The 72,089-nt window shown below is 41.8% G+C and overlaps 4 protein-coding genes across 5 annotated transcripts in view; 1 reads left to right on the forward strand and 3 right to left on the reverse strand.

Annotated features, from left to right (window-relative positions):
* Positions 1 to 24,244: 24,244 nt before the first annotated feature.
* Positions 24,245 to 35,195, reverse strand: fem1c (fem-1 homolog c). Its single transcript, XM_033620005.2, has 6 exons — positions 33,803 to 35,195; positions 29,522 to 29,691; positions 29,194 to 29,382; positions 28,241 to 28,752; positions 26,998 to 27,174; positions 24,245 to 24,649 (listed from the first exon to the last, which is right to left on the reverse strand). Exons 1-6 carry the CDS (start codon positions 34,344 to 34,346, stop codon positions 24,385 to 24,387), a joined length of 1,857 nt encoding a protein of 618 aa, XP_033475896.1. The 5' UTR covers positions 34,347 to 35,195; the 3' UTR covers positions 24,245 to 24,384.
* A 386-nt stretch (positions 35,196 to 35,581) lies between these two features.
* On the reverse strand, positions 35,582 to 42,851 carry tmed7 (transmembrane p24 trafficking protein 7). The gene is made up of 4 exons (XM_033620486.2): positions 42,773 to 42,851; positions 42,259 to 42,461; positions 40,935 to 41,180; positions 35,582 to 37,992 (listed from the first exon to the last, which is right to left on the reverse strand). The coding sequence occupies exons 2-4, from the start codon at positions 42,415 to 42,417 to the stop codon at positions 37,756 to 37,758; spliced, it is 642 nt and encodes a 213-aa protein (XP_033476377.1). The 5' UTR covers positions 42,418 to 42,461; positions 42,773 to 42,851; the 3' UTR covers positions 35,582 to 37,755.
* A 2,953-nt stretch (positions 42,852 to 45,804) lies between these two features.
* LOC117252754 (RNA-binding protein MEX3B-like) lies at positions 45,805 to 55,033 on the forward strand. The gene is made up of 5 exons (XM_033619882.2): positions 45,805 to 46,594; positions 47,803 to 48,041; positions 48,253 to 48,298; positions 49,648 to 50,390; positions 51,032 to 55,033. The coding sequence occupies exons 1-5, from the start codon at positions 45,976 to 45,978 to the stop codon at positions 51,440 to 51,442; spliced, it is 2,058 nt and encodes a 685-aa protein (XP_033475773.1). The 5' UTR covers positions 45,805 to 45,975; the 3' UTR covers positions 51,443 to 55,033.
* Positions 55,034 to 67,460: 12,427 nt separating this feature from the next.
* LOC117252732 (mothers against decapentaplegic homolog 4-like) overlaps positions 67,461 to 72,089 on the reverse strand; it is a 13,749-nt gene continuing 9,120 nt past the window's right edge. For both annotated transcript variants that reach the window (XM_033619834.2, XM_033619835.2), the window contains exon 10: positions 67,461 to 72,089. This exon is cut by the window's right edge and continues 232 nt beyond it. The gene's annotated coding sequence lies outside the window, so the exon portion shown is untranslated.

The raw sequence follows: 72,089 nt of genomic DNA on the forward strand, positions 1-72,089 counted from the left end.
ATGGGATATAGTGCTTGGTTACTGAGTGTCGGTGGAACACTACTTTGCACAATGCATGGTGGGATTCTTTGAGTGTCTAATATACAGTCAGGTCCATAATTATTTGGACAATGATACAGTTGTTGTCATTTTGGCTCTGTACACCACCACAATGGGTTTTAAATGAAACAATAAATACCTGCTTAAAGTGCAGACTCTCAGCTTTCATTTAAGGCTTTTTTCAAAAATGTAGTATGAACCGTGTAGGAATTACAACCATTTCTTCACACAGTCCCCCGACTTTAAGGGCTCATAAGTATTTGGACAAACTAACATAATCATCAATTAAACAGTCAGTTTTAATACTTGGTTGCAAATCCTTTACAGTCAATGACTGCCTGAAGTGTTGGACACATAGGCATCATCAGATGCTGGGTTTCTTCCCTGGTGATGCTCTGCCAGCCCTTTACTGCAGCCGTCTGCACTTCCTGCTTGTGTTTTGGGTGTTTTGCCCTCAGTTTTGGCTTCAGCAAGAGAAACGCATGCTCAGTTGGATTCAGGTCAGATGATATGACTTGGCCATTGCAGAACATTCCACTTCTTTGCCTTAAAAATGTCTTTGGTTGCTTTTGCAATATGCTTCAGGTCAATGTCCATCTGCACTGTGAAGCATCGTCCAGTGAGTTTTGAAGCATTTGGTTGAATCTGAGCAGGTAATGGTGCCCCAAACACTTCAGCTTTCATCCTGAGAGAGCCCTGGATTGTCTTGGAATTGGAGGTGATTTAATTTTTTTTCTGAGCACTTCAAAGACTTTTTAAAGTCAACATGAACAACATCTGCTCATAAAAGTGCTCATAAAACAATAAAATTTGACCCACAATTGAACGACAACTGGTCCAACTCCATGTGCTCATCAAAGCTCCAGAGCGGCTGTCAAATAGACCTCATGGTGAGACTCTTTATGTAAGAGTGAAGGGTTTTGTTCTTGCTTTCTTTGCCTATATATGTTAGAAATAAGGTATATTGACATTTAAACATTTTAATATATAGATATTTGTGACTGAGCTATTTCATAGTAGTAATCCACACAAGTGTATTTGTGGAAAGACTGTGCAAGGAATGTGTCCTATTTATTTTTAAATCCATGTTAACTTTATACATCACATGGTGACATTACCTGGTTTTAATTTGGTCTTACAGTAAGTAATACTGTGATGTTACTCCATAGCCTGTATCTAAAGACAAGAATAAAGTCGTTGCAAGTGGGTCACTCCTCCTGCCAGAGATGTGTCTGCTCTAGCTCTGACTAAAGGGAGACTTCCCACAGAGCATCGTGGGATATACACAAGAGTTTAGACTTACAAATACGCCTGACATACAGCATTGAAAATGTCGCCTCTGCTAACAAAGCTTGGTTTGCTGTGGGTGAAACAACACAACAGCAAATCTGTTTTAAAACAGAGTGCAGTAGGAGCTTCTGAGAGGATGGCAGCCAGCGGTTTATTATCACATTGTCTCTGCTGCTGCGATTCTGCCAACTGTGCCACAGAGAGTGAGGCAACATTTTGAACACAGTCACTGTGATAGAACAGTTCAACATTTATAAACATTTATAAAAAAATCCTTAACCAGGGCTGATGCTTGCTATTTGGGTGCCCTAAGCGCAACTACGGAGAGTTAATGCAATACGACTGATGATGATCATATGGATATAATGAAACTGTCGAAAAGATAACCTCTTACAAATATTTAGGTACCTTTTTATTAAATGAACATCTTAAATGTGATGTAAACACTGCAGATATTGTGAAGCGAGGGCAACAAGGAATTCACCTTCTCCATAAACTAAATTTATTTATATTATTTTTCCATCAGTCCCGTCATCCTCTGCCATTTTTATGTCTTTTACTGAGAGCCTCCTGTGTTTGTCATTCATCTGCTGGTTTCACTGCCTCACACTGAAAGACAGACACAGTCTAAATAGCATTGTAATAATCTGCTCTAAGATCACAGGGGACTTGACCGATTTTTGCAATCAACAAATCCTCCAGAGAGCCACATGTATTTTAGCTTCCTCTGGACGTGATCTTGCAGATGAATTTGCTCTGTTGCCATCAGGGCGCTGTTGCATTTTACCTGCTTGTCAAATTAACTGTTATTCAAAATCTTCTGTTGATAATCAGTCCATTAGCTTCTTTTATTACTGATTCCTTTATTCCACTAGTGTCCTTGGAACATTTTTTCTTTTTATTTATTACTCATCCATTTATGTGTCTACATGTTACTGTATGCTATAGTATGTGTGCAAGGCACGCTGATTAAACATATTGCCCCTGGTGGGATTAAAAAGTTGTCTGGATCTGCATTGGGCTGTATTGTTGCCAACCCTAGCACTGTTGCCCCACATACAGTGCATGATGTGCCTGGCCATAGCTGTGGTGCTATCGTTACCACCCTCATGTGTGTACTGTAGCTTATCTTATCTTAGCATCGTACAAGACTGAAAACAGCTAGCCTGGCTCTGTTTAAAGGTTAAATCTGCTAATCAGTGCCTCTGAGGCTCACTAAATAACACATTTGTTCAACCTGTACAAAAACTAAAATGCAAAAATGACAAGTTGTGGTTGTACAGGGGATTCAAGTGGTAGACTATTGACGTGGGCTAATTACGTAATCCAACTTTCAGTAGAGAGCAAATAAGTGTATTTTCACTCACTGGCAGTCTGTGTTGAAAGGCCCAAACTTTTTACCATGCACAAGCTTGAAGAAAGGTATCCGTACATCCAACTGTCTCAGATGCAGGTGTGTTGGAAAATATCCCTTAAGTCTTTGAACAGAAAATCCCACACACTGCTCCCGCTCAGCTTCACAATTTACTTTCAACACTAACATTTCAGTCCTCCTGGACCTTCATCAAAAGTGTTCAACACACTGAGCTTAAATAGAAACTGCCCCACTCATTTCACAGGTGTGCATCATTTAATCTTTTGGGAGATGGTGTTTGCAGATTAAATATCCAGTACACTTCTTTTCTTTTTCATAACAAGATATCATGTTTTAAGTCACTGAAATGTACAGCTACTGGGTGATCTATCATTTCTCCCTATGGAGCTCTTGTGTTCACTTATTATCTGCCTCAATGCATGTGATGTTTGACCAACATAGCATAACCCGCAAGGACACTGATCATATAAATTACATGCATGGTGGAACATGTGATGACATTGTTGATGAAATACATTTTCCCCAGTGTGTGGATGAGTAAAATAGTTCCCTTTGACCCTATTGTTACATTGAGCACATCCTCTGCATTTGTAGCACCCATATGGAAAAGGTTTTAACAAAGACTGTGTGCTTATTTTCTCTGATTTTGCATTAGCATGTACCAGGCTGTCTCTAAGATTACGTTCTCTATGTAGTGGTGGTTCTTTTAAATAAACCATTTACCATGCTCAAGCAAAATGCAAAATGTCTTTGAGAAACTTTCAAAATATATGGGAAACCCAAGATGATTTACTTTTGTGTACAGACTCATGTAATGCTGTAACATCACATTGTCATTTTCTCATTTTGTCTGCCTCCGCACTCTCATCTTGAAAGCTGACTTTTGATTGAAACTCATACTTCTTCTTACTGAATTAGCTCAGTGTTTGGTAAGAAATGCTTCCTGAAACTGTTTCTCCTGAACCGATTCATACAGTGACGCAGTGTCATGTGAAAGTAGAGGAAAATACCCCTGCTGTAAGTACAGTACATCGACTTCACTCACTTATAGTTAACATGGTAAATCACATTACCGTAAAATGTCATGGCATCTGTTAAATACTGAGCAGCAGCTGTGGCCTGGCCTCTTCTCTGTAACTACACTACCAGTTGATTAAGCATTAACTAGAATAAGTGAATGAAAGCTCACGTGGAGCCTGGGGATTGTTAGAGGGGTTTTTATTATGAAGCTCTGTCACTGAAAAACGTTAACTTTGTGCCCTTCTGTGTTTCTGTGTGTGTGTGAGAGGGAGAGGAAAGATAAAGTTACAGAGATGCCCTGCAAGTTTAAGAGAGGAGTTGATTGCAGACGTGCCGCTCAGGGTTCACAGGGTGTAATACAAGTATGTGTGTGAGGTTTAATGTGCAGGCTGGCCATTCTAAAGTCCATTGCTGCTTGTGTCACCCAACCCCTGGTGTCTTTAAGGATGGCTAACGCTACAGTCAGAGCAAGTTGTTCTCACAGAGAGAAAATTCAGTTTAAAAAGTAATTTTGCACAGCAGGAAAAGGGAGACTATGATGGGTGCCATCATTTTAATGTGCAATTAAAACCCCCTCACACTGCCATGCACCTTTGAACTCTGGCTGACATTCAGTCCTGGCTTTGCTGTTTTTGGAGGAGCCTTTGGAGGTATGTGTGTGCCTGAAGGATTTTAATGCCCTGAGGACTTCTGATGTTCTGACATATCAGCCACAAGTGCTTTGATGGGAGAACTGGAATTTCTATTTCTAAATCTGGCATGTAGGCAGATCAGCTCATGTTTATTCCCCTCCCTTTGCCACACCCATGAGTCCATGTGCACCCCAATTTATTCAACTCCCTTTATTAATAAAAAAATAGCACTCCTATAACAATGGTTTGGGGACTTCAGAGTTGCATTTCTGTTCTTTGCAGATGATGTGCTTCTGTTTGCTTCATCACATTGTGAACTCCAGCATGCACTGGGCTGGTTTGCAGCCAAGTGTGAAGAGGCTGGGAATGAAAGCCAGCACCTCCAAGTCTGAGGCCATGGTTCTCTGCTGGAAAATGGTGGATTACCCCCCCTCCAGGATTGGGAGAGAGTTACTGCCCCAAGCGAAGGAGTTTATCTCAAGGTTTTGGTTCACAAGCGAGGGTAGAATGGAGTGTGAGATGGACAGGTGGTTTGGTGTGGCATCAGAAGTGATGCAGATGCTGTGGCGGAGGGAGCTGCGCCAGTCAGTTTACTGGTCCATCTACTTTCTGACCCTCATCTATGGTCATGAGCTCAGGGTACTGACCAAAAGAATAAGATTGTGGACACAAGCAACCAAAATGAGTTTCCTACATAGGGTGGTCTAGCTCTGCCTTAGAGGTAGGGTGAGAACTCAGACATCTGAAGGGAGCTCGAAGTAGAGCTGCTGCTACATTGTGTTGCTAGAGGCCAGTTGAGGTGATTCAGGCATCTGAACAGGATGCCTCCAGGGTACCTTACCGTTAGAGGTGTTCTGGGGACATCGAACTGGTAGGAGACCTCGGGGCAAACCCAAACAAGCTGGAGGGATTATATATCTCATCTGACCTGGGAACACCTCGGGTTCCCCCAGGAGTACGTCGAAAACATTGCTCTGGAGAGGGTCATCTTGAGCACCTTGCTCAACATGCTGCACTCGTGACCTGGCCCTGGATAAGCGCATGAAAATGAATGGATGGATGGACTGTTGCCTACTTTACCTACAGTACAATGCAACTTGATCACCAGACAGTTTGGACGTAGAATCAGGTCTGTTATGCAAGTGGCGGCTATTGTAGCCTCGACCTGCTAGCTTCAAGCAGAGAGGACGCTACAGAGGTTTGGAAATCTCACTTCTTACTAACTCAACAGCCCCAGAAATCCTTTCTACAACTTTAGGCTACGTCCTAAAACCTGTAAACGGACTCTCATGTGTAAAATTTAATTGAATTCCCCTTTAAAGCACAATTTGTTCCTAACTGTGTGTGCATGTTAAGATATGGAAACAAGGGAACACAGGGAGCTAAATTTAGAGACGAGAGAGGATGGAGAGAGAGAGGGAGATGTAAAAGCTTGGATGGACGTATCAGTGGTATCAGTGTGATCATGAGTAATGGACACCAGCAGGTTGAAGCATCTAGTTTATCCTCTGGACACTGGATCTGTCCCTGTCCGATCCCTGGCATCTCAGGAGCAGAGCAAACACTGTTGCCGCTCTTTGTGTGAATTATCAACTGCTGAAAGTGCCAGGCCAGTAAGAGAGGGAAGGAGACTGTGTGTATGTGTGTCTGAGTGTGTGCATTTTCACACCTGCGACTCATTATGTGTCTCGGCACATGAAAGCATGACATAATTGTCAAACATGCAAACTAGACAATACCAGACAAGCACAAGATTAGAATAGAAAAGACAAGAATAGAGAATCAAACCTTGCTCCGTAAACGAGGACATTTCGATGAGCCTTGACAAAAACCTGCATTATATATTCGCACATTTGTTCCAAGGCTGCAGTTCTGACCATGACTGCTCTTTTATCTGCAACACTTTGCGCCCACATACTCAGGTCTGTGTTTGATTGCAGAGGCGCAGTGAAATCCTGGGGAGGGTACAGTGAATGGTGATTAGACAGAAAAAAGGAGCTACCTTGTGGAAATGGTGGATTCTCAAAAGAGCGTGGGCAGGCCTGATGAGTCAGTGTGGCAGATGGTTTGGCATTGGCAACAAATGTGGGCACAGCCAAACATTTACTGATCAAGAGGGATTGTTGTTGTTCAGGGTGAATTCTGAAAAAGGGAAATGAAAGTGTTTGATGAAATGAGGGAAATATCAAAGACAAACAAATACAGAACCTGACAGGAATGGGTTTGTTTTTCAACTCAGAGTTCTATCTATTGGTCGGAGATGAATACCTGAACAGGAGCTTGGATTGTAACTGAACGTGACCATCCCGTTTTGATAAGTCATTGTGATAAGGCGCAGACTTTGATATTTATCTTCTCACTTTTGCATCATGAGTCATGTCACCTGCCTCTTACCACACCAGCTACAGTAAGTACAGTAAATGTCAATAAAACATGCTCCTTGTGTTTGAAGTGTAAAGCAACTTCATATTAAGCATTATATTACTGCATGTCTGCAAATCTGACCTGCGTCTCACAGAAACTAATCTGGAGTTAGTTTTCTGAAGAGGCTATCTCACAGCAGTGACAATCTGTGTGAAATAACATGCGCAGCTGATGTGAAAACAAAACTCATGTTACATTTACTATGATAAAACAACAATCCAACAAAAGCTGAACCACAAACAGGCCACATTATTTATTATAAAGCTTTGTTTTGATGGTGGAACCATCATTAATTTCAAGTTCCCATGACCTACCTCAGTTTAGAATAAAGGGGTTAGGACAGGATCAGGAAAAGAGTGCATTGTGCACCTTTTACAACATTCTTCTTTTGGAGGCATTCATGTTGCTGCTGCCAAACTTTGAATCTGTTCTTTTCTCTGGTCCTGTTAGCTGTCATTTTAGGCGGAAGTGTAGCGCCCTCCTCCACCCCGTTCACCTCCAGTCACCTCATCCAGAGCCCAGGACGAGCTCATCGAACTTTTCACATTTGTCATACTTATGTGCAAATGTAAACAAATATTTGTTTCTCTCAGAATGACTCTCTCCTGATTGAAGTGTGATTTTAGGCAATTTAATGTAGAGACTGGTGTGAGGTCAGAGTAGATAATTAGAGGCGTTGGGAAGAAACGGTGCATCTAAAGGGCATAGCCTCGACTACTACCAGGTAGGTTTCATTACTGCGTGGCGGGGCGGGAGGGACCATATGAAGTGGGGTGTGTTTGGAGTCCTCCCCCAAAACTTTTTAGTGTCACTTCATTTCCTGCATTCTGGTAAATTTGTATGAGCCAATTTATGGTGAAAATATCTTTAAATGTCAAATTCAAAATATAAAACATGTAATGGAACATAATGCAGTAATGCTCTCACACATTCTGTATGTCTTTCAACTATTTATTCTCCTGTAGATCAACTTTTCTCTGAGTCAGCACACATCTAGGCATGATTTACTCTTCAGTCCATAGTCTCATGTACAAGTGGCACCTATTCACTTCAATGACACATCAAATAATTTTACTTAAATTACAAACCCCTTGACTTTAGCTCATATGTGTTTTCATGTTCCCAGAGAGAATATAAATCTTGGACAAGACAAAAAACTGTGTCAAGAAGTTGTTAAAGTTACGTGTTGGTGCATGTACGTTTTTAGAATCAGTAGGTAAGAAGGTTTTTTTTAAGCTTACATTATGATTTTGCACATTTATTTCTCCTATATTTACTTCGCATTGTATGTTTTCTTATTCTGCAAATTAACCTCTCTCACAACATTCTCAGTCGTTAAGTAGCATTTCTTCTTGCAAGGTACTTTGGAGACTTTTTCTTTTAACAAATGATGCTCTTTAAAAAATGGGGACAAAATTGGCCATTTCAGAAAGTGGCAGGGACATGTCCCCAGCGTCCCTGATGTAAATGACACCTTATGCCTCGTTTCCACTTACATATGTGTACAGAGACGAGGCACTGGGAAGTACCTTCATTCCTATAGGAATATCCACAATATTCGATGTGCCTGCATATTTCGGTCCGGAATTTCCCTACATTAAAAAAATTGAACTTTTGTGGTGGATTTCGGAGAGACATCACTATAGTGTGCTAGCTTAGCTAACAGGATGCTAACTGGCAATTTCCTTCATTTCAGTTACCTGTGTTCATTGTCAAGTGAGATTGTCTGATTTAAAAGAACTTGATAATCTAGTTTTAACACATTGTGAATCTGAGTGATGTTATTCTGCTAAAAAATGGTCATACATCATATACAGTGAGATTGTCATTATGACTCGTTCATCCTTTTGTATGTCTTTTTAATTAAATATTTAACAACACATGCCACGTACCTCGCAGGTTAATGTTCCAAGTGCATAATCCAAACTACTGGATGGTGAAAAATGGACAACATTATCCTCTCCCCCATGGCTACAGGTAGTTTCTATCAGGTATCTATCCATCCGTAAAGAAATGCACTTCCTTGCTTTGGACACTGGAGGCATCATCCGTATATTTACAGATCAATGGACACCAGTGACATTCGTAAGTGGAAACGAGGCGTTAAATGTGTCTTTTACTGAAGGTCAGTGAAATCCCAGACTGGCTCTTCCAGGTCAGTTTTATAGATTACACAGACCCCAGTTCTCTAAGCTATGATAGATACTAGCATATGTGTGAGACTGAAAAGGATGTCATAAAACCAGAGACACCGATATGGGTGACAAAGTTAGTTTATGGTTTCCATGAACTTTGTAAAGGAAGGAAAAGTTCTGAGCTTCACACACTGTAACTGACCAGCACCTGGTTTCCTGATTGTGAGGTAATAAATTCCTGGCTAATCTGTGAGTAAAATGGCCGCTGGGATTGGTGGTGTCATCGCCTCACTACTGTCACTGGCTTAAGTTTCAGGATACCTACTCCTGAGTATGTTCGTGTCAGGGCAGCCACCAGCAGCAGCTGTCCAGGTTACCCCAAATGCCCCATGTGGAGTAGCTACAGAGAAACAGATCCATCCTCATTTATTATCTCCTGAGCTGACTGAAATATCTTTAGGAGAGAAGTGGTGACAGAGAGAAGATCAAATGAGGCAACGGGGGTTACACTCTGTGTTGACTGGTTTCCAAGTAATGATTTTAACACAGTGTTAAGTTGTCATATGTAATATTCTATAGACCCTGAAAACTTATTTTTTGTACTCATCCCTTTTTTGCTGTGAAAAATAATCCAACATGTTTTAAAATGTCGACTTCAGAGATGTGGACCAAAGTTTATTGGAGAACACAAACTTGGTGACTCCGATGAAGATGCACCCCGTGTCGAAACATTTCTCCTCAAATAAAGTTTGTTGCCTGAAGTCCGTGTGCTCCAGTACACTTTGTATCAAATCTCTAAAGGCTCTCCTGATGCAGACTGCCCTACTCTGAGAGCAGCGGACAGGCCTATTTCTTTTGAAGTACGTGTAACCTCTTCCTTTATGTTTTAAAATGGCTTATAAACCGTTTCTCATGACTGAAAGGAAAGTAAAAGGGGAAATATCAGAAATGCTACCAGGGCATGTTGGTGTCTGTGTTTGACTGACAGCAGAAAAACAGAGACAAGCCCCTCCAAATCGCACCCACCACAGTACAAGACAAACCCACCAATGCATCAGTTATCTGAATAATTGTAGTAAAAAGATGTTTTTTGGTGGGCGGGGCTTAGCTGGACGCAAAATAATACTCCACAGACAATAGTTAGTGCTAGCAAGCAAGTGTGTTGGCTTGTTTTTGACAAATGAGGAAGATAATGTAAGTGGTGGTTTGAGAAATATTCATCCGAGTGTCAGTGTACACTCTGGCTCAAACTGGACCGTTAGTAAATTTAGAGTGGCTTTGCAGATGGCCGGCTTAGTGGTTAAGTACTATGCCAATCTTACATAGGAGGACGTTATCCAAATTGTTTCCTCCAGTTTGTTTTGCTATGGAAGCTAACGTTAGCTAATGCGTTAAAAGTTAGCGTTATGGAGAAATCCAAAATTCCTCTTCATACCTCCCCATTTTCTGATTAGGTGGACATAACTCTTAATACACGTAACATTATTCATCCCTACAACAACCCTAACTTGATATGAAGTGTGTGCTGCACATGTGAGCATTTTTGAGAATCGCCTCTGTCAAGTCTTTTCATCTTATCACATTTAACCATAGTTGTCTTTGTTTTTGTTGACGGGCAGTGGGGGCTGGTATGTTATAAAATTTAGGTTTTGAGCCATGACTCCTTCTATTCTGGCTCCCATTAACACAACAAGACAACATTTTAAGACTCCTATGTAGCCTACAGCCCTGTGGTGGCGAGCCATCTTTTGCCTCCAGCTAACAAACTGACATCATTGTGAAGTTGTCTCTAAAAGGGTCTATAAATGTGAGACCAAGCTTAATAACTTTATGAGTCATTACAAATGAAGACATTATTCACCAAGTAACAAAATATAACCCTTACCCTTACCCTAACTCTAACTAACTGCCTCTCTTTTGACCTAACACTACATAGCTAACTTCATACTAACTTAGCATTTTATTTAGGCCCTCCACTTCCAATGAGCAAAGGAGGCTGCAGTGTAGGTATGGTGGGCAAGTCATGTTGCTGCTCGAACCACAGGTATACCTTGAAATCAGGGGCCACGATCATAAAACCAAAAAAAATAGTACACATTTCTCTGTGCTTTAATTTTCTCAAAGGAAAACACTGAATGTGATTCACAGCGCAAATGAAAAGGAGACTTGTTGGTCCTAAATATTTGAAGCCAAGTTGGAGCTTTAATATGCAACAAGTATGAAAAGATGTAGCTCTATGATCAAAAACATGATCACAACTATTAGATTTCACACTGTGGCTCAGAAGTAGAGCAGGCCATCCACTTATCATAAAATCAGCAGTTCAGTCCCCGACTCCTCCAGTCACTATGGCGAAGTGTCCTTGGGCAAGATACTAAACCCCAAATTGCTCCCAGTGGCTGTTCCATCAATGTTTGAGTGTGTGTGAATGGTTATGGAGTAGCACGTGGCACCATGTATGGTGATTGTGTGTGTGAATGTGACATGTAGTATAAAAAGCACTTTGAGTGGTCAGCAGACTGGAAGAGTGCTTTTTAAGTGCAGTCCATTTACCAGGAGGTTGAAAACACACCCTGGTTACAAATACAGCATTTGAGTTTAGCAGAAAAATCACTGGAGAAGTAAAAATGGTAAAAGTGGCACGATGCATTAAAATGAATCAGAACTATCTTTAGAAATACAGCAACTGAGCAAACTCAAGTGTACTAGAATAACGTGGCACTCTAATGATGCACTTGATGCACACCATGTGACAGGGATGTCCCTGGTTTGAGTCCAGCCAGATATCTTTGTGCCCCACATTTTCTGTCTGTATCTACACTGTATGCTGTCCAGTGAAGGCAAAAATGCCAATAAAGAAATACATAAATAAACAAAAAGTGACAAGGAGTGAGTGTGTGTTTGGGGGGTGGTGTGCAGGAAAGTGCAGACGACAGTAGGCTATGTCTATGTGCATGTCTTTTCAACACTGTACATTAATTAGCTTGAATGACTGTCTATCTCGCAGTCAGAAGAGGATCTGTGTGTGTGTGTTGTTATTCGTATGTGTGCATTGAATTTGTGTATTTGTTGTTATAATAACTGCCATGCCAGCTAATTCTCCCTCTATTCATATGAGTGTTGTTTTGACAGCTGACTCAAAGTGGAAAGTGTTTGTGCCAGAGTGCTCGGAGAGCAGCAATCACTCTTTCTCTCTCTCTCTCTCTCTCTCACACACACACACACACACGCACACACACACACACACAATAGATAACTTTTACAGTTACACACACACGTACACACACAATTAGCAGCTCCCCTGGTCCAATCTGGGACATGTGTGTGTGAGTGAGACAGAAAGAGAAACAGCGAGGCAGAGACTGTGGAGTCCAGCCCAGACCAGTATCAGATTCAGACCGCAGTGATCCCCATGTTAATACCCTGCCTATCTATTTTAGCTGCAGGGGCTCTTATGTAATCGGTCACGTTTTCCCAACACCACTTTCTCAGTCACCACCTTCTTATTTTACATTCAGCAGGTGCTCCTCTCATCCATAGCAATGCGCTGCGAGTGCATCGGAATAAACAGGAAAAAAGAAGTGTGGTACTCTGGTGAATCAGTGCAGATCAGGCTCCATTTCAGCTCTGTTTAGAAAAGACTGTGTTGATTGATTTAAACGTCCCAGGGCTGAAGGACTCAAAGGAATCAAATATTCAGCGGGCGATGAGTTCAGCATGTATTCACACTGAGGAACCTGTGGAAATGTATCTGAACTCTGGAGGGTTCAGTTCATGTGGGCAGGGGAACACACTCAAACTGGCTCAGCACTAAAATAAGCTGCACTGAGGTGCCTCAATATGTGTCTGTGTCCCTGTCAAGTCATAGTGAAGTGGCAGTGAGGTTTGTTAAGAATAGAAATGTAATCTGTAGTACAGTAAACAGCACAGAAACATTTGGTTTTAAAGGGACAATTCACCCCGTAATCAGAAATACATATTTTTCCTCTTACCTGTAGTGCTATTTATCAGTCCTCATTGTTTTAGTGTGAGTTGCCAAGTGTTGGAGATATCGGCCATAGAGATGTCTGCCTTTTCTTGAATATAATGGAACAAGATGGCACTCGGCTTGTGGTGTTAGAAGTGCCAAAAAATACATTTCAAAAACTCAACAGCAATGTCTCTTTCCAGAAATCACAACCTGGCTACTAAAGATAATACACAGACCTTATTATTTTATTTGTACCCAACTGTACCCACCAACTGTATCACAGTGCAGAAGGAAGCATGCATTTACTCACTGGCGAGAAGCTTGTGCTCCTGACAGCGTGAGATGCAAACATTATTGGCGTCTTCCTTGGTTGAGCTGTAATGTTAGCTAGCTTGGTGGTGCTAGATGAGCTAGGAGTAGATGCATGTTTCCTCAAGCCCAGTGATTCGGTTGGTGCTGGATTATCTTGAGTAACTGTGTCATTATTTTTTATGGAAAGAGACATTGCTGTTGAGTTTTTCCAAATGTTTTTTGGCACCCTGAACACCACAAGCTAAGCGCCAGTATACTGAAGAGAAGGCAGACATCTCTACAACCAACATATCCAACACTCAGCAACTCACACCAAAACAATCTAGACTGATAAATAAAACAACAGGTAAGAGGAATACGTGCTTTTGATTTTGGGGTGAACTGTCCCTTTAAAAATGTAAGGAGGCGGATGTTGACATCTGACAGCTGGCAGTTATTAATGCTTGGAAAGTCCAGCATAATGAAGGTGAAATGTCAAAAATTCCACTCCCATCAGAGGCTTTGTAAGACCAAGGTAATGCTATAGTCAAGAAAAAAAAATATCTCAGACCAGGTTCAGGCAAGTCTGAGGCAAGACCAAGTCAAGACTGAGTCTGGCAGAAAGCAAGACGCTAAGCCTAGCCTATTTCAATAAACCAGATTTTATCATGGAGGAATTTTGCCATCTAACATTAGGTGAAGTAGCTAGCTTGCGACTTGCTGTAAGTGAACTGTGGCGGCAAGTGTTTAGATCAGAGCCAGCATTGCTTGCAGAATTGGTGCAATGCAAGAAGGGAAAAGGCAAAGGGAGGGGCAATTTTTTCGCACGTCATGTTTAAGAGCCACTGCTGCTCCTTCGCGTCAAAAGGGATCAGTTGAGTTGGTTCGGGCATCTGATTAGGATGCCCACTGGGCACCTCCCGTTAAAGGTGTTCTGGGCATGCCCAACTGGAAGGAGGCCCCAAGGCCGAACCAGATCATGCTGGAGGGATTGTATATCTCATCTGGCCTGGGAACGTCTTGGGGTCCCCCAGGAAGAGTGGGAAAGCGTTGCTGGGGAGAGTGGAGTCTGGAATACTTTGCTCAGCCTGCTGCCCCTGCTACCCAGCTTTGGGTAAGTGCATGGAAACAGATGGATGATTCAGTAACAAACAATGCTCTGTACAACTGATCCCGAATCAGCAGTGGAAAACAACTTGACCAATTCTCAATAGCCCTATGCCAAGACAAGTGCAAGACTTCAAAAAAGTATTTCCGAGACTGGACTTAAGTATTACTACAGCTCTGGCCCAAAGTGCTATCAAATGCCTCGTTTATTGCACTTTATGCTTTTACCCAGTTTAGTTTTATGTCTCTGCCTGAAATATTCACAATAAAACTTGATGAATGTACCTTGCTCAGGTTTTTGGGTGTATATATACCATATAAGCTCAAATATATCAATATGTTTCCTATGAAGAAAATGCTCTCCTCCTTATCAAAAAATACATCTTTCTCTTGCCTCTAATTGTAGAAATGAAGGTGGGAGTTAACTATTTGTTGAGTCGTGATCTGATAAATTCATCCAGAAAAAAAGCAGCAAAAATGTGAACCCTACAGAATACAGCAGTTTCTCCTGCTGCTGTGGTGACCAAGGACGGAGAGAAGGGAGGATAGAGAAGAGGAGAAAAAATGGAGGAGGAGGAGGTGGCAGACAGACACCTACAGACAATGACAGATAGATAAACAGACACAGTCATACAACATTAAAGAGACAACAGACCTAATGTCTTATTCATGATTGTTACTGCTCTCGTGAACGTGCTCTGGCATCACTCTGCTTGTCAGTCATGTCGATACAACCTGAAATGAACTGGACTGATTGGCACGTGGAGACGGATGGAGGCACGGGGAAAGGAAAGGTGTCTGAGGCGAGTTCACATGCAGGTATTCAGAGATGGAGGCGCACACTTAATGTAGGACAGCTTTCCAACAGGGCATTCTTACGCCCTAAAAATAGACAGGACAGAAGTAGGCTGAGCTGGGAGCACCGCCAAAAAGGCCATAAAAAATAAGCCATAATGTGAAGCCTTGTGTACGGTGTGTGAGGGCTGTGTGTGGTGTGCACTCATACATATAACCCTTGTGTTTTGTTAATTGTTTAGGTTCCCACAGACCCCACTGCTGTACAAAAAAAAAGTCAAGTCTTCCCTTGGCAACAAAGTGAAATCGCACATGATGATGACAGTGACAGAAAATACGACCATAAAGCTTTATAACACCATTTGAAGAAATATTTCATGTTTTATATGTTAAAGCATCTATACACACACAAATACATATATCCCCTTTGTTGGCCAAAAAAACATTCACAGACAAAGGACCGTGCAGTATGTTGTAAAGTGACTTTATTATGTTTGGGTCTAAAGCAGTGGTTCTCAAATGGTGTGCCTCAGCACTCTGGTGTGCCATGATGCCAATCCAGGTGTGCCATGGGATTTTGTGATAACCACACATTATTATTGCAATATTCAACTGGACCTACATGTATACAAAAAGTTATGAACTTTTGGGTATGTCCTCCTGAGACCTGAACTTTTGTTTGGTATGCATTTTCAATTTCTCCTAGTTATATGACATCAATAGGACCTGATAAGTATAAAAAACTAAACATTGTCAATAATTATAAAGTCCTAGTGTCCTCAAACGAGATGACAGTGAAGTGCCAGTGTCCTCAAACGAGACACCAATAAAGTCCCAATGTCCTCAGATGAGATGATGCCCTAATGTCCTCAAACGAGACAACAGTAAAGTCCCAATGTCCTCAAACTAGACACCAATAAAGTCCCAATGTCCTCAAACAAGACTACATCCCAATGTCCTCAAAAGAGACGATGCCCCAATGTCCTCAAACAAGACTACATCCCAATGTCCTCAAAAGAGACGATGCCCCAATGTCTTCAAACAAGACTACATCCCAATGTCATCAAAAAAGACAATACTAAAGTCCGAATGTCCTAAAACGAGATGATACCCTAATGTCCTCAAACAAGACAACAGTAAAGTCCCAATGTCCTCAAACTAGACACCAATAAAGTCCCAATGTCCTCTAACAAGACTACATCCCAATGTCCTCAAATGAGACGATGCCCCAATGTCCTCAAACGAGACGACAATAAAGTCCCAATGTCTTCAAACAAGACTACATCCCAATGTCCTCAAAAGAGACGATGCCCCAATGTCTTCAAACAAGACTACATCCCAATGTCATCAAAAAAGACAATACTAAAGTCCGAATGTCCTAAAACGAGATGATGCCCTAATGTCCTCAAACGAGACAACAGTAAAGTCCCAATGTCCTCAAACTAGACACCACTAAAGTCCCAATGTCTTCAAACAAGACTACATCCCAATGTCATCAAAAAAGACAATACTAAAGTCCGAATGTCCTAAAACGAGATGACAATGACGTTCCAATTTCCTCAAAGGAGATGACAATAAAATCCCAATGTCTTCAAATGATGACTTCCTAATTTACGGCATCTTAGCTTGTTACTGTTGTTGCTAAAATTGGTCAAATGTGTTGCCATATCAAACTACAAATTACTTACAAACTGTATTAATTATACATAAACAAGTTTCTGCCATAAAATGTGATCAGGTTTTGGACCTTGTCCACTTTCATGTCAGGATCGGCTGCAGACTGACTTGGCGGAGATGGCTGCCATCTTGTTTTAACATGGATTAGTGTATTGTTATCTTACTACCACTAGATAGCACAAAAAAGTGTCCACGAATGAAGACAACAGGTCTAAGTTAAGCAGAATGAAGTAAAATGTCCAGTAAACTCAAAATGTAATGTCCACATATGAGGACACTGGGTCTCAGGAGGATATTACTATCGTTTTAAGGCAAATTTTAGAAAAAAAAAAATGTAAACCTAAACCTCCTTTAAGTATTGTTTTGGGGCTTTTGGGATTCCTGCCTCTGTGTAATATCCACTATGTCCTTTCCTTACACATAAAACAAAGAATTACCCTTTTTATGGAGCTGGTAAGGAGTCTGTATCTTACTCAAAGACAGTGCAGCAAGGTAGATTCTCGCCAACTTCATGACTGGGACTCCACGGGCAACCCTCTGACTCACTACACCCCCTCCCTGCTGAGCTGACGAGGGATTTTTCTAGAAAATCTGGCTTTTAAACAGCCTCCCTACAACTCATTTCAGCTGGACTTCTTTCTCTCGTCGCACCCGTTTTAATCTCTCCCTCATTATGTCAACATCTAGTTCCCCACAGAGCTGACGGCACTGTTAACCTCCAGTGTCAGAGTAAGTGTGGCTGCTGCGCCACATGAACACTCACATGCTTTCCACTGTGCTGTAACAAGCCTCGACTTGTTCCAGGCACCGAGACCCAGAAACACCTACAGTGTATACTTCACAATTACTGTCAGTGAGAGATGTTAAGATTCCTGCTGGAGGAAAAATGGGTTAACAGAGGTAACAGGTTGGAAAGACAGAAGAGTTATAGAGATATGGGTGAAGTCAGATTAATTTTCCCACTCATAGAGTTCCCAGTTATGTGTTACTCCTCACACTGAGTAAAGACAAATAATCATGTGTCCTCGTTCACCTCATTGTGTCTGTGCTATTTTTAGAAGGTAATCCTGGGTGTGGTTACCATAATTCAAAACAGCACAGTTCAATGACACTCCTCAGTAAACCACATGAACTCAAACACATCAAAAAGTATCCTGTTTGCATCATCTCTTTCTTTTTCTGCAGTTTGGTTTTCTTAGGTTATCTGAGCTCTCTGCAGTCATGGTTCTGTTGTTTCTGTTATGAAAGAGTAACAGTATGGTTTCAAGTGGCTGCGTGTTGTAGACATTTGTTAGAGTGCTGCTTTGGAAAAAAAAAAGTCCCAACAGTTTTACAAAATCCTTGTTTACAGATCACAAAATGGACTCTTGTTCTGCTATGACCCACGCAGATGGTAAAAAATATCTACCCAAACCTGCTCTGCTCAGCCTCAGCCGCCCAGTACAAACACACACACACAAAGACACGTACACACACATGCACATACCTACAGTGATCGTGACTCATTAAGAAATTCCCACTCTCCACTTTGCTTCAGACCCTGGCAGTGACTCATCGGCAAACATAGGATAGGTGTGACATTCTGGGACCGACTGCTGTTGCTGTACATGTGGAGGGAACAGGTGGTGAGATCCTCGCTGACAGAGGGGAGGGGCGGGGAAAAAAGTTAAAGGACAACTTAACTGTTTTTCAGCCTGATCTTCATCTGTCTGAATTAGCGATATCATGTGACAAGCACCATGTTTTATAACTTTTTCTGTGTCTTTGGGAGCAGCTTCAAAATCTGCTGTTTTTTTGCAAACCACTGACGTCATTGTTTCTTCAGAGAAACAAGAGCTTGGATTTGTAGTTTCAGCCTCTGGATATTTGGGGACATGCCACTCAAAACAGACCCCTCCTCCTCCCAGCCAACAGCAGAAGATGCAGACAGTCCAGCTGTAGAGTCCGACTCCTTGCTGCCGTCCCGATGGTGCATTCATCCTCCAAGAATCAATGGAAAACCCTGAAAAGCCAATTGGGGTAACAGCTCAGGTCTCGTTGCTGGGCAGACTGAGCCCCCTGGTCTGAGGTCCATGGCGGGGAAAGGAAGCCATGATCCCGCCAAACCTGTACACGCTAACGAGATGTAGACAGACTTGTAGACATTTATGTCTGGCTTGCATTGCAAACTAGCTGAGTGTCCAACAGCGAAAATGGAATAATTTAATGTGACTGCAAAGGATGCTATAGAGAAGGATACTTGTGTTTTGGCTGACTCAGTATTGAAGTAGGGTATTTTTTAAAGCCACAGAAATGCAGCGGAGAGAGGACAAAGCAATCCAATGCACCACAGCGGAGGTTGCAGCTATGTTAGCCTTGGAAGAGGATACATCTGCCGAACCTGAGCTGCCGAGATCGAACAGCCACTGCAAATTACTCTCAAAAGAAAACAGAAATGGAGTCATTCTGCTGCACTGAATTTCGGTGTGGGCAGTTTTTGTTGGATGCTGTTGCTGACAACAACCCAGAATGAACCCATGTGGGTTACTATGCATGATGGCTTTGCTCCTTACTCGGACAGAGGTGTGCTCATGACTATGGTTCAATTACTGGATGTTAACATTGAGGACTGTCTGACTATGTCACCAGTTATTTTTTTAAGGGGAAAGGGGCCAATTTTGTCATTTTGTTTTTCTTATGCCTCCGTAGAATGACTGAGAACTGCTGCTTCGCCATCAGCTGATAAACAGCGTGGAAACACAGTGTGCAGAGCAGTGGTTCCCAACTGGTGAGTCGTGATCCAAAAGAAGGTTACAGGTCCATTCCTAAAGGGCCACAAATGACTTGTGAACATGTCAAGTTTGTAAAAAAAACACACTGTACTTTGAAGAACAGTGAATTTCTGATACAAGCTTTTATTCTTAAGTGCCATTTCCTGCTGTAGAGTGAGTGAATATTGGACAGCTACTTGACAGAGACAGCAAAGTAGCTCAGCAACATGGCCAAATGCAAGTCAGATGTTGAATATATTAAACTTTGTGGACCCTGGATAAATCTGGACCCCAGTTGGCACCCAGTGGAGTCGAGTATTTCACATCTCATGTCTGTAAATTAAGGGTTTATTTCAATCAAAGCAGAGTTTCATTTTGTTGCTGGTTGCTGGACTAATTGTGGTCGTTTGGAAAATCACTAGACACCTTCTTCAGGATTGCAAAGAAAAACTGGAAAAGACAACCAGCGCCAGCAGGGCCAGGAGAGCAGATGATTAATGAGTGAGTATTTTTGTCACCTAACCCACCTATGTTTTGGCAAACAAAGAAACAGCTTTTAGCTGGGGTGATGATACACAGCTTCCAAGCACGAGACACTAAGGCATGTTTGTTGTTGACAAAACTAGTGTTGTTCAATTTATGTTTTTTTGTGTTCTAGTTAAAAAGTGACATAACGTATTTCAGAAAACAGAGCTGCATTTGAAATGCCCACCTCCACGTGTTGGGCAGGTTCGGGAAGTATTTGGGACTCGAGCGTCAGGAGCTTGACCACAGTGCATCCTGGTGCATGTAACAGCTGTGCAAAAAGGAAATCTCACATAAACTCATCTTCTCTGTCAGTGCAGCACACACTCAGGAATTTATTGCTTCAGCTGACTAGAGTTACCATCAACACTGATTGGATAGCCACATAAAAAGTGGGAAATTTCTCCTTTAATTCACCTTTGTATTTGACCTTGTTAGCGATACAGACATATTCCAAACTGAAATACCAACTAGGATCATCTTTAAACCTGGAGAATAAACCACAACAAAGGTTCCTAACAACAGAGAACAGCCTAAAGGATGAGGCTGCCATTTGTTGATTTTGTTACATGAACATTTCCAATGAAAAGACAACATTGCACGGTCTACAGCCATGCCAGTGAAGCTGTCCTTAAGCACAGTCTCTTTGGTCATAAACCTTCTGACTATCATAAAAATACTGGACACAAACCACAGCCCCATGTTCTCTGCAGAACACCCAGTCAGGCACTGATGTTCCTTTTTTTGCCGTAAGGAGCGAGCACTGAACAAACAAGCCACAAATCAGCATGTTTTTATTTGGGACCGTTCTTGGAAGTGACTGGATGCACAACATGAGCAACCCCTCCTGCAATGTCAAAGGTTTCTCTGGACACATTCCAGTCCAGAGGGGTCCTCTGTGTTCCCGCTCCCAGCTCAAGTGTCTGGACTGAGTCCACCGCTCAGTGACTCTGCAGTAAGAGCAGCAGGAGAATGGACGAGAACAGTCTGGAAATCCAGTTAAAGCCATCAGATTGAAATAGTCAACAGGCACAGAAGCAGAAATACCAACTAGTAACTTGTGGTAATAGCTGCTTTTTGCCTTAAGCTGTGAGATAAGTTTGTAACACATAAAGTTATGTCTTTCAGTGGTTTTATATATATTTCAGTCAGGATTTAAAAGCAGACTTTTTTATGAGATGCAATTTTCCTGATGGGAAAGATACATGGGAAAGATTTCTTTAAATAAACTGCCCAAATTACACCACTTTTTATAGGCCGAAACTGTAAAAACATAAAATTATTGACAACATTTTCAACAGTTTATACACTTGTCAGGAAAAACAACCAAATCTAAACTTAAAATAATTATTTTACATCAAAATCGCTTTATTCTACCTGTCTCATTTAAAATTTGACCAAAAATGCACTGGCCAGATCCTGTACAAAAACATTAAATTCTGCACTCCTCAGTGCAACAGGGAGGACATGAATGACTCAACTGAAACCACAACTCAGCTTTTTCCATTGTCACTCTTGGCCATGCCAGGTAAAGCCATGCTGCCCTGATTTGTGTTCATTAGGGGTGTTTTCACACTTGGTCCTTTTCAGCCATCTAAACTGACTCAGAGTGGTGACTCAGCATTCTTTTGCACATATGTGAACACTCCAAGAGAACTCAGACCCCTCTGAAGCGAACCGAACTCAGACCACCTCAAGTCTGCGGTGTGGTTCACTTTACCTGTGCCTTGTGAACACAAAGCACTCCAGGTTTGCTTTGGTCTTTGCCATTGTATTTAGCTCTCTACATCACATGCTATTGCACTGGGATGCCTGAAAAAGACAGACCGAACCACGTAGGCCTGTGTCGCTTGCAAGGACACAGGTTGAGGAGCAGTTTGGTCCATGGAAGATACTGCACGTCTCCAGATGTGGAATGTAGAATACATCAGTCTACAGCAAAGAAACGCTAAGGTTTTCCTCCAGTTTTAAGTTTGAAAGCAAGAGGCTTTATACCTGCACTGCAGTGCCACTCCAAATTAAATACAAAACTGTCAATATATATTATATACAGGCTATAGTGTGAACAGAAAGAGGACTGAGGCCCCATCAGAGCTGAAGTTGACCAGAAAGAGAACCGAGTTCTCTTTCAAATGAACTGACAAGGTGAACACAAAAAGAACTGAGTCCCTTTTCTGTTGGTCCACTTTTTGGTGCACTTGGTGAGTTTAGTTTGTTTAAAGAGAACTAAATGTGAAGACACCTTTAGATTCACACACACAAAATGTTGTAAAGATTCTATTTCTCCAACTATTGTAAAATAAAGAAATTCAACATGTTTTTTTGATGATTTATGGGATTGTAACTGTGTAATCCTGCACAAAAGACCTTTCTGAGTCCCCCCTACTTCTGGTCATGATTGTGCTGTTTCCATAGAGGTGCAGGAGCGATATATTGCAGTGAAAGAAATGTGACAGGAGCAAAAAACACCCTGAAACTGCATGACGTTCAGAGGACTCTCTGAAACTCTAGTAAAAGCCCCACAAACAGACAGAATAAGGAAATAAAAGACATTCGGACAAGGAGACAAGTGCAACATGGGTTTATTGTCAAACTGGTTATTAAGACATGAACTTGATTAATGCCATATCAAATCTTAAACTCCGCTGTAGTAAAGTGCAGATTCAAATCAAGTTGCCCTGGGAGTCCTCATACATTTTCTATGTCTGGTTTTGAACTGTCAGGTTAAATAGACTGCAATATGAAATCCTATGAATTATGAAAAGCCCTTTTTTCAACCCACACATCTAGAAGCTAATGTGCAAACAAGATAATTCACAAAGCTTTACTATTCTGTACGTCAAGGCGTCCTCCCACTCATCTGTGTCTTCAGCTCTCATACAATTGGACGACGGTTGTACAAAACAAGCAGAACTATCCTAGCTGTAGTCTGGTTTGGAGTCTAGGAGTTCTCATGAAAGGTTTTCTGCAGTGACTGGTTGGTTGATATGCTGCTGCTGCTGCACATGCACAGTGGGCCAATGTTGGTAACCTACCTAGATTTTTTTTTCCTTTTTGATCATGATTATTTAAAGAACGATGGCATTTTAAAGGTCGGCCATGTACAAACGTTAAGAGGTCACTTCTGTGTACAAGCCTGCACACTCCAGCGGTTGTAGACACTGAGTTTGGCCGCTGTGGGTTTTAGTGGCAGTCATGTGCATTATGGAATCTCGATGAGCGCCACTTCAAACTCTTGTCCTCAATAATTTGTGTAAGCTCAAAAAAACAAAAACAAAAAAAAACACTCTGCATACATGAAACACACTGTGTGGTACTCACACACAGACAAACATACACAGTCACTCAAATTCATTCACACTTCTTACAACAATCAGTACAATGGTTTTGCATCCCCTCCCTTCTCTGAGTGAAGGAAGGAGACGCTGAAGGAAACGGCAGCAATGAGGTAAACACAAAAACTCATGAGATATTGCACAGACAAGTGCCGGCACAGAATACAACAGTCTCTCTTTCCAACAGCCTAGCCTGTGCATAGGAAGAATAAAGCACTTATGGTGTTCGCAGACATTAAACCCTTCTCGTAAAGCTTTGTTATACACTAAAGAGGGAACAACAAATGAGTCTAGAATCCACACTACTTGGCAGATATCCAGAGTTGCATGACAATAACTAAATGTTTTGTAAAAGTACAAAAAAAGAGGAACCTAATAATAACTGAGGAAGGGTCCATGACTGTTGGCAACAGTGATGGGACAAACAAAAAAATAAAATAACCTGAAGTCCCAGCATATGTAGAAATGCCTCAATCCTTATTTTTAGAAGAGAGACGCAGGCAAAGTTGAGGCTGGGTTGGAGCCAGCATGGAGAAAAATCTCTCAAGTTTCATTCAATAAATAGCATAGTGGAATATGCAAAAAAAAAAAAAAAAAATCAAATTTTTCTAAAGCAAAAAATATGTAAACCCCGTGCTCAGTTCATCCAGAGATACAACTGTGTTTGTCCATGTTGCAATCCACTCGTAATACATCCCCACAGATGGAACCACAGAGCTGTGGCTCCATCAAAGAGCAAACAGAGGAAGAAAACTCCCTCCTCCATTCACCTCAGATCATTTTTCAGTTTATCCTGGTTGAATGAAGACATTTTTGATCACACTAATCTTCAAGTTCATATTCTCCTCTGATATTCTAGTTTGAATTTGCAAACCTAACCCACAACACTGTGTCCTTCCACTCCTCAAACACCTCGTAGGTCAGGCCTTGAACTATGACGCTCCTCAGTCTGTCCACTCCACTCGATGTGATCACACCTACTCCCCTTTTCGTCCATCCATTCCCCTCCTCCACGATCATTATCTGTGGAGCAACACAAAGGCCTCTAGTTTCTCAGGGATGTTTCCCCGGTAATCGAGGCTGTGCTTGACGATGGCCCTGGCGGCCAGGCACTGCAGCGTGGTGTGGTTAATGGGCTGGATTACATTCCTGGACAGCTCCTTCTCGTCCAGGAGGTCACAGGCCGTTTGTTGGAAGGCGTTGGTGCTGTCAAAGTGAGTTCCGCATGATATCAGTAGGTTCATGATGTCAGGGTGGCCATTGGATGCGGCTATGTGGAGGGGGCTGGTGGGTTGGAAAAGATAATAGATCCTCAATTTGATTATACTACAAAACATGTTGTTATCATTGGACATGTTCATGCTATTTGTTTAACTGGTGGCTGTCATAATGATGCAATTTAGGAGCTTTTTAGGAATTTTATCTACTATTCTCTTTACAAACAAAAGAAATACAATGTTCTTTCTAACCCTATCTACAATATCTACAATATTTCTGTCAATGTTGTTTTTTTATTGACAGAAATATTGGTAAAAAATTAAAACCCCTGATGACAGTGACAGAGCTAGGAATGTCAGTTTCAGTAAATTTGACATTGATAGCCAGACACCCCTTAACAGGTAATTTTTCAACAAAACATCACAAAATGGTGTGAAATAGAGGCGTTTCCTTGTAGTCTGGCACTCCATTACCTCAGTGAGCTTTAGCACTGTATTTCAAAGCTCTATACATTTATAGGTGGTGAAATTTAAATATTTTGTGATGCAAAAGTCTTGACATTTACTTTATTTTCTGTTTGCTCTGCTGTCAGAAAGCCAGCTGACTGTGTTAACTTGCAGAAATTAGGGTGGGTCATTCCTTATCCATCCAAGGAAATACAAACTCATCCAATGTCAGGTGAGAGCTAGCTAGCAACACTGCTGCAAAAACATGGTGGCCACCTTGTGGGCTGCCCCCAGCTAGCTCCTGTAAGTAAGAGGCTTCATTCTGAGCCGCAAAACCCCTTTAGCATTGTTAACTGACATGCATTAGCACTAGGGCTGTAATGGTACATGTATTTGTGTCGAACCGTTCGGTACGCGACTTTCAGTTCGGCACGACCCTGTACCGAATTATTGGGCGCAGGATATTATTTTATTTTAATTCCGTTTTTGCGAGCCGAACCATCTAAAATATCTAGTTCCCCGACGGACATAATTGAGTGACGCACCAAGTCCCGTAAATCTCCGCTTTCACTTTGTGCATGGTGTGGGTTAAAATGAAAAAGAAAGTGACAAACACATAAGCCGTGAGCCTGCTCCGCCTCAAGCCGGTCGCGGCGCACCATACGCCCGCCGCGAGCCGTTCAGCACCGCGGACAGTCAGACTAATGGGATGTCGAACCAATGACATGGACCCCATGGCAAGTGAGCCTGACGAACCTGAAGACCCACCCGCAAACCTTAAGTCCTCCATTCGGGAACACTTTGGTTTCAGGGTAAAATACGAAGATGGAAATAAACAAGTTGACAAGACAAAAGCAGTGTGCCGACACTGCAGAACAACGGTCGGGTATGTACTTGGAAACACGTCTAACATGCTAACGCATCTAAAACGACACCACCCGAGTTTGAACGTTAACCGGCACGCCTAGAAAAAGCAATCTGGTGCAGACTACGATATCGTCGTCATTTAAAAAGAAAGAGCGTTTCCCTGACCATCGCGCTAAAGAAATAACCAACGCCATTGGAGTTGAGTAAAATTGTTTAAGCTGCACTTTAGATATAAGCATGTTTTGTTTACTGCACTTTAACAAAGTGGGAAAGCTAAGTAAGTTCCTAGTAAAACTGAATCTGAGCAGGCTTTAAAGCTGACCAGCTGCACTATACTTTTTATTTTAATTGAGTAAAACTGTTAAAGCAGAAATGTATATTTATATTTTTCATTCAAACAGTGTGTTAAAAAAACAGCAGGATTTTATTTTTCACTTTTATATTTCTATTTTCATTCAAACAACGTGAAAAAGCAGGATTATATATATATTTGTTTCATTCAAAAATTGTGTAAAAAGAGTTAACTGCTGTGGTGGTATGTTTTAATAAGGTTACCAATAAGTAAAAGATATTTAATAGTTGTCTATTTTTTTCATTACTGTACCGAAAAAAAAAAACAAAAAACGAACCATGACTTGTGTACCGAGGTACGTAGCGAACCGAGATTTTTGTGTACTGTTACTCCCCGAATTAGCACCACTAGCCATGATAACACCACTACAGTGCTAACAGAGCCAACAATGATAATTTAGATCTAGTTCACAATGTTAAAAGTGGTTTGTGGCTCAAAATTGAGCTGCTTACTTACTGGGGCAATCTAGGGGGAGAGTGGAGGGTGGGCACAATGTTTCCCCAGCAACACTGTTGGGTCCGGATGCTAATAGTAGCAGTAATCGCTGAATAAGAAGCACAGCTAGCTCCCACCAGACCAGGGTTGTGTGCAGTGCAGTAAACTAAAGAGTAGCAAGATCAAGCTAGAGGCTGACATGTGTAACCAATCAAAAATATTCTCAGTGGTAAACCAATTATCCGTTAACTGTTGACATCCCTAGAAAGAACAATTATGAGAGCTTAAACAAATAAATAAAAACAAAAACAGACCTGTTGTCATCTTCATCGCGACTGTTCACATCTGCCCCACACTCAAGAAGGATAGAGGCGACTGTGAGGGAGGGGAACTTGCAGACGGGATACCGACCCACACAGGTGGTGTTTCGGTCGACTGCCAGGTGTAGTGGACTGTAGCCGTTCTTACCACACGGCTGGAGCTTCAGGAACCTGGAGAGATGAGGAAAGATGTCAAGTTTTCAGTCAAAGAAGAGCAACAAGGCGACAATCAACTACAATTGTCATGGTGACAGCACTGAGGAAGGACTGGAATACATCCCACCTGACAATGAGGACTTCAGGTTTGATTGAACTATTGACACAAATTTACAAAAGGTCTGGCGATGTGGCCTATGAATAATATCGTGATAAACTATATCTATTTCAATATTTTGTAATCTCCTCCTATTGTAGACTACTAAAATACAAATCTACTGAATAAACTACAGTCAAAATAACGTTAAATAAAGTACTGTTATAATAAAAGGTAAATGAAGCACCGTTAGAATAAAAGATTTGTTATCATCAAATCAATCTGAGCAAAACCGCTGGTGCTTTTATTCTGTAGCACCCAGCTCGTCTCAGGCAGGAAGTGTTGATGTTTTTGCTGTGAACTTGAAGCTTCCCTTCCTCAGCTACAGTTAGATGTAAGTTAGCTCACAATTAGCTTATATTAATATTTGCAAGTCGCACTGGTGCTCCATGATTGCAAAATGCGACTAAATGGTTGCTGTGTGGCACCCTGCAGATATAAAAACACACACTTGCAGCTCTTTTTTTCCCATTATTGTGTCTGAGAGGGAGAGAACCAAAGAAAAGAGCAAAACGCCTAAGCCGGTGGCTAAAAAACTGATGTGACAATGTGCACTCAATATTTGCGATATAGTCATTTTATACATCCCACTTGGAACAAGCTGTGATACATAGATTATAAAAGATACATCGCCCACCTCTACTTCAACTGACACTCTTATTTGCTGAAAAAGGAGAATATGAAAGCTGCTCTGACTGGTGCAAGTTCACACTACCAAAGCAAATACAAGGCAGGGCATGAAAAAGACATTTTTAGAAATGAGGTTAAAGAAAATCAGTGCCACAAAAATATGCATTACACTCAAAACTGCCCTATTTTGCATTGCAGACACACATAATGACCCCTGTCTGCAAAATTACTGAGACAAGTTTCCACACTGAAGACAAATTGTTGGCAACATAAGTAATTTACACATGAACTCACTTGTAGATGGTTTCCTTCTTGAAGTGGTCCTGTTCTGCAGTACAGGGCACCTTCTCTAAAAGACAAATGAGATGCAGGATGATTGACAGGGCCTTGCTGAGCTGGGCAGGGTCAGGAGGCATCGGTCCATTTTGTTTAACCGCCCGCTCAATCTCCAACACGCTCTTGGAAAGGATCCCCATCAAGTCCTCAAATGACACCGATGTCCCCAGGAGCCCTTTGGCTCTGTCCTGCAGCATGAAGGAGAAGAGCTCGGCGAACGACAGCAGGCTGGAGGCCGTCATGGGGCTGAGGGGGTCCAGGTTGGTCTGTTGCATGTCCAACGCATACTTCCACAGGTTGATGCAGCGCTCAAAGTTCCCAGAGTCAGCATAGACGGCACCACGGTAACGGATGTAGTAAGAAGTGTCTGGATGTTGTGGGCCGAGGATTCTTTCACGGATGAGCAGTGCCTGCATGCGCATCTCATCCGGGTCAGATATCAGCCCGTCCAGCTCTTCTCCGTTTGTTACCTAGGAGGAGGATTACAAGGTCAAGACAAGAGGCAGTTTATGGTTTCCCTGTGATGATGAAATCATGGTTTTCAGAAGCAAAATTAACTTAGACCTGACAGTGGACTACTGCAGCAGGTTCACAGTGTATTATACTGTATATATATATATATTTATCTGTTTTCTGTTTCCTTTGTGCATGGTCTTAAATATCTGGTTCTTTGTTCCATTTCTTTATAGTAAATGCCAAAATTTGCAGCCTTTGTTTCTCATACAAAAAGACTAGAGTGTGACTTTCTAGGTTTTGGAATTTATAAGCAGTCACCCTGCTAAACTCTGCGTGCCTTTACCAACTTATGACCACATCAGCAATAATAAAACATATTTCAAGAGCATTAAATACAATGCAGGATCACTGTGGGATGGTGCTGAGTGGAAAGACAGACTCCAACTGACACTCACCTCCCTGGCGTAGTCGTATGCCATGATCAGCTGCTTGGGTTCTGGTTTATGGACAATGTTGTTACTGTCCATGTACCTGAGGTCCATGGCTCTCTTCCAGTATTTTAAAGCTCCGAGCAGATCTCTCTTCTTGTCAACAAACGTGGCTCCCAAGAGCTCCAGGGCATCAATGCGCTCTTTGTGACTTGTCTGCAGAAGAAGGAAGATATTTTTCCCATTATATTTTTTAAAAATTTCTCCAAGACGACTATATTCAAAATATCAATGCTAGAGCCTTACATACATATATGCAGACAAACTCTCTATTTTAACTGACAGAAACCCTGACCTGTGGGTGCGTCGTCAGGTCGTCTACAATGTTAGTGTGGCCTGTGACACTGGCGGAGAGCAGGGGCGTCATGCCGTAGCCGTCCTGCTCCATGGATGCTCCGAACTGCAGCAACATCCGCATGATCTCCAGGCTGCCCGACTCTGCACAGTCATGAAGTGCTGTGTTGCCTGTGAACAATTAAACATTTATGGTGACTTTTCTGTCACAGAAGTAGCCAGCATAAACACGTAATGCTGGATGGTCTTCACAGAAATTGAATTGAAGAACATATATTCATGCTTCAAGAGAAAGAGGTAATTGTGGCCTATACTGACGCTATACAACCAGTGGGAACCCCCAGCTGAGCCGCTGCATTGTGGATAAAGCAGAAATGGTTTTTAGGGAAACTGGTTGGTTTGCAAACTGCAAACAAAAATACATGTACCAAGTCTTACTGTTTCTACACAGAGACCTAGAGAGTTACAGCAAAGCCAGAAGTACAGCTGTTTATCCTGCACGCTGTCCTTTCTCTTAGAATATATTCAAAATGGCCACAGATCAGTTGATATCAGGATTAATGTGGAGGCTGCCATCGAGTCATGCTTGTGACATGCTCACTTCCACACATGGTTTACCCATTTATGTGAAACCTGCCATGCTTGCAGTGTGTACATATGATTCTCAGCATCACTCATTCAGACAGAAAAAAGCAGGCCGTGCTGCCTCTAGTTTTAGTATAGTGTTAAATAAAAGCTTCCCAGTGGGATGTCAGCTCAGCTGCTGCAAACCTGTGCAGGTGTAGTGTGAAAATGCTCGGTTAAATAATATGCCCAGTCCTGGCACTGTGCAACATTTTTAAATGGTCTTAAGTTGTTTGTTTGCCTTCACATGGTGGGTGTCTAAAATCATAAGCAAAACCTGGTGAGATTTAAGACACTGTGATGTTCTTAACAGCCAACAACACATAATGGAGCACATTTTAACCACAACACATGTATTAATGTTTTGATACTTCCTGAATGAGAATGTGCAAAATGACAATGTCAGCTTCTGTACTTGCAATCAGTGCTGATGCAGCATACGAGCCGAGTGGAAAGTCTGAGGAAACAATAAACGCTCCAGCTGGTGGGTGACATAACGTGAGCTTGTCAGTTCTGACACAGAAACAATATGGTGACTGGCTGGTGACAAACAATCTCAAATTACAGTTCGATAGTAAGGTAAAATGTCTCTGAAAAAACATTTTATATGAGGAATAGGCAACATAGAAATGTAAACCTAGTTCATGTTTGATCAGCACTGCCTAGTTTCACCATTGACCTGTTTGTCAGCCTTGGCTTTTACAATATAGGAAACAGTATAGCCTCGCTTCTTGTTTACACATTGTCACATTACAGCCAAACAGTGCACTACAATATGTTTCTGAAGGCATTTTTAACAAAAAATAGACGAAAGAGTAACAGAATCTAATATATACATGTTTATATTTGATCAGCACTGCCTAGTTTTACCATTTAATCTGAGTTTGGTTTGAGTTTGATAGAGACAGACAGGGGGCTCTCTGTCTCGCTCAGCTTCTATGCTCTTTGTGTCTGTGGTGGTGGGCATACAAAAATGCCTAAGTACAAGCTGTAGTTTGAGCAACAGCCCTAGAGCCGCTGAAAATCCACCAGATGATGCTAAATTTGAGCTGGGAGATGAACAGGGAGATCTAGGCGCTGCTAAGATGGAGGGGGGTTTACCACAGTTCATTTGCACATGCTACCCACATTATTTTGATATAAAGCTGGTTGAAAATTGGCCAGGTATCCCATTAAAACTGAAACTGGGTAATTTTAAATACAGCGACAGTGTACATGTGTTGCTGACCGGCATCATTTCAGACAGCAGAAAGACCTTATGCATCTAGACAAATCCTTGAGTGACACCTAAGTATATGGTTTGATGACAAGTAGCTGTTATATGGATGCAAATCTGGAGGTAGAACACTACTAAGCCTTGACATGTCTTGCCTGTCCTTGTCCTGCAAACTTTTCTTTGAAATAGGTAACGCAGCCCTGGAAATCAGGGTCAATCATCACACAAAAACAATGTAAACAAATACGGTTTCCTAAGATGGCTGTTCCTACAGTTAGCCTTGAGTACTCAGTGTCCTGGTTAACACTGAATGACAAAGAACAACAAAACATATAAGTAAATGTTTAGGTAAATGAGTCCAACACACCTCAGGACACTTCATGTCTATCCTCACCAGACTATCATTTCAACACTTCTGTGTAATGTTGTTGTGCTTTCACTTGCATCTAGCCTCATCGCTCTCAGTACACTACGGCTAATCCATATTCAAGCAGACCAGACCAAACAGGGTTAGCCAGGGATTAACCATTATTTATACTCCGCAGTTTGTGCCAAAACTACACTGATCCAATTCTTTTTTTTTTACTCTTACCCTCGCCATGACAAAGAAAACTTGGGCACAGCAGCGCAGCCAGTTAGAAATGAATAAGGCAATCTGGGTTAATACTGCAGCAAATTGTTTAACACTGCTGTTATGGTTTTGGATGGCTGAATGCTTTCAAAACAGAGAAGTGATTTTGTTTTAATATTTTTTGGGATATCAAATAACGTTTGCTACAAAGGAATATTATACAACTTAATCATCATGTTGACATAAAATTGTCACAGTGCCTCTTTTGGACCTTCTTTAAAACCTACTGCCACCGAAGTTGACTCCTTTTGTGGGGGAATATGATAACAGTTTTACCTGGTGAATGAAATATGTTGAGCTATGCTTGTCTGGATGATAAATTCACTTCCACTACCAAAACAAGTTAATCCAGAAACTTAGGAAATCCTCTCCAAAGCCTTTGTGCCTAGCCTTAAGTATTAGTCTGAATACTCATGCGCTTCCAGACTGAATTTAGACTACCGTAAGCCGAAGACAGGAGGGCACCTCAATAACAGGTGTTGTACTGAGGGAGTTTAATAAACTAGGCTAAGTGTTGGTTTGTCTGAGGAGGAAGCAAGCTGATCGCAGCTTTTTCAGCAGCTCAAATCAGCTGTGATTGTAGTGTCCTGACCATTTTTTTCTAACTCGCTTGCTTGCCTTCCTCCATCAACACAAGGTCCATTGTTTTTGGAAATTTGCCACTTCATATCTAATATTACACATATACTGCTTCCTGTTGGTTCAGCTGTTGTGGGAAAGGCAATAGTCTGGGCTAGGAACTATTTTCCATGTCAATCACCACACATGATATAGTGGCAAGCTCACTTGCAAACACAAGCACTGGTTTGTGCACAATAAAGCACCTGCGTTTTGCTATTCTACTGGTCAGGAGAACGAAGTGTCTTGACATGGGTGTTTTGGCTAGAGTTGATTAATTTAGAGTCAACCATGAATGAGCTAAAGGGGGGTTCATTGAGCAAGCCGAGGACAAGCTATAACTGCACGGTTCTGACCTATGAAGCATAGGTGTGTGCAAACCAATACTAGTGCAGGTTTGACAGAGTCCTGCGTAAGGATTAACACAAACACCATACAGAGGTGAAGTCGTCTGTAGTTTGAGATATTTCTAAGGACTGACTGATATTTTTTTGCAATCATGAAAACTGGTCATTTTTTAAATCCACTGATACAAACCTGAATTCAGACTAACCACCGCAGCTGTGCTCCAGAAGGAAGGAGCAATACATTGAACATTTGCCAGGCCTCTTACACGTCTACAGTGGTGTTTGATGATCCACAAAATTATTTAAAGCAGGATATCACTTTCATGATTTTCTCTTCAAGCAACCCTTTGGTCTGCAATCTCCCATAAAACAATACCCTAAAATATGAATGGACAATGTTTTTTATGTATTCATGAAATATGATAAAAGGAGAGCTCATGACACACCCACAGGATCGGTCCAAAGTGACGCTGACATCACCACAACTTTCCATTGTGAAACCAGAAGTTCATGTTATTGTGTTGAGTCATTTCACAAGGAGACATGCAAATGCTTCTGGTATTATCCAATATTACTACTCCTGCAGGTTACGGTAAAGTCTTTAGCTCAGTGTGTGTAGTCACCTGTGATGTTGGGAGGGTATTTTACCTGTGGGCATTTCTGACATACCTTTATTATCTACTGATCTGTCATTTGTCTGGCAACACTACTGCAGAATAGGACATTCAAACCATATTGAGCTCTAAAATACACAGTGTTGAATCAATCAGGTTTCTCAGGGTCAGAGACCATGTCAATAAAGTGTGTCACTTACTGCTGATAGCTGTGAGTGTGCTACCCACTCACCTTTCACACTTTTTCTGTTGACGTCTGCGCCTCTCTCCAGCAGGTACTGTGCTATCTCCTTGTGTCCTTTGTAGCAGGAAATCATGAGACACGTGTGACCGTGTCTGTTGGCCACCTCCAGGTCAGCTTTGTGCTCCACCAGGTATTTCACAATGTCCAGGTGGCCGTCAAAGCAGGCTGCCCTCAGCGGTGTCGAGTTGGTCAGGGTGGTGCTGTTCACAGACGCTCCGTGGCCCAGCAGGGACTGGACCACCTTCAGGTGACCCGCCGCAGAGGCTGCCCACAGGGGGGGCGCTCCCTCGATGGTCTCCCCGTCAAAATTCACCGACCCACCGACCTCCACGGGAGCGCTGCAGCACTCCAGCAGGTACTCCACCAGATCCAGGTGGCCGTACCTGGAGGCCATCAACAGCGGGGTGGCCCCGTTTGTCTTCTCACCCATCAGCTTGGTCACCTCGTGTCCATCTTTGTTCTCCAACAGTTTCTGAAGCAGCCGGAGCTTACCGTCCCGTGCTGCGTTAAACACTGCTGTCTTTAAATCCATTTCTGAGAGTGGGTGTCACTGCTAAATAAAAAGGCAACGATGTCCGTGAGACAACCAGCCAACGTCAACCCGAGGTGTAATGTTGCTGTGGACAGGTGGAGCTCGGGACCCTTTGTTTACAACAACCTCCGACTAACTGGCTAACAGTAACCAACTGACGTTAGCTAGCGTGTTTGGTTAAAAAGCCAATAAGAATGTGTGTTTTCTAAACTTTAGCTTTAAAAACTAGCATCACTGGCCTCTTGTGTGAATCTTTAAATCGATGAATAACACTTGAGACGACCCTTGGTCCAGTAATACATTTGTCGCCGAGTTAGCAAGGTGGCTAGTCAACTTCCTCGATCAATGTAGCCGACCGACTAGCTTCGCCTAGCTCAACTACTTTACCCCTCTTTATCGACCGTTCAACCGACACTCATCCACTGACGTTCCTCCTCTCCGACAAGCTCGTCTCCATTAGTTCTGCCTCTTGCGCTTGTCATTGTCCCACAACATACTCCTGAGACGTTATTTATATTCAGCTTCCCGAGGGCCGAGATGTAGAAATCCACCCCCACCCGTTACGCCGCGCTGCTGTTAGCTTAGCCTGTGGAAAACGACGCTCGGTCTCTCGCTCGGCTAAACAATCAGGGGATATCCCCAACGTCCGAGCCGATTTCCTCTCACACACACTCCCACACACACACGTCGAGATACAAGCCAGAAATGTTACCCCCAAAACGGCGAATAAAAGTCGTCCATTAAGCCACCCAGCAAACTGCAACGACAGTAATCTCGGCGACGGGGAAGGTAAATAGGGAAGGCTATCCACCCACGGCTCCACCGGATGATCACGACTCAGTTTCTGTCAAATCGCAAACCCAACGCAGTCTTTTTTCTTCACCAGCGCAGGTGATTGACGTGTGAACAGCCAATCACAGAGCTGGAAAGCGGTGACGTAGTCAATCAAGAACAACAAAAGGGAATCGCTGCTATTTTAATACCTGAGACTTTATAAAGAAGTAATTACTATGGAAAGGGAAACCAACGTCAAAACGAATCTAAAAATACTTCCTTTATATCTTGCAGATTATAAAATATCTTTAAATATTATAACTGTGAAAGCTGACCTTGATGGCCTTGGTTATATCACTCCCTACAGGATAAAAGAAGCATGGCCACAGTGTGTCCGCAAATCTATCACTGAAAACTGAAAAAAGTGTTTAATAATGCTGATTAAATAAAAGCACACCCCGACATTTTAACAGAAAGTTTATTCAGCCATCCCAATAACTTAAAAAGTTCCCAGAATGCTTGAGAGCTAAATGTGTGTCCAAAAATGACCTGTAAGTGCACAAACCCAAAAGTGAAATGCCAACACTGCACCACTCACCAAAACTGACAATGAAAACATGATGAAAGGGGGAAAGCATCACAAAGGAAGCAAAGCCAGACCAGAACTAATAACTGAATAAAATAAAAAAATATTTTAGCGACTCTGCCAGACTGAACTAAGCCAGCATGTAGTGCTTCTTACAGGCAAGAATATTCAGAACCAGTCATATTAACAGATTTAAGATGTCCAAATCCTCCTTCCTCTTAATTTAGAAAATTAACTGAATAGTCTGCAAGGGAATAAAATTTCAAATTACAACCACAACTCAATCTTATATTCAAGCAATATTTTGCAAAACAACATAAATTTTACAACAGTGCTGCATAAAACCAAGAGGATCATAGCAGCCCACAAAAAATAACATGTTACATTTTTAACAGTAAAGGCAGTACTAGACAAAACATTGCAAGGGAACCAGTGAAAGACAAAGTTTTTGAATTTAAAAAATCTGGCATGGCCACTTAAAGGAATGCTTCAACTATAAAATGACCTTTTCACAATCTAGTAGTCATGCCGTGTTACCTTCTCACTTGGCTCCACCAAAAGCAGCAAACATTTTGACTTATTGATTGAGTGGGGACCATGTGTAACAACAAAACTATATGAAAACATCAGTTTACAAACTCTTCCACAACTTGCACAGTGTAATCCAAGTCTCATTTATCCAGTCATATGCACAGTACTTGCCTAACTCATGTGTTTTTGCTAAAACCTTACTATAAAGACTGAACTGAAAGGGAAACTTATCTATGTTCTCTTCCATCTAGCCTCCAGGACTAAGGTTTTTTAGTGAAAATGCATGTCTGTGGGAAGCACTGAGCATACGACTGGATAAATGAGACTTGAATTATACTGCATGAGTTGTGTGAGAGTTTGTACACTGATGTTCTGATATGGTTTTGTTGCTAAACGTGGCCCCTGATCAATCAATAAATCAATACGTTCACCACTTTCCATGGAGGCATGCCAGAAAAATAAAGTTTCTTCATGAATTCAAGGTGACACAGCATGACGAATAGATTTACAAATGGTCATTTTGTGGGTGAAGTGCTCCTCTAACACATACAATGTGTCATTTTCAAACACAAGGATGATATCAGTCATTTCTTTTTTTGCCTCCCACACTGAGTCACACAGATTATTTTGACATTTTTAGGAGGCAATTCACTGAAGTGTGGTCAACCTGAAGACCAACTTTACCTCGGTGTTTAATCGAGCAAATGGAACCCAAAATGCAGAAACTGACTTAAACTTTTCAAAGGAATTGAGTCTGCAGTCACTCAACGGAGACCACTTGCATCTCTAAATTCAATCCTTCAACCCAAATCTGAACTGTTTTAGCTAATATTAGATTAAATGATGGCGTTCTCTCTGTACAGCACACTCTCTTCTTATAACTCATCTAAAATGACAAAGCTGATAAAAGCACAACACAATATATACTCTTTCTCACTAACACAGTGAGGTTTAATAGCAAAGAAAAAAAAAACAGATTTTTCAAAACCAAATACAACCTTCGGGGGGGAAACGTTCTTTGCATTGTCGGCGTGGTTTTAGAGACTCAATGCACTGCAACCACTCTTTGTTATTTCAGTGCACAGTTTGGGCTGAAAAAATGGAAGAGATCAGGGTAGAAGATGACGGGGTAGAAAAGGACACAAATAAAATAAGAATACATTTAGAAATAATTTCAAATTTTTTAAGTATTTAAGGTTTGCTGTAACTACATGATCAGCTGCTTACACTGCCTCCAGTACAGATAGTTACAAGCAACACAAGAAAGCCTTTTTACAGGTTTTCTCTTTTACCCCTCTAAAACATTTTGAACACATACAACCTTTTCGCTCAAGACTCATTTGCATGAAGTTTGTATGAATACCAATGCTGAATAAAGATGACGTGTCAGATTGTTTGACCTGGCAGTTTGATATGATCCAATGTCAGCTCAGCACTGATATTCCAACCTACTCTATGCACACGAGCCCAGGTACGGCTAAAGAAAGTGACGAATCAGATCCTGGGCCTCAGAGACTGTTATGATCCGACGCGTGTTGTAGTGGTCTTCTTGTCAGAGAAGAAACTCCTCAGCAGGACCACCTGACTGATGCTGACCACCAGAAGGATAATGGCCTCTCCGATGGACCAGAACGCAACACGGGTGTTGAGGTCCTCTGCCCGACTGCGACCCTGGGCCTCACGGAGGCGGAAGTGAGTCTGGTAGTCGATGACCGATTTCAGGGCTTCGTGGATGGAAACGCAGGCTGATTCCATCTGAAGATTGGTTGAAAACATGAAAGCCAAAACCAACATAAGATATTTAGACTGTGGCTGGACATTAATAATTGACCAACAAGAGCACCATTTTACCTTTGATTCACAAACTAGAGGAAAAACTTGAGGAAATATTAAGTTTACTGGAAAATATACAGTGCCCTCCGAAAGTATTGGAACAGTGAGTCCAATTAGTTTACTTTTGTTGTCGACTGAAAACATTTGGGTTTGACATCAAAAGATGAATATGAGACAAGAGATCAACATTTCAGCTTTTATTTCCAGGTATTTACATCTGGATCTGATACACAACTTAGAAGATAGCATTATTTGTAATGGAACACAAAATTTTTAGGTGAGCAAAAGTTTTGGAACATATAAACTTAAAATAGATTAAAGTGAATGAGACTTAATATTTAGTTGCAAATCCTTTGCTTTCAATAACTGCATCAAGCCTGTGACCCATTGACATCACCAAACTTTTGCATTCTTCTTCTGTGATGCTTTTCCAGGCTTTCACCGCAGCCTCTTTCAGTTGTTGTTTGTTTTGGGGGGTTACTCCCTTCAGTCTCCTCTTCAGCAGGTAAAATGCATGCTCTATTGGGTTTAAGTCTGGAGACTGACTTGGCCAGTCTAAAACCTTCCACTACTTGCCCCTGATGAACTCCTTTGTTGTTTTGGCAGTGTGTTTTGGGTCGTTATCTTGCTGCATGATGAAGGATCTCCCAATCAGTTTGGTTGCATCTTTCTTTAAATTAGCAGACAAAATGTTTCTGTAGACTTCTGAGTTTATTTTGCTGCTGCCATCATGTGTTACATCATCAATGAAGATGAAAGAGCCCGTCCCAGAAGAAGCCATGCAAGCCCAAGCCATGACATTACCTCCACCGTGTTTCACAGATGAGCTTGTATGTTTGGGATCATGAGCAGATCCTTTCTTTCTCCAAACTTTCGCCTTTCCATCACTTTGGAAAAAGTTAATCTTTGTCTCATCAGTCCATAAAACTTTTTCCCAGAATTTCTGAGGCTCATCTCTGTACCTTTTGGCAAATTCCAGCCTGGCCTTCCTATTCTTCTTGCTAATGAGTGGTTTGCATCTTATCTTCTGGTGTAGCCTCTGTACTTTTGTTCATGAAGTCTTCTGCCAACAGTAGATTGTGATACCTTCACTCCTGCCCTCTGGAGGTTGTTGCTGATGTCACTAACAGTTGTTTTAGGGTCTTTCTTTACAGCTCTCACAATGTTTCTGTCATCATCTGCTGATGTTTTCCTTGGTCTACCTGTTCAACGTCTGTTGCTTAGTACACCAGTGGTTTCTTTCTTCTTCAGGACATTCCAAATGGTTATACTGGCTATGGCCAATGTTTGTGCAATGGCTCTGATTGATTGTCCATCTTCTCTCAGATTCACAATTGCTTCTTTTTCACCCATGGACAGCTCTCTGGTTTTCATGTTGGTTCCACCTCTAAATGCAGTCTGCACAGGCAAAACCTATCGTACCCAATCTGAAACTGAGCTCAGATATTCAGTGTTATTTATTGTTTGAATAATCAATGTAATTGGGAGACACCTGGGCAACAAAACACACCTGTCAGTCACACGTTCCAATACTTTTGCTCTCATGAAAAATGGGTGGGTTCAAACAAAAGGTGCTATCTTCTAAGTTGTGTATCAGATCCAGATGTAAATACCTGGAAATAAAAGCTGAAATGTTGATCTCTTGTCACATATTCATCTTTTGATGTCAAACCCAAATATTTTCAGTCTACAACAAAAATAAAGGAATTGGCCTCACTGTTCCAATACTTTTGGAGGGCACTGTAGTTCCTTGTCCCTCCTATTTCCCGGAAATGTGTCACCTGTTGTCAGAAAAAAATATCAAACCTCGACTGGGTGTGACTGCAAAAGCCTGTAAAAATATCATCAATGGTTCAGTTGGGTGTGGGCAAAATAAAACATTACAGATTGTGTTAATGGTGGTTAAATATGCAAAAACTTCAGGTAACATAAACAATAAGGGGTCATTCATGTTTTTCTGGCCAAGGACCCCTTAGCTCACAGAGCGATGGACCAGGGACCCCTACTACATGTACTGTATAATACTGAGTTGCAGATTACACTGGGCATACGTTATAAAGTGCCATGTACAAAGATGCCTTTTTATGGTGCCTATAATACTAAGATAAGATGTTCAAATAACAATTATCAACAGATTCATATATTAATACATCATGTTTTAATGTTAAGTATACATTTGGAAGGCAAATTTATTTAACATAGGTTAGCTAGCTCACAGGATTACCGGGGGGTAACAGTTAGCCTATCATCAGTGTTGTGTTCTGTAAATCTGTAAATGGGTGTTTTAATGAATAGGCCAATTTAGCTTTGTTGATGATATTTTGGACTTATGTTGATGCACGTTGTCATATTTTAAATCTTGTCATTATTTCACATATTTTAATTTTTTGGGGAAAAAAAAATAAAAAAATCAAACACTAATTTGGCAGCTGCCAGTTTCTTCTGTTGAGGACCCATGTAATAAACTGTTTGCAGACATGGACTCCACATAACTGTGAATGACAGAAGATCACTAACTAGTGCCAAGCACACCCAGACAGGTGTTCGAGTCATTGTAGCAGGTTTAACCTCTTTTAGGGTATAACTGGGTGGAGCTTGTCCGGGAATTTGCAGAATTCACACAGCAACATGTACTTATAGTAGCCACAAAGGTGTTAGCTGTAGCACCCTAACAGATGCAATTAACCCCACAGCAGAGTGAGAGAGGAAAGTGTATCATCTCATGTTGCACCACATACTGTCTCGGAAATGAGCCTGTAGTTTCTTAGACAGATAAAATAAAACACGTTTGAGCTTACGTCAGAGTCAGACAAAGCATTGAGCATGTATGATTAAGTCTGTGCATCCTCACACACACAGCTTACCTGAGTGAGAGCAGTGACTCTGTTCTCATTAGGGAAGAGTGGAGGGTCATCGCCGACCTGGAAGTCAAAGTACACTGTCTTGTGTGTGAAGGTGGAGAACTCGTTACTGAAGCAGAACTTGTAGGTGCCATTCTTGGCTGCTGTGAAGGTAAAGCTGTCATATTGCTTCTTCATCTCCTTGTAGAGTGTCGTGCCTTCTGGGTCCTCCAAACGACAGTCCACATCATAATGACCACCGGTCACCACCTGGGAAAACATCATGACAGGATGACCATTAAATGAACAACATTTGACAACATTCAATTTGTCTCAGATTATACAGAGACAACGAAGAGAAGCGGCCAACATGGACAAAAATCATTTTCTGATTGTCACATCAGTCAAATGAGGTATTTCACTAGATCGCAACAATACTATGATTAAAAATAAATGTGCACTATTATATATTATCTCAAGTTGTGAGAGATTTAAGTCATACTTAGACATGAAAGACTGGCATAAAGACAGAATACAATTTATGAAACAACTACAAACAATAAAATTAATAATGAATTTGTTAATGAAATAATGAAACTGTTCATCCTGAGGGAAGAGGCAACCATATATATTCAAAAAAGAGGAATCTAATGAAAGCTTAAGGGCAAATACTGCTCTCCCTAAGGCTAACGTAGATTGTACATTGATCTGTGTTACTGAGTTGGTTTTAATATTTGCCTTGAAATTATTGTTTGCAAACTTCAGCTTGTTACAGCAAACAAAATATCCGAGGAAACTGTACAACTGTGCTGTAAAAACACTTGTATAAATACTGCAGGTTATCTTGAACAGTTCAAGAAATAAATAAAAACTTAAACTTGTATAAATATATAATAAATAATATATAAATCCTAGGATTTATATTGTACCAAAATATGTAAAAACATACTAAAAAGTGAAAGAAATGTTGACTTAGATTATGCTTCATAATATGAATAGATATTTTGCCTATGCAGGGAAAAAAACGACCTTTTTGAGTAAACAACACTTCATGCATTGAGCATCCATACACGTGAATACAATGGGGAAAACAGACAAAAACTCCTCTGTTTGTAAAATACTTTTTAAAAAGTGTTGCTTTTATATTGGAAAGTTGGTCATGTATTAATCAGTCATGTAACTGATGATTTAACCTGTTCCTAGCCCTGGGTTGTTAATCACTAAAGCCTGATGATGCCTGTAAGAGAGCAGGTTGGACTCTGTTCTTCAACACTTTGAGAATGACAGCTTCCCATTGGGGCCATTAATAAAACAAGCCGAGCTTTGGGCAGAAAGAAGACACACGCACCTGAAACTCCAGTGTACATTTGGTGCCAATGATGATGTCCTCGTAGAAACACTGCTTGGCGTTGTCTGGCAGCTCAAAAGTTAGCTCGGAGCCCAGCACCCACACACAGAGCAGCTGGGCCGACAGCACCTGCAACAGTAACCGAAAGGATCCGTACATCCTGAAGACCGAGATCCAAGCTTCAAATGAACTCCTGAGCGGACCTGTCGAAAGAAACATAATCAGAAATCAATCTACAATCGACACATAGGAAGGCGAAAAGACAAAAATGGTGACAAAGCAAACCCGGACATTGATATCATCGACAACTTGTTAGCTTAAAGCTAATGCTAACTAGCTAGCTGCCTGGCCTTTATATATTAGAGACGGAAAGCCACTGGGGATTTGTAACATTTTCTTGTGGCTAGTGTATTTGTGTATTAAGGGCGCATTCGCGGTCATTGAAGTTCAAGTAAATATAACAATTAACGTTTCTTAATTCATTATTTTGACCCAGTCAGCATTAGCTACTCACCTTAAAGTGCTCACCCGGATGCGACTAATGCTAAGTAACGTATTACAAACGTAACACGGCATTGGCTGTCATTGTAAGAGCCCGCCCCCCGAGCTCTCTCATTGGTCAATTAAGAAGGGTGCTTGTGAAATCACGTGGGCCACGTCCACATAATTGGGAAGCATCTTCCTCTTTTTCATTTTACTCCAACGTGGCTGCGATTAGAAGACTGTAGTTAGATATAATACTGCATTTGAAAAATATGTTGTGTTGAGCAGTTTACAAGATACCACAGCTTTACTTAAAATGCTGATATTTTGAAATGTAGAACAAATATTATAATTAGGCCAACACCGGTAAAAATCACAGAGCAATATAATAAGTAAACAGTAAAACAAAACACAAGGCAATGTAATAATTAAACAGTAAAAAAAAAAAAAAGCTAAATATAATAAACTGACAGGCTGATGAACGTCGGAAGTTTAGAAGTTTTTAGTTTAGTTTAGCTTGAGTGATGATTGTAAACAGTAGAAATAAAAGCAAGATATACCCAATAAATAGACAGGCAGGATTACTTGATTCTCATTATTACACACAACTGCATGTTGTTGTTTTTTTTGCATTGCCCAAGCTTATGTAAGGTTTTCTTTTTAAAATAGAAAACATGACATCTAAAGAAATGTGCTCCTATGAACTGATAGTGTATGTATGTGCTTTATATTCTCATGAAATCTACAGTATGTGCAAGATACTGATGATAATTGCCACAGAAAACGTCGTACAGCAACATACCTTTCATAAACTATTTTGATGAAACTGACTTAAAGGCACAGTACAGTCTGGGGTTATTGTGGCCAACAGTGCCTCACAGAAGCAGAGATAATGACCTGCAGTGTGTGGTGGATGTCTCTGGGTTGGGATGTGTTGTCCAAGACAGTAGTATTTTTTTCTCTCATCTCCTCTATGGAGTCTAGCAGACAATCTTGCATATTCCAGCCTCTATCTGTTCGGCCAAGCAGACCACCTCTTGCTGGAAGCTCACTGTTGTATGCAAGGTTGCCCTGTAAAGACATGGTCCTATATATATATATATTCCTTGTCCTCAATCAGAGCTTTATCTTATAATAAAACTTCAGTTCTTTCTACTTTTTTCTCTAGGCTGTTTGTGCAGAATAGGCCTAAATGCCACAATGTCTGTCTCTGAGACCTTACAGAATAATTTTCCAAATGTGTCTGGGCTTGTAGCCCATCATAGCAGCAGGGGACCCATAGGTACAGTACAGGCCAAAAGTTTGGACACACCTTCTCATTCAATGCGTTTTCTTTATTTTCATGACTATTTACATTGTAGATTCTCACTGAAGGCATCAAAACTATGAATGAACACATGTGGAGTTATGTACTTAACAAAAAAAGGTGAAATAACTGAAAACATGTTTTATATTCTAGTTTCTTCAAAATAGCCACCCTTTGCTCTGATTACTGCTTTGCACATTCTTGGCATTCTCTCGATGAGCTTCAAGAGGTAGTCACCTGAAATGGTTTCCACTTCACAGGTGTGCCTTATCAGGGTTAATTAGTGGAATTTCTTGCTTTATCAATGGGGTTGGGACCATCAGTTGTGTTGTGCAGAAGTCAGGTTAATACACAGCCGACAGCCCTATTGGACAACTGTTAAAATTCATATTATGGCAAGAACCAATCAGCTAACTAAAGAAAAACGAGTGGCCATCATTACTTTAAGAAATGAAGGTCAGTCAGTCCGGAAAATTGCAAAAACTTTAAATGTGTCCCCAAGTGGAGTCGCAAAAACCATCAAGCGCTACAACCAAACTGGCACACATGAGGACCGACCCAGGAAAGGAAGACCAAGAGTCACCTCTGCTTCTGAGGATAAGTTCATCCGAGTCACCAGCCTCAGAAATCGCAAGTTAACAGCAGCTCAGATCAGAGACCAGATGAATGCCACACAGAGTTCTAGCAGCAGACCCATCTCTAGAACAACTGTTAAGAGGAGACTGCGCCAATCAGGCCTTCATGGTCAAATAGCTGCTAGGAAGCCACTGCTAAGGAGAGGCAACAAGCAGAAGAGATTTGTTTGGGCCAAGAAACACAAGGAATGGACATTAGACCAGTGGAAATCTGTGCTTTGGTCTGATGAGTCCAAATTTGAGATCTTTGGTTCCAACCGCCGTGTCTTTGTGAGACGCAGAAAAGGTGAACGGATGGATTCCACGTGCCTGGTTCCCACTGTGAAGCATGGAGGAGGAGGTGTGATGGTGTGGGGGTGTTTTGCTGGTGGCACTGTTGGGGATTTATTCAAAATTGAAGGCACACTGAACCAGCATGGCTACCACAGCATCCTGCAGCGACATGCCATCCCATCCGGTTTGCGTTTAGTTGGACGATCATTTATTTTTCAACAGGACAATGACCCCAAACACACCTCCAGGCTGTGTAAGGGCTATTTGACCAAGAAGGAGAGTGATGGAGTGCTGCGGCAGATGACCTGGCCTCCACAGTCACCGGACCTGAACCCAATCCAGATGGTTTGGGGTGAGCTGGACCGCAGAGTGAAGGCAAAGGGGCCAACAAGTGCTAAACACCTCTGGGAACTCCTTCAAGACTGTTGGAAAACCATTTCAGGTGACTAACTCTTGAAGCTCATCGAGAGAATGCCAAGAGTGTGCAAAGCAGTAATCAGAGCAAAGGGTGGCTATTTTGAAGAAACTAGAATATAAAACATGTTTTCAGTTATTTCACCTTTTTTTGTTAAGTACATAACTCCACATGTGTTCATTCATAGTTTTGATGCCTTCAGTGAGAATCTACAATGTAAATAGTCATGAAAATAAAGAAAACGCATTGAATGAGAAGGTGTGTCCAAACTTTTGGCCTGTACTGTATATACATAAATTACCATGAATTATTCTCATGACAACACCACACATATAACACCCCTGCAAGATGCGCGCCCAGTGCGTCCTCCTGACAGTTGTGAATACACGTCTGACCCATAAATGAAGTCTCGCGATAACCAGCAGTGCGGGATTACAGTGTAGGGAGGGAGGGCTGCATGGAAAACTGGAAAGACAAAACAAAAGCCACACATTTCAACCAACAGGCGCTGGTCGCTTTTTATTTTTATTTTTAAGCCCAAACAAAATCGATTCACTATTCGTATCGATTTCCGTTTAACGTCAATTTTAGAAAAGTTTTGCATCATGCCGAGCAGCACGTCTTTGCTGGAGGCCGACGAGGGAGAGTCCGAGGTCCCACCGCCGCTAGTGCACGCTTTCGCCGGTATGGGCCTTGAGGAGCACCACGGCACCCAGAGCCAGACCCCCGAACAAATAGACGAGAGCATCTCCTTTCACCGCCACCACCAGCTCCCCCCGGTGTCCCATTTCAGCCTCCTCGGTACGGTCTTAGACTTGAAGCCGCTGCCTCTGCATCGGCCGCCCTCGGGAGATGAGGTGAACAAAACGGCTGCGCCCGAGGACGAGGAGCCAGAAGTTGTAGCCGACTCCTCGCTGTTAGTGCAGGCCCACCGCCACCAACACCTCCCACCGGGGCCGGGTGGCTCCGTGATGCCGTCCGGGATGGAGCCGCCGCACGTCGAGACGGTATTGCTGTACAATGGAGACGACCGGGACGATACTGGAGTCGGCGGCAGCGCCCTACCACCGGCTGGCAGCATGGCGATGCTGCCGCCCGGCGTGTACGGGGAGTCGGGCTACGAGGCCGAGTCGGCGCTGTTGGCTCGGCGAAAGAGCGTCAACACAACCGAGTGTGTGGCGGTGCCGAGCTCCGAGCACGTCGCGGAGATCGTGGGCAGACAGGGTGAGTCGGTGTTGTCTTTCGGGATTTTTTTTTTCTTGGATCCATTAGCTAATGTTTAGCTGCTAATGGGAGTTGGGACGAAACTTGGTGGGAAGACAGTTCATAAAAACAGTTAAGTAGGCAAAATAATATTACACACATCTTAAAAGGACAGTGAATATAATGCACGATAACAGCAAAATATTAAAATATAAATACAACGCAGAATTATGATTAAACGTTAAGCTAAATTATAGATTATTTGTCGCAAGTGGGAACTGCCGTTAGTCAACAAGCTAACGTTAGCTAGTAACTTATTGTTGTCAGCAGCACCAACATTAACGGTTACGCGCCATTTTACATAATAAACTAATATTTTTAGAAGCTACATTTTTTATATGGGACACCTCACTCGTGTTTTATAGTTTAGATATTAAATAAATGACCAACAATTAAACATAACTGCCGTTCAGCTTCATAAGCAACAACAGTTAGCATGAAACCAGCTAGCTTAGCAATCCTAACTGGGTCAACACCGCCACTCGCCCAACACCCTCAACAAAACTTTGCATCACAAGTTATATGAACCAACAGACCCCCCTGTGTTTTCTTGCTTTGTCAGCACGTCTGGGTTATGGATGTTTTGTCTGTGCTTTGCGGACAGACAGTCTGTCCTCAGCCGTGCCTCGTCGTGCTAAACCGGGCTTGGCTTTGTCTCGGAGGAAAACATGAAAAGCAGTGTGCTGGCTGCTGGTCACCATTGCTCTGCCACATCAGCTGTAGGTTATAGTTAGCTCCGTGACATAACCAAGACTTCTGGGTTCAGCTAAACACGACCGGCTTTTCTTACATATCCAACGCCTTTATCTGGTCTTTTACATAAACTTTACACAGCTCAATGGCAGGGTTGGGAGAATGTTATTATGTCGTCTTTGAGACCAGTTGGGGGAGGGTGCACACAGACTGCAGTGTTGACAACAACAGGAAATGGCTCTGGTAATGATGCTGGACTCTCAACCACAGCTGAAAGGAATATTTAATTTATAAGACATGCTACTCTTAAATGGCATTAATGACTGGAAACTGAAATTGCGATGCCATAATCTTTTATATGTCCATCATTAAAGTTTAATGTGATGTGTATGTAATGCAGTGTGGTACATTTTAAAAGTGAAGTGATCCAACATTCCTCTGCCTCTCTTTGCCTCTCTTTAACTTGCCTCTGACAGGCTGTAAGATTAAAGCGCTGCGAGCCAAGACCAACACCTACATTAAGACACCGGTGAGGGGAGAGCAGCCTGTCTTTGTTGTGACGGGGCGCAAAGAAGATGTGGCCATGGCTAAGAGGGAGATCTTGTCTGCAGCCGAGCACTTCTCCCTCATCAGAGCCTCACGGAACAAGACGGGCCCTCTGACTGCTGTAACCGGTCCAGGGACCCCCTCTCTACCTGGACAGACGACCATTCAGGTCAGCAAATAGGGTTATGAGTCATAGGGTCGGTCAGTGTTACGAAAACAGACATTCCTATGCAGTGAATCACATTATGTGAAGTCATTATAATACAGCGTTGTGTATGTCACCATGCACTGTTGTTTATATATAAGAGGCTTTCAGTGTTTTTGGCTGTGTCGGCCATTTAAAGTGTGTATACTTACCCTGTGTCATTTCAACCCTTCAGGTGCGGGTACCATATCGTGTTGTTGGGCTGGTCGTGGGTCCCAAAGGTGAGTCTTGTTATTCATCGAGTAGTTTTTGCTCCAGTTGCAGGACTGTTGTAAAAAGAGTTTTGTTTCGATAGTTACTTTTTAGTGTGAATAGAAAAACAACAATCTTGTACAACACTAGCAAACAGGTAAAAACAAGTGTGCAGAATTTTGGATGTTTTTAAATTTGTTTTACACAGTGGAAGGAACAGCATGAGTATTTACAGTAAGGCAATACATTTTTAGTTCATTATTTTCACATTATGAAACTTAGGTTTTGGGAATATGAAAATTATACTCCCAGAAGGTGACTTTGTCTAAATGAAAGTAATTATCTACTTGGTTCTTGACTAATAAATGAACCACATTGTTGTAATAGATAATACTGTACACAACATTTTTTCCAAGCATTTACAGGAAATTATACATTATCTAATAGTGTGTTATAAGTTGCTTGCAGTTTCTGGAAGAGTTCTAATATGCTAAGCTTTACTCCAGAAGGTTACATTTTGCTCTCACTGAGTCTTTAACCCCTTGCCCTGTTGACATTAGCACTTCGGTGTCAGAAAGTCCTGGGGTTGATTTGTAAATTGAAGTGCGGCAGTTCTCAACCATGTGCCATTAGGCTGGAGAGGGCGAGGTCACCAGTCAGAATGACAACAGATTTGGAAATGGTGAGGAGAGGCAGTGAGGAATTTTGATATTTAACAATTGGTGTGTACAAGCACTGAGATAAAAAGTGTGTGTTACTTGCCAATTCATTGCGGCGATTAAGTTTGTTCATGTACTCTCTGCTTATTTAGTCTTATCCAGATATATATGGTTGGTGTTTGAGAAGCTGCTACACAAGACTGAAACTCACAGTGTTGTGGTTAGTTGGTATGCACCCCTGTTAGCTGAGTCACCAGAACAGCCTGCAGTTGTGCCCTGTTATTATTGGACAGCTGTGTTTCTTCTAATTTTAGTGTCAGATGTTGTTGTTAGGGGAAAAAAACAAGTGTATTGACTGAAACTATTTAATGCTGTTACTGTGACAGTCTTTTAATCTTACTGCTTGGACTAGTTTGCCAACTTGACACTCGAGTCATGCTGTAGTTATGAAACAACAATGAAATACACACATCTGTTCTCCAGCTGATGTATTTAGCACTATTAATACAATCACACACTTGATTATTTTTTTCTTCTTCAATGTGCCATTCGTTTATGCTCAGATGTATATTTCTTAGGAATGGTCACACATATCACGTGTCAAATTAAATTTAATGGTTCACGCTTGACAGGCATGTAGCCATGTGACCAGAGCAGTTATTGAAACTCAGTGTGCAACTGTTGAAGTACAAGGGTCTTGGTCTGGTCATGTCTTTCAGGGGCAACCATCAAACGTATTCAGCAACAAACCCACACCTACATTGTGACGCCGAGCCGTGACAAAGAGCCGGTGTTTGAGGTCACCGGGATGCCGGAGAACGTGGACCGGGCAAGGGATGAGATAGAGGCGCACATCGCCCTCCGCACAGGAACCTGTGGAGGCATTGAGGCCCCTGGTGTAGACAACAATGACTTTCAATTCAACGGGACAGACGTCAGCTTTGAGCATTCTGCACCACCAGTTGGGTTGGGGGAGGCTGGGTGGCTTCATGCTGGTGCATCATCACCAAGTGGTGGTGGTGGTGGTGGCTTGCTGCCAGTGAGCATCAATGGTACTCAGCGAATCAATAGCAATATTAACAGTGGTGTCAGGATGTCTTCCACCTACCGCAACGACAGCTCCAGCTCTCTGGGCAGCGGCTCCAGTTCAGCTGATTCTATGTACAGCAGCAGTAATGGTAACCGGATGGCGGATTTCAGCCCAACCTGTCAGTTTAATGCCAACGCTAACAACAACAACAACAGTAATGGCGGCAATACAAGTTTCTGGTTTGGTGAGAGCCTTCTTCCTATGGGGTCCGACGAGCTGGTCAGCCTGGGAGGCGGATCGTCATCCTCCTCGGGGTTTGACCCATTAACCATCTCAACTGCCCAAGCCTCGCACCCTGCTGCGCAGCCACAAATCTGGAGCCCCTTTGTGGACCACCAACCCCCCCAGGCCTTCGATGCACGTCAGTCTCAGGTATCTGAAATTCAACAGGAGCACACAGTTTATGACCTGCTGTGGAGACAATAAATAAAGTGCCACAGTTTGCCTTGTATATATTTCATTGTAGACAATATGGGGTGTTTGTGTTATGATACTGTCAAAACTGTGATTACTACTGCACTTATGGATATACCAATTGCTTGTCTCGTGCCACCCACCTGTCGCTCAAAGTGGCCACACCCTTCATTATTCATATCTTAAAGCCTTAATACCATTTAAAAGGGTGAGTTATATAAAAATTCACCCCTTGGTACAGTTGTCATGAAGAGTGAAATTCGTTATAGTGACCAAAACTGCTTTTGTAGTGGGTTGTAAACATGTTTACTTCTGCTGTAAAGTTGGCCATTTTAACACGGGCATCTGGTTTGATGTATGCAGACTGTACGATGACAACGCCTACTGAATCGCACGCTACGGCGTAGGCTGATTGATGTCAAAACACATTTTTCAGCCCTGGAAGTTTTAGTTTGGAAAGAAAAAGGACAAAGTCTGTGCAGTGCAGTGACTCTGACAGCCCAGAAAATGCATCAATGATCCATTATGTTGATAAAGAAATTTAAGAAGCATGCTTTATGTTCATGTCATCTAGTAACTGTTGATATTGATTTCTCCAGACCAGTCAGCCTGGGACGCCTCGGCTCTCTCCAACCTTCTCGGGGACAGACGCCTTGGAGCACCCTCAGGCCCAGCGAGTTCATCGAGGGCCTTTCGGCTCGGCTGGGACCCTCGACGCCCACAGGTTCCCCTCTTACAGCTCCGCCTTCTCCTCTTCCAGTGAAAGCACCGCCTCCTCTTCCTCCCCCCCTGAATCCTCCCTCTCCTATCGGCCGGGGCTCGGATCAGCAGGGAGAGGGCAGGAGATATGCATCCACTGTATGGATAACCAGGTGATCGCTGCCTTGGTTCCCTGTGGCCATAACCTCTTCTGTCTAGATTGTGCCACACACATATGCCAGGGTCCAGACGCTGTTTGCCCTGTGTGCCTGTCCCCAGTCACACAGGCCATTCAGCTCCGTAACATGTGATTTCGATCCATTTCCTGATGAGGGATCAGCCTCCCCAACACTTCAAATTCATAATGTGTGGGGAAATTACAAAACTGGCCCCAAATCAGTGTCTAGGTGTGTCCTCACCCCTGTTTTGTCCAAGCTGGTGTTTGGTTGACAAAGGTGAGAAAGAATAGGTGACTTAAGAATGATCTGTATTTAGGGCATGGGTTAGGGTGTTCGGCCCGTTCATGTGCCTGATATTGTGAAGTCTTCTTCCATGATTGATTGATTTGATCAATGGGAGGGTTGGAAACCCTCTGTGTAGCATTGGGTGGGGCGGGATATATATATTTTTTGCTCATTGTGATTTTTGATTTACATTTTCTTCTCCCTGAAGCATCTGGTTATCAGTTTCTGCCTACCTGTATTTTATCAAATTGTTTATATGTACTTTGAATTATATTAGATACATAATGTTGGCTTTCGGGTCAAAGATATTTTTTTGTCTACATCTCAAAATTTTTGTCCATTTTTTTAAATTTTATTTTGCTGCTACAGTTGTTTTTATGTGCTGAAATATGGCCCCATTGCCTCATTTGTTGTGCTCACGGCAAACTTTAAGGAAAGAAAAGAAGTGAGCATGTTTACATATAGTGAGTCCCACATATGAATATGTATAAACTAATAGTATTTTCCTGGTTACCACAGATTTTAAATGCCTACCGCGGTGAACTGGAAACAACGTACACATGCTGCATTATCCTGGCAAGAGCCACTCTATCCCAGATAATTTGCGTAAATATTATCAGGCTAGGGAAGTGCACCTTTAAGCAGGATATGATGTTTACACGCTCCAGATCATAAATCAGAATTTCTGAATTTTTAAGAGCATATTGATACACATGCAAACCCACCCACGGAGAGTTTTTAAACCAAGTGGGTCAGACCTGCAACTACAAAAAATGTCACACTCCAGTGAGCCTTTCTCATAGCAGACATTTTGACTTTTCATAGTAGGAAAAGCACAGGCGGAACTAATAACATGAGCGATGGCACTGTTAAATCCAAGGGCTGCAGTGAGAGTGACAGTGAGCAAGCATTCAGAGCAGCTAAATGGAATTCAGCCATCATTTATTGTATTTTTTTTACACCCATGTTGTTCCTACTGTGATGTGTCAAAATGCCATCTTTGGAAAAGGCCTATGGCAACCTCTTGTTGCCTCAGGTTTCTCTTTCCCAGACCAGAGTCTGCGGATAAATCCTTTTTTTCTAGAGTACCAGGACGTTACAGGCATTCTGTATTGCCACGTTGCTTCCCATTTCTACTTTTAAAGAAACTGTTTACGGTAAACTCGTGCCTGATTCCGTTCTGTAAACAAAGAGAAACAACTGGTTCAGTGGACGTACAGTGTTGCTCTGTCTTAAAACAAACGTGGCCTTTTTTTGGAAAGCCTGTAATTAACTGACAACACTATCTACAAATCCAGATTTTGGCTCGATAGATCACAAGCTGACAGACCGAGGTCTTAATGTATTCGTTAAAGTTCAATCTCTTAAAGGCATCTCGGTGGAACAAAGGTATTATATCACAGGGGTGCTTTCTTTTGCTTCCTATTTCTGTTGAGCCTTTTTTCAAGTATTTCCCACCTATTGCTTTTATCTTTTTTGCACCAGACACTCCCATTTAGTTTATTTCTGTTTCCATCTTTATTTTCCTTCTCATTGTTTTTTGCCTTTTGGTTTATTTCTCGAGAACATCCTAGTATGGGGAAACCGTGTGCTGATTTTCAGCCAGAAAGATGTGCACAGCTTGTCCCTATGGAAACATTCCTCCACCCCCCCTATTGCTGTCACTTATGAAGATGGTAGGAGTATGGCTAGGTTAGTGGAACCTCACCTGGGAGCCAAAAAAGCTGATATTCTTTGAAACTCTGCTACGAAGAGAGCTGTAATCTGGAAAAAAAAATCCTCAGCCATCTCAATATTACCATTTCCTTTCATTGGAACTGCTCCACCCAGTGGCCGCTCCTCACAGCCATTTTGTGTCCTCATTGGTGAGCATAATTCTATTGGGATGCAAAATTGAGACCGTGTCTACCAGGCCTATGCAACAATCATCTCAGTATCTTAACTCGAGGAAGCACTAGATCAATAAAACTACTTTGGTTTTAATCACAGAGCTCCAGACATCTTGGGGGTAAAGTTGTAGACGGACATCTTCCCTCTGTTTTTCCTACTGTGTTTGAGTCGGGGTTCATTAGCTGCTCCAATGCACTGATGAGATGTTTCGAAGGCACACGCTTTGCTTGTCATGTCTCATCAGCTCATTTGTTTACTGTCCTTCCCCATATCTTATCACTTTATTGACAAGTTTGGATCCAGAACACAGGCTGACCCCCACCTTCCTTCGTCCGACCAGTAAAGAAAAGGTACAGATTCATCTCAGATCTTAGCTTTAAACACCTGTGTCTCTAGACTTTGACAGGATTGAATGAGTTGACGGACACTGCGAAGGGGAAGCAGCTGGAATGATTTCACCATAAACCGTGCTGACGCTACATAAGGTCAATGCTGTTGCTTTACTTTGTGGACATTGGACCACAGTCCGTCTAGCATTCCAGCTGTTAATAGTATTTGGGAGTTATTCTATTGCTTGGCTCTGTTTTTTTAAATATCATCCGTCGGGGATGATTTGAGTTTCCTCGAGGAAATTGAACAGAATGAGTCCCAAAAGTGCAAAAAAAAACCCCATCTGCTTTTGTCCCCTCGGGTCTTCTCTCCGTCCTTTTTATTTGACTTCTCTCAGCTCTACGAGGAGTTGATCTCTCTTTGCTCTCTTACTCTCTCTGAGGGAATGCAATACACTGTCGGCCCTCGGTTTATTGACATGAATCTATTGACATTTTTGTGTATGTATTATACGATATTACTGTTAATGACTGATAAATATACAGAACTTATTTTTATTTTGTTACATTTCATATATATACATAAATATATCTATATTAAAATGTTTACAGTAAGATTTTTAATTTTTTTTTTTTTAACTTTTTTTTTCTGAGTGATCAAGTGAATGAAGAGTTGGAAACCCAGAGATGATGCAGGAGGAAGAGGGTGTCAATGCTATCTGCTTGTAGTCTAGTTATTAGTTTACAGTATTGATGATAATAGTATTGATAGCTGCCGTTTTAACCTAGTGGAAAATGGAATGTGCATCACGAGCATGTCTTCATAATGTACCGCCAATGTAAAACGTCACACTGCAACTGTACAGAGGCCAAGGATTCAAGCTGCCTGTCATGTCTGTACGCCACCAAATTAAGAACGGTATACTGTACAATGTATCTTAGATTATCTATATATAAATAATACATATATTGTTAAGATGTACCAACAGTTCAAAGTATTTGCTAATTTTACTACACTTTTGTTATGTATATGTAGGGGGAGTCTTATGGCATATAAATTCTTCAAATTGAGTCAGGAGTTTAAAAGCAGACTATATTTTATAACGGCCTTTTAAGTTATTGCGGCCAAAGCACTGATATTATATATTTGCTGTAAAGAGAATTTAAGAGTTTTATTTTTCTGATATTAAAGTTACTTAATAAAGACGGTTTCATTTTAGAGGGTGTCTGACTGGTGTGATTTATACGTTATGTGAAATGGTGTTCATGTTTGTAATACAGAACAGTGTTGAAAAGGTGCAGCACTCAGCCTGTTGTGGTTCCTACATGTCACTGCTTCTCTAGTAGATGGGTAAATGTTCTTTTTTATTAGAATTATTTGTTGCAAGACAATACAAAACACTAAGACAGTGAATACAAAAGTGAACACAGTTAAGTGTCGTCAGGGGATAAGAGGACGAGGTTATGTTGGCTGTCGTGTGTGTCTGTACATCTATACAGGTTGACAGGTGAAAGGGTGAGGGAAGAAGAGGAAAGAAAAGAAAAAAGTACTAATAAAAATAAACAAAACAAGCAATAATTCATTCATTCAAACCTTTATTTAAGACTCGGGAAATCAACTGAGGGAGACCCTCATTTTCAATGATGCTGAGCATGAGCAAAGACATTAAAACAATAAGCAAACAAAGAACAATTATGCATATCAATTAAAACAAAAATGAAATCATAAAAAACAACAGCAATAAATGATTGCTAAAAGTAGAAATACAGGGTGATAAACATGCTAAGGTGTAGATGTATAGTTCAAAACATTTACATTCAATTAAAACATCAGAAATAAGGCACTTAAACTGCCATAAGGGCGGCAGAGTGTCCAAGTTTAAGGTCTTTTGTAGATCATTCCATGTATAAGGGAGTGTGACGCAACAACCTATTCCGTGAATGAGTACCATGATGATGATAAAGAGGTAAGCTCTAGCTAAACAATGTAATTTAATTTAATTTAAAAACGCTCACAGAGAGCCTATTTATCACTGTCTGCATGTGGGAATTATAAGAGTGTGACACATCAAAAGCCCTGATTGGCAGCCAGTATGAGGGATGATAACATTTAAAAGGAGAAAGTCGCGAGTGGGACAATAGATCGCTTTATTGTATGGAGCAAATTACAACAAAGCACCAGCAAGGATGACCTAACACATTATGGAAGTTATTGTGCACAGATATAAATACAGGTGTGCCTTGAGATTGTTGCTTGCCCTTTGGTGTACCTTGGGCACAAAAAATAAACACTGCTTTAAAGGGTACAAAGGTAAGTGAGAAGGGAACCTATATATAACCGATGAGACCCTGAAAAACTGAAGTCACCAGTGTAGGTTTACCATGTGTGATGGGGGATCAGCTTTTCACTTGATTGTAGAAAACAAGTGTCTTGCACTCTGGCTCCATATGCATTTCTTTTATTTGATGACCTTTGGGCCTTCTTCAGTATCAACAAGCATACTAAGACACAGGTACACTGCTCTGTTATATAGGTCACACCTTTGTTACACACCTGATGATGACTAGGTGAGCATCACCAATAGGTGGAGCAAATCACAGTCACACAGCTTCACACTGAAGCTGTCCTGTCTAATAAGGGCAAAACACCAAAAACTATTCTTTCAAAAAAGTATTTCAGTTCTTTCAGATAAGGCCCTGTTTGATCACGCTCCAAAAAGTTAGTTGTGCCATTCCTGAAAGCAGTTCCTGTCTGCAATGACACAGAGGGCCACATCACACTCTTTACACTCTCAGGAGGTGTTATGCTTCACCTGCTTGGTCGGCCGGCAGTGTATACAGGCTCTGTGTCCATGGGAGGTCTTCTAGCTCACATCAGCTTGAGAAGCGATTGCCACAGTGCTTCCAGAGAATGCCGTGTGGATTGTAGAGCAGACACAGACCTCTCGTGAGTCCACCTTCTTCACAAAAACCAGTGGGTCATCACGGATCCATCTGAAGGAGCCTCTAGGAATAACTGAGCCTGTGTGTTTGCAATCTCTTCTGTTGTCTCTGTATGTGCCTCATGCTCTGATACTCACGCTAAATAGATCCTGGAGGAGCTGTGAACTGGTGTAGAAGTTTTCACATGTAGATGAAAGCCACTGCCCAACTATACTGTATTCATCAGGGACATAACCGAGTCATATCCAGTTCCAAAGTCTGATGCCAACTGTGGCTTTCCAGAGAACACAGCAAAGTTTGAGGTGTAGCCATTGCTACTGTCACCAAAACAAAGAGTCCGAATCATCCAGTTCCTCGTCATCACTGTAAAACAAATTAAAAGGTTTGAAGTATCCAGTCATATATATGTCAGACAAGAACTTGTTTTTTTGTTTCACCTCTCACACAGGATGAGATGGCTGAGATAGACTGATATCACCTGACCCCTGTAATGACACTGAAATGTGTAGGCTGTGGTTGAACAGGGTGCATCTCAGTTCCCTTACGCCTCTAAACCACTGCAGAAAAAACCCACTAACACTGACTAACATGTAGCTTTTGTATTAAATGGGATCAGGGCTCCAGACTAACGTTTTTTAGTGGGAGCACTGTAGCTCCTCACTGAAAAATTTAGGAGCACAAGCAGAAGATTTAGGGGCACATCCTGCAACTCAGTTATTCACATTTTTGGCCATTTTAACTGTATCATGAACTATATGTAGTCTACTGTGTATTAACACTGGACTGTTTAATTATTGAAGTATTAAACATCACAGAGACTGGTGGTCAGTGGGATGTGAGGATTCCTAAAATAACATCTGTACAGATGTGAAGCCCTGACTGTATCTGATTGATCTTTAAAAAAAACTGTTGTCTTGTATTTTTTTTCCCTCTGAAAACATTAACCTAATAGTCAGACACAGTTTATTTAGCCTCAGTTTGCTGAATATTGAGTTATTTCCTGCCCTTTTTACATTTCTGTTTTTGAACGTGTAGCCTGTTATATAGAGATGTATTAATACATTTTTTGTTCAGTCACAAAAAGGCTAATCATGGGATTTATATCTTGTTATCTGCGGGAACAGATGAGTGGGCACTGTTCATCACCTTATATGACATATATATGAATATGACAGCAGCCATAGTTACGTGTTTCCACGGCAATAAGAAAAACAGTCTCGAGGGTTGTCTATCAGCCATTCGCAGTCTCTGCCCTCGCAGACTTTACGTGATGACAGTAAATATGTCACACTATGTACAACTGAAGTGAGCGAGGGCTCAGTCCAGAGGGAGGACATTTGGATTCAGCTGTGACTTCACCACAACTTGTCATGAGAGCCGTAGAAAAGGATCAAATAGTTCTAAATATTAAAGTATGTCACTACTGGCTATTGTGGGATCAATTCTCCAAGATAAGAAAGATAAGGAGAAGGAACAGACTTTTACCCCTTTTCCACAGTCATGGGCTGGTTTGGCTTGGCCTGGTTTTGCTTGGTTTGGGCTGTCAGCCCAGCACAGCAGGGATTTGTATTTCCATTACAACAAGGCTACCTTCTTGAAGGTGTGTCTTAAACTGGCGATGGCTGGTCTTGAGTGATGATGTCTAAGTCCCCTGTTATTTTTGCTGCATGTGTTTTTCCACAGCAGGGCGGGTAAAAGAAGTTTACCTGTTGGAGGTGAGCTGCTTGCAGAGGTGCAGTAAGAGCCTGTTGTCTGCAGCTCTTCATCAACATCTCACTGTGGCTGTTACTGCTTTCACTTTCCTCCCTGCAGTATCATTAGCCTCACCTTTATTGAAGAGAGGCTGCTCACAAAGTTTTGCCAAATCAGTAATCACACATTTTATGGCCTATAGATTCTTCACAATAAAAGTCTCCTGTTATTTCGTTATGTAAAATTTTTATAGTGAAGCAGCAACATAAAGAAATGTTGAGTTTTTCGAGCAGCAACTTCTAATACAGCTGATAGTGAACTGGCCGCAGTCGACGAGACCTCACCCTACCTGCTCGAGGGCCCGGCTATTGGACCTACTCCTGAGAAGGTCCATCTCCGGCACAGCTTGCCGTGGCAAGGCACATCTCAACACCTCTTGCATATTCCACAATAATCCAGTTCAGCCCCGTTATGCACAATAAATGTTATTTTATAAATGCCCACCATTAAAAGAATAAGAAATAACATACTAAATGCCAGGTGGATGTTTTTGAGAGGGTTTATGACCCTTTATGACCCGTTTATGTCTGGTATATGGTCAACAACAACTTTGATCTAGATACATTTCTGTTTTTGAATGCACTGTCAGATTATTAAAGTAATCCATTTAATACCCTCATAACCATTGTTGTGTATTTTACATGAATATGAATACTAAATGACTGTACTGCTCCAACTTCAGACTTGAGCATAAAAAATATTTCCATTATCATATTCAGGATTCTCTAGAAAGAAAGAAAAAAAAAGAAAAAAAAAATCTGTTTACTTTGGACAAGAAAACCAATATTTATTCAACAACATTCATTTAGAACAGACAGGAACAGAGGCAGTGTGTGTGTGTGTGTGAGAGAGTCTAGACCAGACAGAAGGGGCACACGTGTTACAAATGACTGTGGTGTGTTCTTTGCAAGTGTAATTATCACACTTTTGGCAGATGGTTGTGACCATCCTCCTTTTTTTGACTGGGCAGTATTTGCACTGCCTCCTTGGGTCCTTGAGTGATTTGCACAAGGGAGTGACAGGGGCAAGGTCCTGGGCTTGTGTCACCATGGCAGCAGCACCTGGCTGGTGGGGAAGGCGCTGCCTTGTGGCCATCAGTGGAAAGGTCAGTGCCCTCCCCAGCTCCTCCAAGAAGAGCCGCCGACGGGTCGGGTTGCCCTGCTTCCAGTTGGGCTGCGCCGCTGTCCACAGGATTGATGCATTGACGGCAGACACGTCAATGACGTGGTGGAAAAGGGCCATCGGCCAACGGCATGTCCTTTGCCTACACGAGTAGGTGGCCACCAGCTGCAAGATAATAATAATAATAATAATAATAATAAAAAAAAAGACCAAAGAAAAATTGAATAAGTATTCTTCCTCATCGTACACAAATATATATTTATATATATATATATTTATATAAATGCAAGAATGAGGCTACTGAATATAAACATAAATACCTGATTCAGGACGTCCACGCCTTTCTTCCAGCGGTTGTAATCCAGCACCATCTGGGGCTTGCGACTCTTCCCGCTGGTCACTTCAGGCTTCCGATGCTTGGTGCTGAGTAGGATGATATTTTTCCTAGGCATCCCGATGTACGACACCAAGGTTGCTTTCTTGCGGAAAGCAAAGACGGCGGAGTTTATAACCCTTCTCCTCATCTGCAGCAGAGCTGGGGGAAGCTCAGGCTTGCTATTGTGGATGTGACCAACAAGCGTGATCTTCCTCCGCAGGAGGTCCTCTGCCAGGCTGTACGATGTATAAAAGCTGTTGCAAGTCACCGTATTTCCTTTCATCCCCTCAGTGAGTTCCAGGACGACCCGTTTGCCCTGGCTGGTTTTAGGAGCACCATCTGGTGTCTTCCCTGTATGTATTTGCATACGGCATGCAAATGAGGTCTGGGCATCACACAGTACCCAAATCTTTAGGCCGGATCTGAATGGCTTTTTGAGCATGGCCTGCTGGAAAGGACACCGGCCTCTGAATAGGATCACCTTTTCATCTATGGTAATTTCCCGGTCTGGGATGAAAACACTCTCAAGTTGACGCAGCCATTTATCCCAAATCACCCGAATCGCCACCAGCTTGTCCGGCTGGCGGACTAAACGTGCCTGCCGGGTTTGCTTGTCATCAAAACGGATGACGGTGGAGAGCTGTGAAAATCTCTTGCGCGCCATGGTCGCGGTAAAGATGGGCCGCCCGGTGCCGTCCCTCCAGAGGTTGACTGTCGACTCATTTCTAGACCTGTAGGAACAGTAGAACTTATCAGTGCTTCACAGTAATGTGCAGATTGAAATCACACACCAATATACAAACATAACAGAGACTATTTCACCTGTAGACGCCGGCCAAGATCAACAGCCCGATGTAGGCTTTAATCTCAGTAGTGTCGGTGTCCGTCCAATTCTTCACAGTGCGTCTGCCATGGAGGTTCGTCATTTCCGTGATGTGTTTGACAATTTCAGGCGTTACCATGAGCTCAAAACTATCTTCCAGGTTAGTGATCCTGTCAATGGCATAACGTGTAGGTCCGGTGGCTTTGATGGGCGGAGCAATGTAGCGCATGGTGTCTGCATCAGTTGGAGACCATTCCAGCCCACTCTTGGATGTCCACCCAGAACTAGGTACAGCGTCATTCGTCTCCATGGTGTTGTCATTGTCAGCAGGGGAGCTGGAATCAGATGATTAGATTAGATCAGTGGTTTGGCGGGATAAATTATTCATCTTCCTCTGAGGGTGACTGATCGCTGGAGGAGGAATCCCTCTCATCAGGGCTGCATGGAGGCTGAGTAAGTGCAGGGGTTCTTATAAGTCGTATGTACGTGTCATCTTGCCAGGTTAAGGAAAGACATGACCTGCTAACCAAACTACACGTACTTAAACAAAGTCACTGATGGTCTCAAATCTACTGACATTAACAAACCACTTTTCCCAAACTGCTGCATCTTTGATGGCAATGTTTTCTGTGACTTCCTGTACAGACTGAGGGCTGTTGGAGACTGTACGACACGTGGCTTTTTGTCACCGTCTTCTGCTACAGCTGCCTGATCTCATCCACTTTCCAGGTGTGGCGCACTTCATCTCGAACGACCCTGTTGTTATGGTGCCGACCAGCGACGTAAGGAAGTTACCACAGGCCGGAGTTCACGGTATGGTGATGGTCCCTAGTTACTAGTTGTAAGGTGCACACACACACCACTATCAACTGCTTAAAAAGCACAAAAATCCAATTTACGGAGCTTTGCTACTTTCCCCCTCCTTTTCATTTCTTTCTTGTCCTTTCTTACTACTCAAAGGCACGACAGGTGGTTTTTCATATAGAATACGCATATAATTTTGGTATATATTACTACTGACTGACCCCCCTTTCATTACATTTTGATGATGTCACCGATTTTAAAATCGCCTTTCTCTGCTTGAGGAAAGTTTTACAAATGTAAAACCTCCAGGGTTCAAAAATTCAGAAAAGAAAGATTCATAATTGTTCTTGTTTGCAGTGGGAGGTGTCCTGTCAAGAATTTTCAGTTTTGAGTACTGCAATTCCCTTTTCACCGGACTACCCAAAAAGTCAATAAGTAACTACAGCTAGTCCAGAGTGCCGCAGCCAGACTGTTGACTGAAGTCACTACACTGGCTCCCTGTGTCTTTTGGACTTGATTTTAAAGTTGTTTTACTTGTTTATAAAGCTTTAAATGACCTTACCCCTCCATACATCAAATTTTCTATTATTTTATGTTTATGTTTTACTTTTAAATGTTCCTCATTTGTCCCATAAAAGTCCTGGTGAGAGTGCTTCCTGTTTTTACACCCCTAAACTGTGGAATTCACTACCTCTGGATATAGGAATGGCGAGTATTGTATAAATACTGTAATGTATTTTTAAATTAAAGACCTATCTTTTTAATCTGGTGGAACATTACAGTCTTGATTTTAAAATTTTAACCATTAGTTCTTACTTTATTTGATCTCTCCTGATTGTTTTGTGAGTTTGCTCTGTTTTGGTTGCTTTGCTTTTTCAATATTTTAATGTCTTGTGTCTGTGTCATCCCAACTTTGGCTGCATGTTTGTATGAAAGGAGGAGGTCTATGGGGAAAATGCTTTTTGGGCTGCAGGTGATTTTTTTGGCTGCAATACTACAAGTGGCCTCTGGGAGAGAAAAACACTTGCTGCAAGGGCGAGCTTCTTTCCTGGGGGGCTGGGGTGTCCATGTTTATGTAGCCTGCATGAAACAACACTGTAAGGACGCACAGGGTGAAATATTTAGTTTCAGAACATAGTCGCTGGTTTCAACAGGATAGATGATCTCATTAACATCCGCCGTCGCATGTTATCGACGCAAGGTTGTGTAAACACTGTGGGATTTTCTTTACACCGTGGTGGTCCTCACCAAGATTTTCCCTTCCCCCCTTCCCTTGGGGGCTCTCCACCCTCCTGCCCAACCCCCCACCATGTGAATTCCTCACATCGTTTCTTTGAGCCGGTCTGGTGGAGCATAGACATATATACATGTCTATGTGGTGGAGGTAAACGTGATGGATACTTGTTTGGACCATCTGGTACTTTGCTAAAACCATAAAACACTCTCCGTCCAAATGACCACTAAATATACAACAAATAAAACTATGCATATACATGTTTCACATACACTGAAAGTTAATGTAGGCCACTTACTGCTCGTCAGAGTCGTCACTTTCCTCCTCTTTATTAACCCACTCTTCACTCTCTGCTCCTGATTCTTCATATTCATCTTCATCGTGTTCAGCTCCCACAGTGGATGGGGGTTCTTCTGTGTTTTTTTCGCGCGTTGTTTCCATGTTGGAAAAGTAAAATAACAATGTCTCTAATAGCTGCAGCAACTTGGTTCGCTGTTAGCTCCGCTGACTGTGATCTCCCGCGGGAAGCTTCGTCTTCTTCTACCTCTACTGCTACTACTAGTGCTACCAAAGAGCATGGATACCAAGAGGCGAAGCTCCGTTGAATTTTGGCCAACAGCCACTAGGGCCGCCATTTTGGACTGTTGAGCTTGGACTGTTGCGCCCAGACAACAGATGTCAAGGAGAGAGGAGAAAAAAAAAACAGTGTAGTGCAATTAACTGCAACAACTATCAGTGGAACACCCCGCACCTGGCCTTCCACCGTTTCCCGAAGGATCCCGACAGGTAAGAACTCCTGAGGTGTAAGTTTTAAAGTGTTTTAATATCAATTTAATATGCCAGTTTTGGAGGGAAGGTAACACACACACACACACACACACACACACACACACACATATATATATATATATATATATATATATATATATACATATATATACAGTACAGGCCAAAAGTTTGGACACACCTTCTCATTCAATGCGTTTTCTTTATTTTCATGACTATTTACATTGTAGATTCTCACTGAAGGCATCAAAACTATGAATGAACACATGTGGAGTTATGTACTTAACAAAAAAAGGTGAAATAACTGAAAACATGTTTTATATTCTAGTTTCTTCAAAATAGCCACCCTTTCTTCTGATTACTGCTTTGCACACTCTTGGCATTCTCTCCATGAGCTTCAAGAGGTAGTCACCTGAAATGGTTTCCACTTCACAGGTGTGCCTTATCAGGGTTAATTAGTGGAATTTCTTGCTTTATCAGTGGGGTTGGGACCATCAGTTGTGTTGTGCAGAAGTCAGGTTAATACACAGCCAACAGCCCTATTGGACAACTGTTAAAATTCATATTATGGCAAGAACCAATCAGCTAACTAAAGAAAAACGAGTGGCGATCATTACTTTAAGAAATGAAGGTCAGTCAGTCCGGAAAATTGCAAAAACTTTAAATGCGTCCCCAAGTGGAGTCGCAAAAACCATCAAGCGCTACAACGAAACTGGCACACATGAGGACCGACCCAGGAAAGGAAGACCAAGAGTCACCTCTGCTTCTGAGGATAAGTTCATCCGAGTCACCAGCCTCAGAAATCGCAAGTTAACAGCAGCTCAGATCAGAGACCAGATGAATGCCACACAGAGTTCTAGCAGCAGACCCATCTCTAGAACAACTGTTAAGAGGAGACTGCGCCAATCAGGCCTTCATGGTCAAATAGCTGCTAGGAAACCACTGCTAAGGAGAGGCAACAAGCAGAAGAGATTTGTTTGGGCCAAGAAACACAAGGAATGGACATTAGACCAGTGGAAATCTGTGCTTTGGTCTGATGAGTCCAAATTTGAGATCTTTGGTTCCAACCGCCGTGTCTTTGTGAGACGCAGAAAAGGTGAACGGATGGATTCCACATGCCTGGTTCCCACTGTGAAGCATGGAGGAGGAGGTGTGATGGTTTGGGGGTGTTTTGCTGGTGACACTGTTGGGGATTTATTCAAAATTGAAGGCACACTGAACCAGCATGGCTACCACAGCATCCTGCAGCGACATGCCATCCCATCCAGTTTGCGTTTAGTTGGACGATCATTTATTTTTCAACAGGACAATGACCCCAAACACACCTCCAGGCTGTGTAAGGGCTATTTGACCAAGAAGGAGAGTGATGGAGTGCTGCGGCAGATGACCTGGCCTCCACAGTCACCGGACCTAAACCCAATCGAGATGGTTTGGGGTGAGCTGGACCGCAGAGTGAAGGCAAAGGGGCCAACAAGTGCTAAACACCTCTGGGAACTCCTTCAAGACTGTTGGAAAACCATTTCAGGTGACTAACTCTTGAAGCTCATGGAGAGAATGCCAAGAGTGTGCAAAGCAGTAATCAGAAGAAAGGGTGGCTATTTTGAAGAAACTAGAATATAAAACATGTTTTCAGTTATTTCACCTTTTTTTGTTAAGTACATAACTCCACATGTGTTCATTCATAGTTTTGATGCCTTCAGTGAGAATCTACAATGTAAATAGTCATGAAAATAAAGAAAACGCATTGAATGAGAAGGTGTGTCCAAACTTTTGGCCTGTACTGTATATATATATATATATGGCCTCTTGGACCATTTATATCAGAACTAATTACTGCTTTAGCATTAAAATATATCATATTAAAATAGCCTATTATTATTATTATTATTATTATTATTATTACTGTCCCCTTACTGTACAAACTGTAAATAAATCTTTATTCCTGACTATGTGACGTCGCCATGTGTTTCTAGTTAAAATATTGATTTTTTTAAAAAAAAAAAATAATAATAATAATTTTTTGGTAGATTGGCTTATGGGGTGATTTAGTCTCGCCACCAGACAATCAGAGATCTCCGCCTTAAGCAAAGCGTCTAAAGACTGACTTGTGAGTCTAGGGGTGATTTTGAAGGAGTAATTAAGTTAATGTTCTCATAAGTGGATGTAACATGTAGAGATGCCAGAGGCCGTTTTTCTTCGTTTTGTTTTTTTTTTAGTCTATATTTTGCTTTACACAAACGTGAAAAAGCAGCTGTGACCAAGCTATCACGAGCTGAGTAGCACTGTAAGCATAATTAATAGCGATATACTTCAGTTTGTCTGTGTGGTTTTGTATGCAAACGGGTGTGCTGCGGTCTGCTGACAGTCCAAAATGGCGGCGGTAGGACGAAACCATGGGCGAGTCTGTTGCTATGGGGCATTCTATTGAGCTTCGCCTCTTGGTATCCATGCTCTTTGGTACTACTGATTCTTCTTCTTCCTCTTCTATCTGTTTAATGGCGGTCGGCAAACAGCTTTTCGGCGCATTACCGCCACCTATTGAAATGGAGTGTGGTCCTTAGCAGTCCTTTATTCTTCTGCCTATCCCTGTCTTTTCCAAATATCTTGCCCTATATTCCACATGTCCTGAATTCAACTGTAGTTTTTCCAGTTTGATGTGTTGATGACTTCATCTTTCCTGCTGGTATTTTGGACAACAAATGGTAATATGCTGTTTGCTGCATATTACAATATTCACACAAACTGGTTTCATGTTTTCCAATTAACTTAAGTGTACTATTCAAACCAGTGTCCAAATCTAAACCTCAAAATTATATCTTCTTCTCTTTTTATTATAAATGAAACCCCGACTCTATTATTGTCTGTTTTTGAAGCATCTGTGAATACCTAAACATGCTAAACAGCTCCTTTTCCTCCACTCTAACATAAGCATGTCTACATGTATCTCTCCTAGTAACCAAGGTGGGACAGCAGAGAATGTTACAGTGGGGCTTATCATTATACCCCAATTCCATTAACCGTATTCCCTATTGTCCAACTGAAGCTCTTAATCGGCCTCTTTCCTTTCTCTTGAAAAGGTCGCAATACCATTTGAGTCAGATGACTCCCCTTATGGCCCTTTAAATTGGCCCAATAAGTTAGCGCTAGTTGAGTTCGTCTGATTTCCAACAGCATTTCATTCATTTCCACTTGTAAAGCTGATACTGGAGTTGTTTTTATTGTGCCACAACAAAGTCTCAGGGCCTGATACCAAATTACATCCAACTTTTTCAGTCATGTTTTTTACATTTCCCAATAATTTTCTCTATATGGGTCGACAACGTAAGGTTCTTGTCAAACCACATCCCCAAATATTAGACATGGATGTAAACTGTAAGAGAAACTAGAGTGGTAATTCTGTAGCCGGAGATTTCCTGTTGGCCTTCAGATTACATCTGCTCAGGCTGCGTGATTGTTGTGCTTGTCAAGGCAAGATGACTCACACCTTTATCATCCCTATAGACCTTTTACAGTGTAGACAACATGACATGTTATAGCACGTAAAGCACATTCGAAACACAAGTGTACCAGTAATCCATCTGGGTGGAATCCAGCCATCTTTCATTGTCATTCAAGCAGCTGAGCTTTTCCTGCATTGACATGTCAAGATGTCTGCTGTGAGGGAGGCTGACTGGTATGCTGACCTATGTAAATCCCACTACTTCAGTGTGAGCAGGAATCAAGTTAAAAAGTAGTGAATACAACAGTGTTTGAATCGTATCCTAATAAACACACTGACTTTGTTGAGAAAATAACCAGGTCACCACTTAGAGAATATCTGGCCATGTTTAATTATAGACTCTCACATAAGAAATACAGGTAAAATTTGTCTCTGCACTCTGTCATAGTAGTCAACATCAGCTCACTGGAGCCGTGTCTTCAGGCTTCTATAACTGCAAGTGATATAAAAACATTTGTTCAACCGTAAAGCACAACAGAACATAACAGGTTATTTCTTCAGACAGAATTCAGCATCAGTTCTTTCAGTAACACAGAATCATAAAATATCTTGTTTCCTGCCATTCAATCGATAGAATGCATAATTATGTGATTAAAATCTAAAGTTTGAGTCTTAATCCCTGATGTTAAACAAATATTTTTAGACAATGTGTTTCAAATTAAAGTGAGATAATTACAGATGGGACAGAGGAGAGAGAAAGCAACCCGCTGGCTTAGATTTGATCACTCGACTGGATGGCAAAATGTGTGCTATTCTTCAACATACCTTTGTGTTTATAAACAGTGGTATGTATATTTTCGGACGCACTTAAATTTAATTACCATGTCATTTCCCGAGAGATGAATTGCCATGGTAACCCGTGCCAACCTCATATCTACTGCCAATTTAAAAGTGATTTTAAAACTATGCTAGTCATTGCAAAGTGAAGTCTTAAAGGCCCAGTGTGCAGGATTTAGGGGCAGAAATGGAATATAATAACCGTTTTCTTTAGTGTCTAATCACCTGAATATAAGAATCATCGTGTTTTCTTTGCCTCAGAATGAGCCGTTTGTATCTATATAGAAAGCAGATCCTCACCATGTTGCACCGCCATGTTTCTACAGTAGCCCAGAACGGACAAACCAAACACTAGCTCTAGATCGGGTGCTTCGCGTTTCTGTGTCAGCCACCGTCCATGAAAAGTCTGTCAGGAAAACACTTAATTTTTAACGTGAAACTGCTTTACTCAGTGTTTTTACAGGTTTAAATCACTGGGCCCATTTGTTTTGGAGAGGAAGAGACCTCTGCGGATAATTCAGCTCACAGTAAAAACCTCCTGAACGTCTGAATCAGAAATAAAGTGAGCACGCTTTAAGATGTCAGAGACAATAGGTGGGCACACGTTAGCAGGTGCTAGGCAAGTGGGCCATCTGAAACACAGACATGAAACTACTTAAATCAGTGTTTTCACGCTGGTCCACTTGTTTTGGAGAGGAGACAATTCAGCTCAGGGTAAAAACCTTTTGTACGATCAGCACTGAAGGAAATCTAACTTGGAGAAGTTTCAGGTGGTTGCAATCGGCAATCCTCACCTCTAGATACAACCCAAGTCCCCATATATCTTACACACTGGGCCTTTAATGTACACTTAAATTTAAAGGTTACTGATGTTACAGAGATGTCCCAACAAATGCCTTTAAAAACAGAAAAAGAAAGTATCACAGGCAGCGCACAGGCAGAGGAGACGAGGGGACTCGTGTTGAAATCAAATTATTTCTGTGTGTCGGCCTACCTTTATCTGTTTATCTGTTTCTCTGCACACTAATAACTGACGGCATTACTGTATCTAAACACATTAGGTCTCAGAAGGAAAGTTGCCTTCTTTACGAACCTTGGTGCTAAAAAGTTCAGTTTATATAATTAAATCGGATCATTTACATTAGCTGTGACTCTGTAGCTTTTATCTGTTTGCCTTTTATGCTGGTTAACACACACCAGTACACAGTGGGTGCTGGTTTCTACTCTCCTCTGATAATCCACTTTTCCTGTGTAATGCGGGGCAAGTGAAGTAACCTATTTTAAAAAGGGGGGTCAGAGATAAAGGGGTCTCTTTGCCATTAAAATTCATGCAAACATTGACATGCAGTTCAGAAACAAAAGTTATTTACACGGGTTAAAAAGGAAAAAAACTGCAAATCAAAAAAAAGACTGCAACTCAGAACAGCCGAAAGAAACCCTACAGATTTGTCTAAATGCCTACTGAGAGTGAAAGGGCAGTAACAGATTTTAAAAAGATGCCTTAGTGTTACAAATGTTCTCCATACAAATGCATCACAAAGTCGCCTCTGCTCACAATCCTACATAAAACTATTCACTCCCTTATTCATATCGCAGGACAACCACCTCAAAATAAGGGTTACTGGATTAAAAACAAGAAAAAAAGTAAAGTGCTAAAAATATAATACAAATTAATTAATAAAAGTAACAAAAATAAAACCAAGAAAATATATCAATATTGCTGGGAAACTGCCTTAAATTCTCTCTGTCAGTAAACTACACACAAGTGACCTGGATCGAGTCGTATATAAGTGGGCTGCAAGTCATAAGATATTTAAGTACAATGACTCTCATAGTGGGGATGATGTGTCGGGTATGCTTGGAGATTAAAATCCATACCAATTTAAATGAATACAAATAATTATCATCACCTTTAAAATTCAATTAAAGAAATTTCCAAATAAAAAGTGGGGCAGCTGACATGATCATACTGGACCTACAGTGTGTGTCTGAGTAATAAGTACTTTGGCTTGCCGAAACTTTCATGAACCCTGTTGTTTGTACCATGGTCAAATCTCAGATATCTAACACCATCTGTCTGCCTTCTTCTCTTAACTCCATTGCATGTGAAACAAAAACATCACCGCTGTTTTCTTTTTTGCTCTCAGCATGAAAGGGACAAATGGCGAGGAGTTTGCAGAAGGCGGTGTATGAGATTCATCCTTTGTGGCAGCATAAAATAGGGCGTTTTCCAAAATAGTAACCTGAAACAGGTGGAAGTGACCAGTGATAAATGATCACTTTTTCTGAGTGAGTGAAGAAATGATATAATCACAGTAAGTCAGTAAAAACAGATATATTGTATCATCAATGGGCCATTCAACTTTGTCTGTCATTATGCCGGAGAAGAACTTTATTGTCTGGTCCAAAACCTCGACTGTGGGCTTTTTCTTTGCTCCGAAATCTTGTTCAATCTAGTTCACCCCAAAATTAAAAACACATTTTACCTCTTACCTGTAGTGCTATTTATCAATTTATTGTTTTGGTGTGAGCTGAGTGTTGGAGATATCGCATGTAGAGATGTCTGCCTTCTCTTGAATATAATGGAACTAGATGGTACTCGACTTGTGTTGCTTAAAAATCGGCACAAAATGCATTAGAAAAACTCAGAAATCATGACCCTGTTACTCAAGATAATCCACAGACCTTGTTGTGGGCAGTTTGAGATAGGAACTATTTTCTTTCTACCCAACTACACCCACTAACGGTATCACCGTGCAGAAGAAAGTGTGCTTCAACTAATGGACGAGAGGCCTTTACTCATGACAACAATGGTGTCCTCCTTGGCTGAGCTGTAATGTTAGCTAGCTCAGTGGTACTAGGCGAGCTAGCGGTAGATGCACACTTCCTTCTGCACGTTGATTTGGTTGGTGGGTGCAGTTAGGAAGAAAGAAACAGTTCCTACATTAAACTGCTAACAAGGTCTGGGAATTTTTATTTAGTGCTTTGAGCAACACAGGCCAAGTGTGTTAGGGATCATGTCTTTCACCGCCCACAAAAGGCAAGGTTGAGCGCTGGGTGCTACTTCTGTGCCTTTTTTAAGCCAGCTTTCAAGAGTGTGGCGGCAGATTGCGTCTGAGGTTGCAAAACAACCTTTACACACACATCATAGCCTGTTTACCTGAAACTTGAACTCAGTTTATCACAGGGCACAGCTGTTGAACCCTAAAAAAATAGATGCTCAGCATGTCACTTCCTCTCTCTCTCCCCCTTTCACACTTGTCTGTCCTGTCAAATAAAGGCTAAAAAATGCCCCAAAAAAATATCTAACAAAAAAAACAAACAAAAAAAAAAAAACGGCCGATATCTCCAACACTCTGCAACTCACACCAAAACAATCAAGGCTGATAAACAGCACTACAGGTGAGAGGGAAAATAGAAACATGTATGGTGGGGGCACACCAAGCCCACAACCAGTTTTTAAGGTCCAAACCCATACTTTGACAATACCTGACCTAGAAGAATCCTTGACCTTGTTTCAGTTCAGAGGTTAGGGGTCGGCTTTAGGGATGGTGCATGTCATTCTCTGTGATATCTGTGGATGGTTGTGAGTGTCTCGTATGACCTGATCCAAGCTGGGTGGTCCTCAGCCCTGTTCAGTATCTAAGAGGCAGCGTAATGTCGAGCGGTGATCTTTGAGCAGTGCTGCGGTGCCCAGACACTGGATATGATCCATCTCACAGCAGCGCAGCTCTCAGATGTTCGGTTATTGTTCAGTGACTCTAATATCTGTCAGTAGTTGGCGGTTGTGGACTCTGAGTAATCGCTGTACATTCCAGTTTCATGGGATCCGCAGGTCATCAATGAGCACAACGTGGTGCTTTGTAACTGTAGTTATTTGTGATGCCTTTCCTAGTCCTATAGTTCATCATTCCAGTCATCAGATATCAAAGCCATCTATCAAAAATATGACACACATATCTTTAATATATGGCTTTGGTTCATTTTAGTGTCACTCCTGCTTCAAGAAGTAAGAGTCGGGGCCACAGTGCAAAAAGGTGCCTCAAACACCTGAAAGTACTTTTTCATGTGGGTGAGCTTCAGTGTCACACCTGTTCCACTGGCTCCTCCACCCAAAACAGTTCACTGAGGAAGACTTTCAATTGCCACTGTATGAGTC

This window comes from Epinephelus lanceolatus, chromosome 9, assembly GCF_041903045.1.
Source record: "Epinephelus lanceolatus isolate andai-2023 chromosome 9, ASM4190304v1, whole genome shotgun sequence".
Lineage (NCBI taxonomy): Eukaryota > Metazoa > Chordata > Actinopteri > Perciformes > Serranidae > Epinephelus > Epinephelus lanceolatus.

What these genes read in the sequence shown, in the direction of transcription:
- fem1c (XM_033620005.2), bottom strand. Translation starts at nt 34,346, where the DNA reads ATGGATTTAAAGACAGCAGTGTTTAACGCAGCACGGGACGGTAAGCTC. An exon ending in AAGAAGGAAACCATCTACAA is followed by an intron (nt 27,175 to 28,240) that starts GTGAGTTCATGT and finishes TCATCTCTCCAG; the next exon opens with GTTCCTGAAGCTCCAGCCGT. An exon ending in CGCGATGAAGATGACAACAG is followed by an intron (nt 24,650 to 26,997) that starts GTCTGTTTTTGT and finishes CCAACCCACCAG; the next exon opens with CCCCCTCCACATAGCCGCAT.
- tmed7 (XM_033620486.2), bottom strand. Translation starts at nt 42,417, where the DNA reads ATGTACGGATCCTTTCGGTTACTGTTGCAGGTGCTGTCGGCCCAGCTG. An exon ending in AATGTACACTGGAGTTTCAG is followed by an intron (nt 41,181 to 42,258) that starts GTGCGTGTGTCT and finishes ATGTTTTCCCAG; the next exon opens with GTGGTGACCGGTGGTCATTA. An exon ending in GAGTCACTGCTCTCACTCAG is followed by an intron (nt 37,993 to 40,934) that starts GTAAGCTGTGTG and finishes ACCAATCTTCAG; the next exon opens with ATGGAATCAGCCTGCGTTTC.
- LOC117252754 (XM_033619882.2), top strand. Translation starts at nt 45,976, where the DNA reads ATGCCGAGCAGCACGTCTTTGCTGGAGGCCGACGAGGGAGAGTCCGAG. An exon ending in GGAGATCGTGGGCAGACAGG is followed by an intron (nt 46,595 to 47,802) that starts GTGAGTCGGTGT and finishes TGCCTCTGACAG; the next exon opens with GCTGTAAGATTAAAGCGCTG. An exon ending in TCGATGCACGTCAGTCTCAG is followed by an intron (nt 50,391 to 51,031) that starts GTATCTGAAATT and finishes TGATTTCTCCAG; the next exon opens with ACCAGTCAGCCTGGGACGCC.